At 42.6% G+C, this 72089-nt stretch overlaps 2 protein-coding genes and 1 long non-coding RNA gene across 20 annotated transcripts; 2 read left to right on the plus strand and 1 right to left on the minus strand.

Annotated features, from left to right (window-relative positions):
• Nucleotides 1–3422: 3422 nt before the first annotated feature.
• On the minus strand, nucleotides 3423–15012 carry LOC133493635 (gastrula zinc finger protein XlCGF8.2DB-like). Of its 7 annotated transcripts, XR_009793069.1 has the most exons (5): nucleotides 14765–15012; nucleotides 10860–11016; nucleotides 4544–5680; nucleotides 4368–4462; nucleotides 3423–3964 (listed from the first exon to the last, which is right to left on the minus strand). XR_009793069.1 is itself a non-coding variant. In XM_061807245.1 (4 exons), exons 1-3 carry the CDS (start codon nucleotides 14834–14836, stop codon nucleotides 4551–4553), a joined length of 1359 nt encoding a protein of 452 aa, XP_061663229.1. In that variant the 5' UTR covers nucleotides 14837–15012; the 3' UTR covers nucleotides 3423–4462; nucleotides 4544–4550. The 7 variants fall into 7 exon arrangements, 5 of the variants coding, with proteins under 5 accessions (XP_061663229.1, XP_061663232.1, XP_061663228.1 ...); XR_009793068.1 differs by having other exon boundaries at nucleotides 4368–5680; nucleotides 14765–15009; XM_061807245.1 differs by having other exon boundaries at nucleotides 3423–4462.
• A 572-nt stretch (nucleotides 15013–15584) lies between these two features.
• Nucleotides 15585–43645, plus strand: LOC133493639 (gastrula zinc finger protein XlCGF52.1-like). 12 transcript variants are annotated; one of them, XM_061807269.1, is made up of 5 exons: nucleotides 15887–16494; nucleotides 16883–16991; nucleotides 31763–31919; nucleotides 37961–38257; nucleotides 43190–43645. In XM_061807269.1, the coding sequence occupies exons 3-5, from the start codon at nucleotides 31793–31795 to the stop codon at nucleotides 43255–43257; spliced, it is 492 nt and encodes a 163-aa protein (XP_061663253.1). In that variant the 5' UTR covers nucleotides 15887–16494; nucleotides 16883–16991; nucleotides 31763–31792; the 3' UTR covers nucleotides 43258–43645. The 12 variants fall into 12 exon arrangements, 9 of the variants coding, with proteins under 9 accessions (XP_061663247.1, XP_061663252.1, XP_061663246.1 ...); XM_061807263.1 differs by lacking the exons at nucleotides 15887–16494; nucleotides 43190–43645 and adding an exon at nucleotides 15585–15850 and having other exon boundaries at nucleotides 37961–39213; XM_061807268.1 differs by lacking the exons at nucleotides 15887–16494; nucleotides 43190–43645 and adding an exon at nucleotides 15665–15850 and having other exon boundaries at nucleotides 16883–17032; nucleotides 37961–39213.
• Nucleotides 43646–64573: 20928 nt separating this feature from the next.
• On the plus strand, nucleotides 64574–69088 carry LOC133493653 (uncharacterized). The gene is made up of 4 exons (XR_009793083.1): nucleotides 64574–64632; nucleotides 67458–67538; nucleotides 68000–68120; nucleotides 68197–69088. It is a non-coding gene; the product is annotated as an uncharacterized LOC133493653 (long non-coding RNA).
• Nucleotides 69089–72089: the final 3001 nt, after the last annotated feature.

The raw sequence follows: 72089 nt of genomic DNA on the forward strand, positions 1-72089 counted from the left end.
ATCCTTGGTTGTTTCCCAATGGAAGAGTGTGTAGAAGAGTTTCGAAATGACTTAGAGTATAAAAGTAAAAGTCACATAAAGGGGAAAAAATTGATTAAGTGCAGCACATTCGAAAGGACATCAACCATTTGGAAAAAATCTTCCAGGTCTGACCAAGGATGTTCAAGGGTTGGTTGGCCTTTCTGGCTAACGAACTCCTTGCTGGTGGGACTCAGTTGGACGTCTTTAGGCCGGGGCTGCACATCTGTTTGCAATGACTGCGCGACAGTTGTTGCAGTACAGGATAAAAATATTTCTGCGTATTGTTAACTTGCACAACGTACAATAATTATCAGTATTTTATCACATAAACCCCTCCTTGAACCCTCACCTATTCGTGGCGGAGGGGTTTGTGTTTCCTGGTGATCTGAGGAGCTAAGTTGTCTGGGGCTTCATGCTCCTGGTAGGGTCACCCATGGCAAAAATGTCCTAGATGAGGGACTAAAGCACCCCTCCAAACCCTCTATGACGAATACAAAAATTGGATCTTGCTTTCCCTTGCCCGGACGCGGGTCCCCGGAGCCCCCATCTGGAGCCAGGCCTGGAGATTGGGATCGAAGGCGAGTACCTGGTGGCCGGGCCTGCACCCATGGGGCTCAGCCGAAATGAGTTTCCTCCGCAGGGTGTCCAGGCTCTCCCTTAGTGATAGCATGAGAAGCTTGGTCATCTGGGAGGGGCTCAGTGTCGAGCTGCCGCTCCTCCGCATTTAGAGGAGCCAGATGAGGTGGCTGGGGCATCTGATCCAGATGCCTCCCAGACGCCTCCCCGGTGAGGTGCTGTGGGCATGTCCCACTGGAAAGAGACTCCAGGGACGACTCAGGACACGAGAATATGCCTCTCAGCTGGCCTGGGAACGCCTCGGGATCCCTCCAGAAGAGCTGGAAGAGGCAGGGGAAAAGGAAGTCTGGGTATCCCTGCTGAAGCTACTTCCTCCACGACCTGACCTGGAGAACCGGTAGAGAATGGATGGATGGATGGTCACATAAAAAATATTTCAGTGATGTGTCACACTTTTCATCACCAGAATGTAAGTAAACAAATGGTTGAAATCGTAAACAATATAAAATGTTGATCATTATTCAAGCCAATGACGGTAAAAGTGTTGAGATAATTCTTTGTTAGCCCGTCATCTTCAAGGATTTCAAGGACTTTATTATGCTCAGGAAATCTCTCAATTGTTCTTACATGTAAATGTTTCCCAACACTGACAACATTTTTATCACTTGTTGTCCGTAAGACATGTCATATCACGTTCATCCAACAGCGTGAGGAGAGTGAGACGTCATGTCGTTACCACCCAAGTGGATCTACGAGATCGTCTGGTTGTGATCTTCCACAGTTCCTTAAGTTGGGAGTTTTTTTTCACTTGGCCATTTGTGCTTGGGGCATTTTTTCCTGAAAAAGTGCAGGCACTTTGTTTTTGGAGGATTTCCAATGGATTTAAGACATTTGAAATCTTTTTCATGAGAAAAATTGAAATGTAATCAAATGGAGTCAGCCTCACTGTTTCAAGTGTTTTTTATTTAGGATGACATGGTCTTTGTCACCAAAAGTCAAAGTTTCTTTCCAGTCTATTTCAACAAATGATTCACTTATTTGATATTGACATCACGCACCCCCCAACCCCACTCTGTCTGGTGGCCTTCTAGGCCGCTAAAAGCGAGGCATCTGGCCGAGCAGGTCAGGAGGTCGACCTGGACGCCAAGCACCAGGATCCCCACGGGGCGACTCGAGTGGACGTCCTCGAGGAGCAGGTGACGGCTCTGGATGAAGACCTCCCAGGCCATTATCGGGAGCCAGTGGCTGCCGCGGGTCGGTCGACACTGAGACGTGTACGTGAGGCGGCTGTGGATAGGTGCTGCTGCGGCATGATTGTCCGGCGACTGAGGCGTGGTCGTGAAAGCGTCCATGGTTTGGTTGCCGCTGAAACAGGAGCGGAAGGCGTCCGAGTATTGTTTGCCAGCGAGACGTGGCCCTCTGACGGCCGAGGCTTGGTTATCGGGCGGCCAGGACGGGTGGCCATGGACATGTCTTTGGATTGGTCGTCGGAGAGGCGTGGTTATCGGGGGCAGAGGTTTGGTCGCCGTCAAGGCGTGGGCGTGATCATCGGGTGGCCGACAATCGGTTGCCGCTGAAGTGTGGTCGTCAGGTGGCTGAGGATCGGTCGCCGACGAGGCGTGAACGTGGTCATCGAGCAGCCGAGGGTCGGCCACCCGCCAAAGATGCGTGGACATCAGGCAGCCGAGAATGTACATTGGCTGTGGCTTGGCCAGAGAGCAGTGGGAGGTACAAGGGGGCACCCTACTTGGGTGTCCCATCTGGCCGCCACGCGGAGGACCTGGCTAGATGGCCAAACAGGTTCCCCAGAAAGGATTGGAGGAAGAGGACTTGGACGCACAGGACAAAGGCACTCGGGGGCTGGAAGCATGGGGCAGCAAAACAAATTGACTGGGACTGATCATCGGGAGAGAAAAATCAAAGTCATTGTCTGGCTCAAAATCAGGCAGCCGGTTGTATAAATTCAGGTCTTCCTTGTAATCTGAAAAATCAGAGTCCAGGGGCACACGGGTGGTATGGTAAGCGAGGACAACGAGACTGAACCCACCCGGATAGGAGAGGCGTTCTCCTCAGGGCTGGGAGCGCTCAGAGGCAGGCAATCAACGCCACATCTTCCTTGCTGGGTCTTGTTCTGGCCAGTTCGTTCTGTCAAGAACCAGCGGCACGGGGGCGGACCCAAATGCAGGACTTCCAGGCAAAGGCATAATGTTCAGAGAGGTTTTATTCCAAAAACAGGTCAATACCAAAAGGCAGTCCAAAACAAGTCAGAGGCACCAAAACACTAGGCTAGGCAAGATCCAAAAAAAACGTGAAACAAAGTCAGATGACTATGAGGCAAAAAAGAAGCATAACAAGACGTGATCAAACTAATATGGCACAGACTCGCTGTGACAAAGGTTTGCTCAACACAAACTTAAGCACAGTAGCGGAGTATCCCAGACTGGCAACTACAACGAACTGGCAAATGCCCATGACACATTTACCACTTAAGTACTTAGTTCATTAGTGTCCCAAATGTGACACAGCTGTGACAGCTATCCGAGGTGGCAACAGTCAGAGCATTGGCCTGGCCACGCCCTTCACAGGAAGCGCCACCCACGGAAGTGGCCATACCATGCCCATGACAATAGGTATGTGAGTTTATGCAAGTTCTTCTATTCTTTTCATCTGTTGTGATGTAGAGTGAAGAAAATAAGTATTTCAACACCCTGCTGTATTGCAAGTACTCCCACTTAGAAATCATGGAGGGGCCTGAAATTGTCATCGTAGGCGCATGTCCACTGTGAGAGAGATAATCTAAAAAGAAAAATGCAGAAATCCCAATGTAGGATTTTTTAACTATTTATTTGTGTGATACAGCTGCAAATAAGTATTTGAACACCTGAGAAAATCAATGTTAATATTTGGTACAGTTGTCTTTGTTTGCAATGACAGAGGTCAAACGTTTCCTGTAGTTGTTCACCAGGTTTGCACACACCACCGGAGGGATTTTGGCCCACTCCTCCACACAGATCTTTAGATCAGACAGGTTTCTGGGCTGTTGCTGAGAAGCACGGAGTTTCAGCTTCCTCCAAAGATTTTCTATTGGGTTTAGGTCTGGAGACTGGCTAGCTTATGCCAGAACCTTGATATGCTTGGTTTTCCTGGCTGTGTGCTTCAGGTTATTGTCAGGTTGAAAGACCCAGCCACGACCCATCTTCAGTGGTCTGATTGAGGGTGGCTAGGACATCTGATTCGGATGCCTCCCGGACGCTTCCCTGGTGAGGTGTTCTGGGCATGTCCCACCGGAAAGAGACCCAGAGGACGACCCAGGACACGCTAGAGAGAATATGTCTCTCGGTTGGCTTTGGAACACCGCGGGATCCCTCTAGAAGAGCAGGGGAAAGAGAAGTCAATCTCTGCTGAAACTACTTCCCCCGCGACCCGACCCGGAAAAGCGGTAGATAATGGATGGATGGAGATTATCTCTTTAACAGTGGACAGGAATTCTCAGTGGGAAACTCGCAATATAGCAGGTGTTGAAATAGTTATTTTCTTCCCTGTAAATCACATTGTTTTTGTGATATATCTTCTTGTGTACATGTTTGTGTGTACATGTTGTGAGAGTAATTGTGAAGAGCAATTTTTTTAACATGTCCCCTTTATAATACAGAGGACTAAACCAAGTTGAGAGCAGCCTAAGTGTCTGTCTTCTCATTCATCCATCATCCAAAAAAATACACAACAAAGAGTTAAACGCACTACACTTACGTGGGTTTCGTCGTACATACCAAAAATATGCATTGATTTCTGACTGCAAATTCCCCTAAGGTGTGATTGTGAGCATGACTCAAATCAGATCAGCCGCCGTTTGGCAGCAAGAGACCTTTGTGATGGATCCAAGAAAGATACAATAAAAGGTGGTACACAGAATACAAGAACGTTCTCAGTCAATAATAGTACTTACTTTCATTTTACACATTTACGTTAAAAGCTTCTTGATCATGGCTTTTCCTATCGGCACACTTGTGTTTCTGAGCCTGGTACTTAGAAGAGAATCTTTGACAACAAACTGAGCAGGAAAAAGGTTTCTCACCAGTGTGCGTTCTTGTGTGTGTTTTTAAGTTTCCCTTTTGAGTAAATCTTTGACCACAAACTGCGCAGGAAAAAGGCTTCTCACCAGTGTGTGTTCTTGTGTGTGTTTTCAAGTTTCTCTCGTCAGAGAATCTTTGACCACAAACTTCGCAGGAAAAAGGCTTCTCCCCAGTGTGGGTTCTTGTGTGCATTTTTAAGTGTCCCTTCCGTGAAAAACGTTGACCACAAACTGCGCAGGAAAGAGGTTTCTCACCAGTGTGGGTTCTTGTGTGACTTTTTAAATCTCCCTTCCAAGTGAATCTTTGACCGCAAACTAAGCAGGAAAAAGGTTTCTCACCAGTGTGTGTTTTTGTATGCATTTTTAACTTCCCCTTCTCAGCGAATCTTTGACCACAAACTGTGCAGGCAAAAGGCTTCTCTCCAGTGTGTGCTACTGTGTGTCTTTTTAATTTTCCCTTCTCAGTGAATCTTTTATCACAAACTGGACAGGAAAAGGGTTTCTCACCAGTGTGTGTTCTTGTGTGTATTTTTAAGTGTCCCTTCTGAGTGTATCTTTTCCCACAAATTGAGCATGTAAAAGGCATTTCTCCTGTGTGTCTTTTCATGTGTTGTTTGAAATTCCTCATAGAAGCAAAAGCTTTCCTACACTGAGAACATTTCCAGCATTTGTTGGCAGTGTGACATGTCATATCGCCTTCCAAATGTTCATCATCATTATCATCATCATCATGACCATCTGTTTGTGATCTTTCACAAAGGTCTCCATCAGTTGAGCTGTTCCTGCTTGGAGGCTCAGCCCCTCGTCTCTCCTCACTTTGACCTTCATCTTCACTCTTCAAATGGACACCAATGGATGGAACCTGGATGATTTCGTCCTGCTCTTCCTCTTTGATGTGAAGGAACTCTAGCTCCTCCTCTTTGATGCGTTGAAGCTCTTCACACTCCTCTTCCTCTTTGATGCAACGGGACACTGACTGCTGCCACTCTGGATGAAGATTTTCACTGATTTCTGCATGACCAATGACAAACACAAAGCCCTCAAATGTAATTTGTTTGCAACATTTAACTTAATTTGTAACTGCATACTGTAGTCGAAGAAATGGGCAGTTATTATTAATAAGTAACTCGCAACTGTGGCAGATAGCCACTGATAAAATGACTTATGTGGTGAGGGAGGACAAATGAGGTTGGTTTTCATCACCAGTAAAAAACAAAATCCAGAACTGAAATGGGGAAGGAATTTACAATGGTCTGTAATTCGTCTACAAATTTTTGTTTTTCACTCAAGACAATGAAATTGAATGAAATTTTAAGGAGAAAGAAAAATTCTTGCTTGCTTTTCATTGCTTTGTTCAAATTGGTATGATTGATAATTGACATTGCTATCATATACCGTTGCACACTCAACATTACCACAGACGTATCCCAAAATTATGATCAATTTAATATGCTGAAAAATCTAAAATTTAGTCGGGTGTTCTCGCAGCTTGGTTGAAATTAAGGTGGAGAATAATGATGGTCAAATGGCCTTGAATATGTGTCATTTCTATGATCACTGTGAGAGCTTCTCTCCCTTCTTAACAAACACTTTAATCATCATCATCTTGAACAATTTTCTCTGTGTATGTCTTCACGCCTTCACCATTACCGAAGAAAACAACTTCCTGTTCTGTCATGGGAATAAAAACACATCCGGGCATACGAACTTCAAAATCAAAGTGCTCAAAACATAAAAGAAAATCACAACAAATAACTTCGTTCCCACCACTCCCACCAAAAAAAATTTTGTTCTTTTGTCCACAATTTGAATCAGAATCATGTTTAGAACGCCCAGAATACACAAGGAATTTGTCTCTGCTAGTTGGAGCCACTCAAATGCAACAACAGTGAATTGACAAGAGTACTTTTGAGAAAATTAGCGAAAAAAAAGAAAAAAATAGCCACTGACCAATAAAAGTTTGCCATTAATGTGGTTATGCCGCATATTTTTTTTTTGACAATTGTACAAAAAGATAGAATCCTCTAGCGATGACAGAAGTTTGAAATGACTTCAGAGAAAAATTGTCCGTTGCAATGAGCATTGTACAAAGAGTGCTGAGACATTAAGAAATGGATGCAAGTGACAAATAGTGCAATCATTTGGCACATTCGGCCCAATGGATGACCCTTCCCAGCCCCAGTAAAGCCGAATATAAATTAGAAAATACATTGAAAAAAAACATGTATGCCGTGCATGCCTTGCTAGCGGTAAATTCTTCCTCATCGTCTTTGCCTTTCTGCTTTTTCAAAGTTGGGAAAATATGCCATGCCTTTTCCATTAATGAACATCACGCTGATATTAAGTCTACATTGATTTTGATCCTCAATCCATAACGTAAGTAATCTTTCCACCTGTGCAACGATCGAACAATGTTGCATTTTTTTTTTCACGAAAAAAGTTGCTTCGAGATCATGGTATCAATCTAAGGAGCGAAACCCTTCACATGAGGTAAAATATGGGCTTTGTCCTGAATAATGATCGCCACAGCCATCCAAGTCTTAACTGATGTTTGTCGGTGTTACTCCTTTCTCGGATCTTTTTAGGATATTAAGCTTGGTTTTTGCATTTGCTTTTGTTTCGGCTAGACCAGCATTGTTAAAAAAAAAAAAAAAAAAAAAAAAACACTTTTCTTCTTTTGGGTCATAATGCGTAAAAAGATGTGAAGAGTTTGTTTTCAAAACGCGACATAGGCATTTTTTTCAGATTTACGAAACTCGCGCCAAAATTATCCAGCTCCGAATGGTAGTTATTGGGATACTCTGATTTTTGTTGAAAGTGCGACATATCGTTCTATATCAGCCAAGGAAGATCGCGTTTTATTTCAAAATGCGACATATCGAGATCTTATTTAGAGCAAAATGCGACATAATTTCGTTCAATCAGCGTGTGCTGCTGAAGCGAGCAGCATCCAATCAGAATTCGTCTAGAGGGAAGTTCCGGTATCTTCCACATCATCATCCAAAATGGCTGCGCCCACGTTTGAGAGAGACGCTAATGCCGAGTTTGATTTTATGTACGAGACACCGGTGAGAATGAAGCTGGGAAGGAAAAGAAACCCAGCGGAAACTGGGTCAGAAAAGAAGCGCTTGCTATGATAGTAGACCCTATTTTTTCTCTTTGTGAAGTTGACCTATTGTTTCCTTTTTTATCACATTTGGATTTTCTTTTACATTAATTCTATTTTTAATAGAATCTACTGATGTGCGAATCAGTAATGTTTCTTTTCTACTTATGAATTGAAAGAAAATAAAGACTTTTGATCTTTGTAGATTGTTTTTGTTTACACTGAAAAATATCCAGTACAGTCAGTAGCAAACCTTTTCATTGTTTTGCCATGTGATACATTTTACCATGTTTTTTTATTTGGATCCTTGGCATGCATTTTTGTCGATTTTATCTTTACAGTGTTTCTTGCTTTCAAGCTGAACTAAGTCTTGTATTTTGTTTATCAATGTTTAATAATATCGAATAAATGAATCAGTGATTGTGCTGGTTTACTTGCAGGCTGTCCCATTGTGAGGGTGCTTTTCCCATTTAATTTTAATTCTTTATGAAATTATTGCAATTTAATAATTCAGTTCTCATCCAAGTACCATTGTATCTGAATGTAATAAACATACTGTTTTGTCTATGATTGTGTAATGCTTGAATAGTAATTTTGTTGTTCAAAATATTTCACCAACGATCATTAATGAATGAATACATTTTTATAATTCTATGCAATCTTTTTTTGCCATTTTTTATAAGGAAAGTTATCAGCTATGACTTAAGAAAAGTTGACATTAAAAGGAAATCAACACCCTTGGAGTAGACTCAATTTCTGTCTATGAGCATAATGAATACTGTTATTATTACTACAGACTTATATCCTATTCTGCAGTGTTCTTTCCCCCGACAGCGACAGCTATAAATAAGATCAAAAGAAAGCAGACTCAATGAGTCAGATTTCAAACAGTGAATTTGTGAGTTTGAAACTGATTTCATTTTGGAGATGTGTGTATGAGATCGACTACCTATTTTTTTTCTGCTGGTATCCCTCGCAACCCATATTAACCTTGGTAGACTGGTTTGAAGCAGTTTACTTTCTTAATGATCTCACATCAACTTATAAACAAAATTAATCAACTGAGTGACACAATGCTTGCAGATGTCGGATTGCAGAATCGCATACAGATACACAAAATTACAATGATGTAATCTCAGCCTTTCCAAGACCTCATACTGAACAAACAAACAGTTTCTAAATAACTGAAAAACACCTTTTTACAAGAAATTCCCATTTTTTCATCTCCTTTTTCAACATCTGACATTAGTGAGCTAATTGTGAAAATTGTGACTCGGGACTGACCCATATTTCTGATACCTAACTCTCTAAATGTGGTGGTCATGGTCTTAAATATTATTTTAAAATGGTTGAAATGTTGAAAGGCAAATAGTTTTCATGATTGCCTATCAAAAGCAACTGATTTTTTTTTAAAAAATACAGCTGCTCCAGAAGGTTTAAGTCGAAATTTGGATATGTCTCACTTTGCCAAGAATAGAATGTTTGGATATGTCTCATTTTGGAGAAAAAATGAAATTTGTCATCAAAAAAACTTGGTGAATATTAAAGCCAATATTTTTTTGTAGTATGGTGTTTAGTTACTTTTTAGCATCTCTTTCCATCCCCCAATAGTTAGAAACATAAATTGAGTTTGTTTTCACTTCAATACCAAGCCCTTTTCTCAAAATGAAAAAAACGGATGTCTCATTTTGAAAACAAACTCTTCATGTGTGAAATGCAAAAATACTCCCGGCGCACAAACACAGATCGGCAATATGCATAAGCAAACCATAATCACATTGGTGACAAGGACAAAATGGCAGACGAGACACAGGCATCGTAAAGTCGAAATGTTGTAGGTCAAGGACACTGTAACCTGATGACTCTCTATATGTTTTTTCATTTATTATTATTTTTTTCCATCTGTAGGAAACGCTGTTTTATTTACAGTGTTTTTTTTCATTTCTTTTATGTTGTAAGGCTGTTAGACCGCTAAACAGAGACTATAAACAGGCATTAACATTTTGTCACATTTCTCGTTTAAAAAGATAATACACTCCTGTATTGTAGAATAAAATCAAAGATCAAAACCTGTTTGAGGCCAAAATATTTGAGAGAAATAAATATATAAACATACCTCCATCCATTTTGTTCCGCTTTATTCATAACCGGGTATAAGTGTTTTCCTCTAAACCGAAAAATATTGTAGTTTTTAGAAATTATACATTTTATTTTAGAGACGGTGGCACTGAAGAAACAACAGGAAGCAGAACTGGAGGTAGCAGAAATGAAGATGTTGAGGTTCTCGCTCGGCGTAAGCAGGTTGGATAGGATTAGAAATGAGCTCATTAGAGACAGTCAAAGGTGGATGTTTTGGAGATAAGATTTGATAGAGAAGACTGGTTTGGACATGTTCAGAGGCAAGAGAGTGAGTATATTGGTGGAAGGGTGCTGAGGATGGAGCTGCCAGGCAAAAGAGCAAGAGGAAGACCAAAGAGAAGGTTTATGGATGTGGTGAGGGAAGACATGAGGGCAGTTGGGGTTAGAGAGGAAGATGCAGAAGATAGGCTAAGATGGAAAAACATGACACGCTGTGGAAACCCTAACGGGACATGCTGAAAGGAAAAGAAGAACAAGAACGTGAGTGTGTGCAACATCGTCAGTGTGTGGGGCAATTGAAGTTTCTTCTGCTTCCAGATGACAAATGTTCCTTGTTGCCTCATGATCAACATCATATGGTATCTTATTTGGAAGAGAATTTTGACCTGTAAGATTGTGAAACTATGGTATAATTAAATTTAAAAATGAAAAAACTTGGGAGATCAAAATCAGCAAATATGTGAGCCCGCGAACGGTGAACCGTAAGTGGGCAAAACAATACACACTGTGTATATCCATTTTCCAAGCCACTTATCCTCACAAGGCTCACAGGAGTGCCGCAGCCTATTGCAGCTGACTTTGGGCGAACAGCGAACTCCACCTTGAACTGGTCGTCAGTCAGTCGCAGGGCAGGATGTGGATAATGTTACGTTAAATGAATCATCAAATGGGGCCCACAAGTAAGAAAATCATTCAAATGAGAATGCATGCAACAAGTCAACCAACCTGCTCTGCATAACACAATGCGAGGCTGCAGATTGAAGAGAGCGTCCAGTAGTTGACATTCTGGCTCCTCCTCCTTTTTTACCCCATGAACTTCTTCCTTGTACTCTCCAGTTGTTCTTGCACACATTTTCACACGACGATCATAACACTTTCCATGCTACATAACAGGGATAAGAAACCAAGTGAAACTTGGACATCTAAATTATATCAAGATTCAGATTTGGACATTGTGTGTTAAACAGTAAATTAGGCCCACAAAACATTGTTGTGGTTCTGATTTCCTCCATTTTACAACTATGGTCAATGGGCTTTTTTTTTAACAAATTATCTTTACTTCATCTCCAACAGATGGTCCTGCCATTTTCTTGTCAGTTCTCCTTACTTCACGCTTTCTCATGGATAACGAGATAAAAACTCATGATCGCGTCTTGCATTGTGAAACACCAGAATATCAGCAAAGATGGTAAATAAACTTGATTTTGTCACGAATGAGGCGGAGGGTCGAATCCATATCCAGAAAGCTGAGATGTAAGCATGGATTTTAGGAAGGCTTATTCCAAATATGTGGTTGTGCAGGGAAAATCAGTCTAACGGCACAAAAAGCACAAGGAAAAAAGGCTTGGTCCAAAAAACAATGTCAAAAATCTGAAAGGACAAAACAGTAAAATGTAACTTGACTTGATATGGCTCAGTAACGCTATGACATGGGATGAGCCAGTTACGCTCAGTGACGCTCATGAATACACATGGATATACAGGGAATCCTCGGGTTAAAACGGTCTAAACCTACAAAATTTAGCTTTTACGACGCCAGTGTCTCGTCCGCCATTTTGTCCCCAGAACCATAGCGTTTCTGCTTAGATCATGCATATTGCATAAAGCTAGGTTTTGTAGCAATGCTGGTCCAGCCGAAAGAAAAGCAACTACTATGGAAACGAAGCTGAACATCAGGGAAAAAAAATAATAAATCAGAGAAAGGACTAACACCGACGAACATCGGTTAAGACTCGTATTCATTCGGTCGATCATGGCAATCATTAGTAAAGACATAGCCCATATTTTAGCGCACGTGAAGGGTTTGGCCCCTATGAAGGATACAGTGACCATAAAGTAACTTTTTCGTGAAGCAAAAAAAAGAAGCGACATTCTTTGAGCGTTGCAGAAATTGAAAGATTACTTACATTATGGATCGAGGATAAAAATCAACATAGGCTTAATATCAGCCTAATGTTCATTAAGGGAAAAGACAGTGCATTTCCCAACTTTAAAAGAGCAGAAAGGCAAGGACGCTAAGGAGGAATTGACTGCGAGCAAAGGACTACCTGCACATGCTTCCTTAGCGCGAGCTAAGCACACTTACGGAAGTAGATTAGTGCCACCAGGATTTGAATTTGGAATGTAAAGTGAAACAGGATTTGAATTTGAAATGTAAAGTGATCACATTTTTAATAGTTTCTACAATTTGCTGTCTGAAATTCAAATGGCTACCAACACCACCACCAGGCAGAACACCCAGCCAATCGCAGTTATGCTTTCTTAGTGAAGTGACGTCACATACTAAGAAAGTGTAACTGGATTGGCTGGGTGTTTGGCTCTGACCTGAAGTAACCCTGCCTGGTGGCACAGACGGTGAATTTTAGACAGCAAATCGCAGCCAGTTGAATTGTTAACATTGAAAAGTTACACTGAAATACAACTATTGAAAATGTGATCACTTTACATTTCAAATTCAAATCCTGTTTTCTGTGGCATTTCAAATAAAAATCTCATTTGACTTTACATTTCAAATTCAAATCCTGGTAGTACTAAACCTACTTCGATACACAGCCCTCCCCTCATTCTTCGTCATCCACCTCTCGCATGCGTGCATCGCCGTAAATAGTAACCGGGAAGTGTTACACGTGTATATACAGGTATCCATCCATCCATTTTCTTGGCCGCACGACAGTCGCAGGAATGCTGGAACCTATCCCAGCTGTCAACGGACAGGAGGCAAGTTTACACACACGCAGACACGGGGAGAACATGCAAACTCCACACACGGAAGTCCGGGATTGAACAACTGCGACTCATAACGTATGTTGTTGCTTTACCGTACCAGCACGACAGGCTATTAATCAGTTATGACTAAATGCGTGCAAATTTCCCCGCTGATTGAGTGAGCCTCAACTGTGAGAGCCACAGCTTTATCCTGTCAGGTTGACCCCACAGGAGGTTAAAGAAGGACTAATGTGGGTGCGTTTTCTCAGTTTTGGTGCAGAACAAGTCGGCATCTTGGCTTAGCTGGAACGAATGGTCTATAATGCTAAGCACCGGCGACGTCAGGGGCGGAGTCAAGGATGTTTCTTCCTGAAAAGCTGGCACATATCCAAATTTTGCTTGGATTTCAAATGTTTTTATTTTCAATGTCCAAAATATATGTAATAATGTAACTTCACATTGGAGTGTTTATTGTACATATGAATTTTGGGTAGAGTCTTCCTTTAAAGACAACGTAATCAGGATGCAATGGGGTGCAGCAGGACGCACAAACAAGTGGCACAGCCACGCTGCCGCCCACTTTGGCTGCTGTCAAACACCCAACTGAACCCTGCGTTTCCGTGGCAGTTTGCATGCGTGGCCATGGAGAACAATCGGAAAAGATAGAGATAAGGACAACAACTCTTTTTCTTTTACTCAAAGAGAGACAGTTTGTGATAAATTGATAAGATAAATGGATTGCCTAAATAGATGAACAAAGATGCATTATTTATTGTAAATATATATTGCAAGCAATTACATTCACGTGTATGTAGTAAATGAACATACATTTATATATAGTCATTGCTATATCTTGTGATTGCATCGTTTTTTTCTTTTGTTTTTGTTTTTTTTTTTTAACTCGCTGATCGCCACCAGAACTTCTGCTCGTGTTAAATCTAGTTTTTAGGAGGAAACCCAAACCGGGCAAGAGGAGAACATGTAAACTCTACACTGGCGAGGCGGGGATTTGAACCCCAGCCCTCACAACGGTGTACTAACCAGTCGTCCACCGCACCGCCGGATTCAGAACTTAGGTTAGGATAATAATGACTCAGAAAATGGATAGTATTGTTAACTACAGGACAAAGCCGACAGAATTGAGTGGGTGTGTTTTTCAACCAAAGTTAAGTGTCAGTTTTGTCATTCCTTATTAGTTGGCGGTGGAAAGAAGAAGACTTTATTTCAGGCTTGATTTCTGTTGAGGGAAGGGCAAGTGGTGATCACAAACGCGTCTCGTTGTTAGCATGCTAAAATCATGGGCTATGCCGAGAAACTTCGACGTGTACGAAACTACTCCAACCGGACACGAAATTGCACGAATGATGTTTTAGGCTACTAAAATAGTGATCAAAGACGTTGCGCGTCGAGGATTCACAATATTCAGTCCCAGATTTACTCAAGCCGATCGAATGTCTTACCGCAGGACGACAAGACAAAGAAGAAGCAAAAAAAAAAAAAAAAAGAGATATCACCCAGGCTCCCCTGCGTAAGTATATTTAAAGTGACAAACCACCCACTCCACCCGACTGAAGTCAAGACAGCTACTACTTTACAAAATAAAATCCAATCTTCGGCGTCACAACGAATAAAGCATCAATTGGCGTGGCTTTCTCTGAATCGAACGAAATACTTTCACAATTTGTAGGAACCCTGCGATTTTTGAGACCGACTAATAGATGTTTTTTCTTTCCTTTTCCCTTAATGTAACCCATCTAAAAACCAACGTGTTGCCCCTTTTTCGACACAAATGCTAATCTGGAAGTGGGACACAAGCGTTTAATCTGACCAGGTGGCTGGCTGTGAAAATGACCGAATCCATTTCTAAATAACACAATCATGTCACACAAAACCATCCATCCATTTTCTGAATTACTGATCCTCACAAGGGTTGTGGGAGTGTTGGAGCCAATCCCAGATGTCAACGAGCAGGAGGCACACAGGCACAGGGATAACATGCAAACTCCACACAGGTGGGCCCGGATTGAACCCTGGACTGAGGCCAACGCTTAACAGCTGCACCACCATGTCACCCCGTCACAAAAATAATATAGAAAAATGTTATACATGTAGATCTACGTATGTCTGGCATTAAAAGGAGAGACAAGTGTTCATCATATTGGAGAATGAATGTTATTGTTACCAAAGTAAGATAAAACAATCGATTCTTATACGTCACTTCCACACGTACCGGTCAGGGCAAAACATTGCTTTGGGTACTATTTCACGTGAAAGTTGACGTCCTTTGACAGATTTACAATTGTACATTGTAAAACGTAATAATATCAAATTTAATTGGAATAGGTTATGTTTAGCTTTTTTGGTGCCAATTTTGTTGTCAAAACTATAGAGGTGGTCGCAAAGATATAACTTTTCATCCAACAGGGCAAAACATTGCTTTGGGTACTATTTCACGTGAAAGTTGACGTCCTTTGACAGATTTACAATTGTACATTGTAAAACGTAATAATATCAAATTTAATTGGAATAGGTTATGTTTAGCTTTTTTGGTGCCAATTTTGTTGTCAAAACTATAGAGGTGGTCGCAAAGATATAACTTTTCATCCAAACCTTTCACAATTAAGTATTATATAATGATCGCGTCGTTTTCCATAACAATGTATGTTTACAATGCTTTTTTTTGCCCTGACCGGAAGTCAGAGCCTGTTTAATGATGGAACAGATGATGAATGTAGAGTGTGCAGTCCAGGTTTTATTTTCTACGTCATTATATAATAACACACCACTTTATCCCTGCCGTGACCCAGACTTGAACGAGGGTTTCTGCGGAAACAACGCAGGTTACAAACCAGGATGCGATCACATCTTGGTCGAAACTGCCACGAAAGTTGACTGTCTCAAGCTTGTACGCTGCAGCACGAACGGATGCTGAGCCACACCCGACCCGTTTAAGGATAGTCAGGATTAGTCCCTGGTGGTCTATTGCAGTGATTCCCAAACAGCGTGCCGGGGTACATTGGTGTGCCGTGAGCGCTCTTTGGTGTGCCGTGGGAAGTTATCCAATTTTATGTAATTGCTAAAAAAAAACATATCCTCTTTGATTAGATGGCAGGAAGTACATACAGTAATTAATCTATCCATTTTTGGTGACTTTTACTTTTGTTGGTGTGCTGTGGGATTTTTCAATTGTAAAATATGTGCCTTGGCTCTATAAAGGTTGGAAATCACTGGTCTATTGGTTAGGGTTCCTATCCCGGTCAGGCTGCGTAAAAGCTTGAGCCTGTTTCGTCAAGTGTTGTTCAACTTTGACAATGCTGTGAGTTAACACAGCTTTGTTCTTCTCTTAATGGAGCTTGTCCCTTTAAATAGTTTTGCCGTAAAGCATCATGGGTAATCTTTCACTTCTCTCTTTGCGGGAGGTGAGACGATCATCCTTCAGCAAATCTTCCTGAATTTGTACCAAATGTAAATCATCGTCATCGGACACCCCTTTAAGTGCTTTAGTGGACTAAAACCTCATTCGTGCTGTCTTCGTGTCCGGTTGGAGTCCTCTCGTCCACATCTTAGTGGTCTGGCTTATTGTAGTTTATCTTATATTGCGAAGAAAGAGAGACGTTTGTGATCAACACTTCGCTAAGCAGTGCTCAATATTTAGGTAAAGTCTTCTTATCGCCACCAAAATCGAATAAAATACTGAAATGTATTTTGGGGAGGACAAAACACCAACTGCTCCATTCTATCAGCGTAGTTTGTCTGATTTTTTTGAAGTACAAGAACAATTGTTTTCTGAATTGTTATGTATGTAAGTGCGAATGCTTCTTGATTTTGTATGTGCACTGCGATTGTCTGGTAAATAGTTCGGGTTCTGCTCCTTGTGTGGATACGTGGCTCATAATGGTCTTCAATTTAATCAAGATTCCGAGTCCTTTTTTTCGAAGTTTGTGTCTCACGTTTCGGTCTTCATCTTTAATTGTTTCACATGTTGGGTTTGCATTTGCTTTTCTCTTCCCCCCAAAGTGAACGTCATGTGAAAATGTGTGCAGGAAGAGTACGAGAAGGAGTTTAGGGGCCAAGAAGAAGAGAAGAAGCCACAACGTCAACTCTTGGACGTTGAGTTCAATCTGCAGCCTCGAATTGTGCTACGAAGAGCAAGTTGGTTCACTTCTTTTTCACTTCTTGCATGCATTATAAATGTAAGGACATTGCTTTTTTTATTAATTTTAATCAATAATTCAATTTAAGGTTATTTGATGATACATTTAGAGATTATAAATTATAAAATGATACATATAGGATTACACTCATTTCCTCACCCAGTGATGTTTTATTGTACCTCAGTTTCTTTGAACCCCATTAATAAAATGGGGAATTGTGGGAAATAGGTTTTTTATCCACCCATCCATTTTCTGACCCGCTTATCCTCACAAGGGTCACGGGAGTGCTGGAGCCCGAGCCCATCGCAGCTATCTTTGGGTGAGAGGCGGATTACACCCTGAAATGGTTGCCATCACAGGTCTAAAATAAAAAAACCAATCAACCTTTGTGTTTTTGGGATGTGGGAGGAAACCTGAGTGCCTGTAAAAACCCACCAAAGAACAAAGAGAACATGCAAACTCCACATCGGATGTGCTAAGCAGTCGTCCACCATGCTGCCCACTGCGGATCTACTCCATTCCAAATTGGGAAGGCTGCATTAAAGGCTCTGCAATTCATCACTACCATACCAAAACATCATTCATCAAACTTTATTAGTCACACACAAATGAGACATTTGGTAGCTGGATTATTCATACCTGTCAACTTTTCAGAGCACCAACCTGTATAAACTACCAAAAAAATCCTTATTGAGAGCAAAACATCTTTATAACATAACAAAGCAAATTATATGTCAAAATAACGGAGGGAAAAACAAGTTTTTCAATGATTTTTATTGTAGATCTCCAGAATGATAATATCTGAAGTTATTGTCTAATTCTACTAAGTAGAATAATCAAAAAGATGGCTATTCATCACAGAGGCTACAATACCTCCAGATATTTGTAAGAGTGATTCACCAGAATCAGTGATGGGAAAAGAAAAAATTTTGAAAGATTACATATCCACTGAATGCCGATGATCAATTCCTTATTTTTAGTGAATAAGGAATGAGCTGATCTGTATGATAAGGCTAACAATAAGCTATAGATGAAGTCACTGACATTAGCTATTGTTCCTATGAAGCCATTCTCAATCTTAGTAAATGGCACGTCTATCTTGACATACACATGACACCCTTGTGGTGAAAACACAGCATTCAATTATATTATTCTCAACTGTTATAAAAACAGGACCATGAGCTAGAATGCGAGCAAGAGAGCTTCAATGTAAACTACAATAATCCCATGTATTTGTAATGAGGCCCAGGCGGCTAACTAGCAAGCATGCACGCTACATTAGCTAAGAGCTAAGTCAAATTAATTTGAGCCACAAATGATCAAAGTCAAGATAAAAAATGACACTCACTTTTTGTTTCAGTTCAGTAATATCCCCGTAGAGCTCCTATCTCAATAGGTCAGCGTCACCAATACCGTATCGGATTTACTGGAAAGTTGCTGGAAATGAAAGTATTTTACTCATCTAAATCAACATTTGCTGCTGCGCTAAACATCATGCCTGCTGCGACAAAAATCTTTGATGAAGGCTACGTTTGGTATTGCCCAGATTTGTTTTTTTCCCCACAATAGAGTAAACTAGCACCATTCTGGCCAAAAGTAAATGGAAATTTTCAGAATCCGCATGATTTGTGATATATGGCCGTATACGTAAGATTCTCCACAAAATCCGTATGAACTATGGCTTAACCGTACGAGTTGACCAGTATGATTATTGCTTCCAATAGCACATACAAAATGGCAGTGTAACGTATATTTTAGAACTGTTAGTACCCATTCTTATTGGTTACCCGCATGACAAATGATGAAGTGAGAGAAACTTTTCATTGTATTCAGATGTGATTTTTCCGTTTATAGACAGAATTCCATCGTTTTAAATTGCATGGATACAAAAAATGTTTTATATTTTTCGACAATATTACGACCGTAACCCGAGCCAGAATACACACTCGTTCATTTTCCAATCCGACTATTGCAAGCAAGGCAGAAAATCTGATACGCGTCTGTTGATTGGTCAGATGTGGAAGGTGTGGAACAAATGTGCTCCACATTCGACCAATGGAAACACTTGTTGTATACGAGGCAGTTTATGGGGCCATTTGCAGTCACTGTGATTTGACAGGCGTGCCATCGCAGTCGCAAATATGCACAGACGAACACGAAAAATCACACTGGTAAAATTTGTTACGAGTAGAAATACATAGATATTGTTGGATCTCAGCGCGGGTTTTGATATGGTAGATCACAATATACTGCAAAACAGATTGGAAACGGGGGTAGGACTAAATGGAATGGTCCTTAAATGGTTTAGGTCCTACCTGGAGGAAAGGAGCTACTTGTGACCATTGTTGGTGCTCGGTCTCAGCGAATGGCAATGACCTATGGGGTCCCTCAAGGGTCAGTACTTGGACCTCTCATGTTCAGCCTGTATATGTTACCCTTGGATCAAATTCTTCAAAACTTTAATTTTGACTACCTTAACTATGCAGATGACACAGTTTTATTTACAAGTTTCTCCAGATGATTACACTTCAATTGAGGTATTGTGCCACTATCTAAATCAGATAAAAAACTGGTAACAATTGTTTTTGACAATAAAGAAAAGAGAATTGCTGTTAGTAAACACCTGGACTCTCTATCTTTAGAAACCAAAGACCAAGTCCGTAACCTTGGTGTTCTGATTGATTCCGACTTGACTTTCAACAATCATATCAAATCAATCACAAAAACTGCCTTCTACCATCTGAAGAACATATCTAGAGTGAAATCTTATGTGTCAAGCAGACAAGGAAAAGCTTATCTATGCTTTTATCTCAAGTAGACTTGACTACTGTAATGGTCTTCTGACTGGACTCCCAAGAAAAGAATATTAAACAGCTGCAGCTCATTCAAAATGCTGCAGCTCCCGTTCTGACCAAAACAAAGTGGTCAGAGGATATAACTCCAATCCTAAAGTCCTTGCACTGGCTTCTAGTCAGCTTTAGAATAGATTTTAAAGTTCTGCTACTGGTCTATAAATCACTAAATGATTTAAGTCCTGATTACATGAAAGAAGTACTTACGGAATACAAACCCAGTAGAGCTCTGAGATCGACTGACTCGTGTCAAATAGTTGAGCGCAGAGTCCAGAACAAACATGGTGAAGCAGCATTTAGCTATTATGCTCCACACAAATGGAATAAGTTGCCAATAGAAGTGAGGTCAGCCCCAAGTGTGAATGTTTTTAAATCTTTCTTTTTTTTCCCTCTTGCTTTTTAGAATATGTCCACTTTTTGATCATATTACTTGCACTGTATGCGGTTTTAATGAGGACAGTGGATGTTGGAGAGGAGGATGCACGAGATGGTCTTAGATGGAAAAAGATGACACTCTGTGGCAACCCCTAACGGGACAAGCCGAAAGAAACAGAAGTATGCGGCTTTTAATGATGTAAAGCACGTTGAGTTACCTTGTGTTTGAAATGCGCGATACAAATACATTTGGTTTGCTTTTTGCTTTAGACATTGAAAGACGTCGCTTATTTTGTGTAGTCTTGAGCAATGCAACTGCGTACTTGTCACACATTCTCAGCGCAAATGAAAACCGATCCATGCAGTGAACCACAGCCTGACGTCTTTTTTTTTTTTTTTTTTTTAAACACTGAAGCACAAGGTCTGCTGCTCAGTCTACTTCTACTTCCTTTACCTGACTCCCCCATCCCCCCCGCCACTTAAAAGTGTACATTCATAATTACAAACACCGTCCACCTCCAGTGCTTGAGTTAGCAACACAGTCTGGGCAATGTAGAGTAAAGATGAGCTAGGCATGCTGCTTATTTTTAGTCTCGATAATAATGGTAAAAGTAAAAATAAGAAATGTTGTTGCTTTAAGATGCCATTAGTGTCAAAGTATGTGAATAATTAAAAAAAAGTGGTGAAACTGGATGAGATTTTCTTTTTTTTTTTTAGTTAAAAATGTCTGGTCTGAAGCCAAAGTAGAAAGTACAGGATGAGATGGTGTACAATGTTAAAATTCCACCTTGGCACAGCCTGATTGAGGATGAAAGCACAGACAATACAGTGCACAAAAAGCTCATGCTGAATTTTAAATATAGGAGGCAACATAACATTAACCTTAAAACTGTTTGGGAGCATCATTCAGCTTTCAACATGCATTGCCAAAGATATTCTGCAAGCAATAATTCAGTTTTACATCAAGAAAAACAAACCGATATCATTGTGGGTTGGAAAAAAAAATTAAACAAAGTTTGAAGCGACCTTTCAAATTTATGGTTCAGAGTTGGCTTGGTTGTGTTAGCAATGTATTTTTTTGTTGTTGACATTTTCATCATTTCGATCATTTCATACGTTTGCAAAAACACAAAATTGTTCTTAAAAGTATTCTGAGTCGAATCTAAATGCTGTCATCTGAATCTTTGAATGAGCCATTTAGCTTCAAATGGATGACACTGATCTGACCACAGTGCATACGTCTGATGTTGCTCACAGTGGTCAAAGTGAGTGGTCACGGCCTTAGTGTGTTTGCTCAGACACGATGTGAGAGTTCAGAAGCAATTGCTTGAAAAATGTCTATTATTTACTCATAACGAAACATGATGTTAATAATCGTTGTCAAATTCACAAGTTTCAATCATTTACAATAACAAGAAATTAAAACGTTTTTGAATGGATACGATATAAACGTTATGAAAGCACATTTGCATGCCATGACGCAAATCTGAACTCAATTTAGTTTCAGTTTAGTTAGTTGAATTTGTTTTTGGGGTAAAGGTATGCACCTAAATAATGATGATAATATTGTGTACATTTTGAAAACAAAATAGCATTTATTTATACATGTACTAGATATATTTCTTTCATAATAAAATTTATAAGACTTGCACATTAAAATTGGTGCTCATCCTTTGATCATGCTTGCACCCCCCAGACCCCAGGCTATTTTTCAGTCTTTTTTCATTCAGTCAAATCACATGCCTGTTGTATAGAGATCGTGCGCCTACGTTATAAAATTGAGGCTGCTTTACTGCCAGTCAAACAAAGCATTGTTGAAATTTAATTCCATTGAGACGAAACAAAAATGTCTGATAGCACAACACCCAGAGTTTTGTTCTATACCGTGAAACATTTAGAAGGTGATATTCAGCGAAGGTACGTGGAAAAGAGACACTCAGCATAGAGGACCCATATTTAATGCCACAGTCAATGTTGTCACGGATAAGAAATTTGACTGTTAATTCGCTTCCCTGTCTTGGACAACTGGATCTACACGTGTATCTGGTGAGTAAGTCGTCGAGATTTTACACAGAAGAGTTTGAAAGCTTATTAAACGCTGGACGCATACAAATACTTCGTTGCTGGATCTGTTCTCAATCACGAATAAATCCCACTTAGTGATGGACCCACTCAGAGTTTTTCCATACAAATACCAATATTTAAATAAATGTTGCTGGATGGGTTAAAGATGACATGTCCTGTAGAATTGAATGAAATAAGTCTCATTTTGTGATGGCAAAGTTACAGTAACTTGCAACTTGCAATACAAGATCATGTAATCCATAACTTGCATGAAATCTAGCAATGATTTTGGACTAAGTTATTGCCGACATCGAAGGACTCGCAATTTTTTAAAACTGACAACAACAAATCTAACTGGAGTTTTTGAAGCTCAGACTTTATTACGTCTGTAACAATCCAAAAAGTAGTCATACATTGACGTTGCCGTTTTTGAAATATAATAATCCATAGCCCATTTGTGGGGGAAAAAATGTAGGACAGGAAGTCATCTCCTCCGTAAATATCTCTGTGACAGTTTATTTAAAAAAAAAAAATACGCATTGTTCTCAAATGAGTCAATTTGGCATTATAAATACTTATTGATAATTTGAGATTGAGAAGAATAATTCCTACCTGAAATGAAGTGACTGCTACACAGGCGTGTGTATGTCGTTGGGCACCATCCATCCTGTTTAATTTCCGAAATCCTTCAATCTTTTCAGATGGTATTTGTCAGAGATGTTCCTAGAAAAACAGCGAAGACAAGCCTGAAGACTGTAGAGAGTGAACTCAAACCAACCAAGCTACCTCAGACTGCCAAAGTGGTAGTCCCTGTCTGCTCTTTTTTATTGCATTCTCAGGTCAAAGGTTTACATGGTGACACAGTGAAAATGCTGACACAGATGGCTACACCAAGAGCACACAAACACTAAGGTACATGTTTCTTCAAGGCTGCAAGAGTGTCTTGATAAACCCACAAGAGAAAAAGCAGGGCATTGTTTAAAGACATGTTTATGCCATTTGGTATCCTCTTGCGGTAGAAAGGTGTTATCTCCTCCCAGTGTTGAGGAGTATCTGCTTAAGGTCAGAAGGGAAACATGCTGAGGTCAGGATGGAGACATCGCTTCCCAGTGTTCAGGGGCATCAGCTTGAGGTCGGTAGGGGGGCATCGCTTCCCAGGTGTCACTGGGTCACACTTCAAGACGCGCACGCAGCTCACAAAGAGAACAATTCAGACTAAGACTAACAGAGACAAACGCATGATAAAAAACAATCCTAACAGCAACTATAGTAGTAATGATATACTTTTATCATGATAACTAACATAGTAATAACTTATTTATCAGTATTCTATAGAATATCTTGGAAGAACTGTTTCATCGATTGTGACAACCAACAGCACAGCGGTTCTAGGGCATTGTGAAAAATCTGCTGCGGTTCAGCGACTCCTGCACTGCCAAGCAGCTTTGTTTGACAGATGTGACCGTCTGAGCGCTTCACGTGCGGAAAAATCACCTTGAGATGAATGCGCTTGCACATAAAATTTTGTGATTTTTCAACTTCTGCGCCAGTCTGAAACATCCCCATCCATGCTTCTTCTTGTCGCCGAGTGTTCATGTTCGCGATGGATGTCTCAGAAAGACGAACACAGGGAAGGACAGAATTCAGAAACAAATGTGAGCGTATTGTTTGTGATTTATCAACTGGAAAGCATGTTCCAGCATTGAAGAAGAATCAACAGAGGACTGTTTGGGCTCAGGATAGTGAGTAAGTGTCATTTAATTTTAATGCACTGAGATTGGGAGGGGTTAGCGTTTTAATGAATTATATGAATTACAAAAAAAATAATTTACATGCATCATTTTATGAGATGCTGATATATCATACATTGTCATATGAATATGCTTTAAATGAAAATATAGATCATCACCTGATATTAGCAACATGCAGCGCTAAATTGAATTACAATATCAGTATTCAAACAAAACGCAACCATGATTTTGTAAACTGATATATTTTTTCTACCTTTCCCATTTGTTTTTATTTCTACGTTATGCAGTAAAATATCAGTTGATTATATATTCTATACATCATGAACCAAGATTTTTCTAAATACAGACAAAAAAATGTATATGCAGCAAGGTCTCATGGTGCTCAGTGAATTGAATAATAATAAACCTTTTTCTGAAAAAAAAAAATGCTGAATTTATTATATTTTGAATGTTTATTTTGTTTTTTGTATATAATACTATCTTGCTACTCAATAAAAATGTAATGCATATTTCATTCTGCTATATTAGATCCACTTTTTTGTATAATAGTAAAATCTAGTCAATATCTTGTAATTGTTATGTTTTTTTTTGTACATTTCAATCAAGCTAAGTATTACATGAATAACTTGTATTCAGTGCTATTTTAATATCTGCATAATATTAAATATCAGTTGATTGTTTATCTTTTGACTGTTGTTTGTGCTTTTGCACCAAACAGCAGTGCCGAGTACCCACCCTTTTTGGAGTCCTTTGAGGGAGTGCTGGAGAGCGCTCATCCTGCTGGGGGACTTCAATGCCCACGTGGGCAATGACAGTTAGACCTGGAAGGGCGTGATTGGGAAGAACTGCTCCCGCGATCAGAACTCGAGTGGTTTTCTATTACTGGACTTCTATGCTCGTCACGAATTGTCCTTAACAAACACAATGTTCAGGCATAAGGGTGTTCACATGTCCACCTGGCACCAGGACACCCTAGGTCGCCGTTCCATGATCGACTCTGTGGTTGTGTCATCGGACTTGCGACCGCATATCTTGGACACTCGGGTGAAGAGAGGGGTGGAGCTGTCAATTGATCACCACCTGGTCGTGAGTTGGCTCCGATGGTGGGGGAAGATGCCAGTCCGACGTGGCAGGCCCAAACGTAATGTGAGGGTCTACTGGGAACGGCTGGCAGATTCCCCTGTCAGAAGGAATTTCAACTTCCACCTCCGAAAGAACTTTGCTCACGTCCCAGAGGAGGCTGGGGACATTGAGTCAGAGTGGACAATGCTCCGCACCTCCATTGCTGAGGCGGCCGACCGGAGCTTGACCGTAAGGTGATCGGTGCCTGTTGTGGTGGCAACCCATGAGCACGTTGGACACCAACAGTGAGGGATGCTGTCAAGCTGAAGAAGGAGTCCTATCCGGCATTTCTGGCCTGTGGGACTCCCGAGGCAGCTGATAGGTACCGGCTGGCCAAGTGGAATGCAGCTTCGGTGGTTGCTGAGGCAAAAACCCGTGCGTGGGAGGAGTTCACCGTCAACACTGTGTATGGTGGGGACGGGGCACTGCTGACCTCAACTTGGTATGTTGTGAGTTGCTGGGGACAATACTTCGAAGACCTCCTCAATTTCACCAACATACCTTCCCACGAGGAAGCTGAGTCTGGGTGCTCTGACACGGGCTCTTCTATCTCTAGGGTTGAGGTCACCGAGGTGGTTAAAAAGGTCCTTGGTGGCAGGGCCCCGGGAGTGGATGAGATTCGCCCGGAGTTCCTAAAGGCTCTGGATGTTGTGGGGCTGTCCTGGTTGACACGCCTCTGCAAAATTGCGTGGACATCGGGGACAGTGCCTTTGGATTGGCAGACTGGGGTGGTGGTCCCCATTTTCAAAAAGGGTGACCGGAGGGTGTGTTCCAACTATCGGGAGATCACACTCCCCAGCTTCCCTGGTAAGTTCTGTTCACGGGTACTGGAGAGATGGGTAAGTCGGGAAGTTGAATCTCAGATTCAGGAGGAGCAATGTGGATTTTGTCCTTCAGTGGAACAATGGACCAGCTCTACACCCTCGCCAGGATCCTCGACGGTGCATGGGAGTTTGCCCAACCAGTGTTCATGTGTTTTGTGAACTTAAAGATGGTGTTCGCCCGTGTCCCTCGGGAAGTCCTGTGGGCGGTTCTTCGGGAGTATAGAGTACCGAACCCCCTGATATGAGTCAAGGCATAGTGTGTCCGGTTTGGTGGCCTCAGCATCGCATCTCTGCTCATTGCAGATGATATGGTTCTCTTGGCTTCATCAAGCCATGATCTCCAGCTCTCACTGGAGAGATTCGCAGCCGAGTGTGAAGCGGCTGGGACTCGTGTGTTCATACTAGTTTTACCTGCTGGAAGGTAGCGCTTTGTTCTTTCGTGTTAGCCAAAATGCCAGCTCGTTGTATTGCTGGGTATTGCTCAAACACTCAGGAGGATGGATTTATTCTTCATACGTTTCCAAAAGACCTGGTTCATCTAGAAAAATTGATTGCACTGGTGCAAAGGACGAGAGCTTCGTAGGTTCCAAATGACAGGTAGGTGTGTATAAAGCTACTATAAAAAATAATAGTTGGGGGGACACATAATCCTCTCAGAACGTAACAAAAGATCCAGGTAAATAAGTCAGGGGTGCTCAATGTGTTGATATACCCGTCGGCGCTGCGTCCGGTGAGCATGACTTCGGTGGCCCCTCGTCCACCGCGGACAGCTTCGGCAGCACTACCTCTGCCAAGCATGGCTTCAGCGGCGCCTCGTCCACCGCTGACAGCTTTAGCGGCACCGCCTCCGTCATGGATGGCTTCGGCGGCGACATGCCGTCTGTCTGCGGCTGGGGTGGCTCATCACAGCACCTCCAGGGTGGCTCATACATATTGTCGGGGAGTTCGTTGTTAGTTAGAAGTGATCCGCATATCATCTAAATATGACTCAAAACAATAGGGTAATATTGCCCCGGTCACTTCTCTTCTTCGAAAAGAGCTTCCATGTCCCATAGCAGGTGCCACTACATGTTTTCAATGGCGAATGTCCCGGTGTAACATCTGGTGATGACGTTGCAGGCAATATGGCTACCACTTGGATGTCAAATGAGATTTCCGCAACTTTGCGCATGGATGACATGCTTTCCGCTCATATTTATTTCTTTGATATAGGATTCATGTCAATGTCCAGGTATTTTTCGTTACAATATCTATTTTACAATGTGTATAGGGATGTCAGTGGGGCTTTAAAAATCAATATTATAGAACAAAAATCTTAAACATTGTTTTTGTCTTATAATAAGAGCAGGAAGCCTTTTTCCAATAGTTAGCCTTGCCATGCTTTGCAGGGAATGTGGGGGGTTTTAGGAGTCCCCTTGTGCTATTCTTTTAAAAACAATGCCAGTGATCTTCCATGGACTAAAACATCATCCTTGCAATCTTCGTGTCCAGTTGGAGTTGTTTCGTTCATGTTGAAGCTTTTCAACTTAGTTTAGGGTTGGTTGAGCGCTAGCTAGAGAGATGTGGTTTTGACCTACGCTTTGCTAAGCAGAGATCAAGTCTGAGGTAAAGTCTTCTTTACGCTACCGTCTGGTAAGATTTGTCAAGTGAAATTTATGTGCAGTTTAAAAACCACACTGACAACTAAATTTTGAGATTAAAACTACATTTTCCAAGTCATTTTCTGTTAATATTCTCATGATCTGGATTCTGATTCCAGCAACACAGTAGACGACCCACCACAGTTCTGAGTACCGGGGCTCAAATCCGGCCCGGCCAGTGTAGAGTTTGCATGTTCTCCCCGTAGCTGTGTGGGTTGTCTGCGGGCACTCCGGTTTCCTCTTAAAAAGTTTTCGGGCCGATCACCAAGTAAAAAAAAAAAGAAATGATCCAATGACAAGATGAAACAATGAGTTACTGCTATTTTAATTACTTATTTATTTTCTCCATATACCCTGTGTACTTAATTGCTCAATCTTTGTTGATCTATTTATGCCTGTGAGGCAAAGTGGCAGACGGAACAAATGAATGGTCTTCTATTTGAGGACAATAAGTAAGTACATACAGCAATTAATTTAGATATGTTTTTTTGACATTCGTGTTTGTTGGTGTGTCATAAGATTTTTCAAAAGTAAAGTACTGTATTTAACTTGGCTCCAAAAAGTTTTGAATTTACTGCTCTGTATTCTTCAGGTCAAATCGGCATTACAAGACAGAAATAATGGTTGCTAATTTACTATAATTAAATTACTTTATCATAATTAAATCACTTCCCCACACTGAAACTTGAGAGCATGACTCAACAGAATGGCAGCATGTTTACGTACCGCTAGCAAGAGCGCTAGCAGTACTTAAATGGAATAGTTAAGGTTTAAAGCCATATTATATTAAAGTACGTGAACATACTTCAAGCAAGCCTTATACCTACTACACATTTCCCCCATTTTGTTCATTTAATCCATTTAGCACGGTCTATACATGTTGTCATCCCCAGATCATCCCCGGGACCTTAGAACTGTGAGGCCAACGCTTTCCAGCTGATCCACCGTGCCACCCCGGTTTCCCCCCACATCCCAAAAACATACAACATTAATTGGACACTCTAAATTGCCCCTAGGTGTGATTGTGAGTCCGGCTGTTTGTCTCGATGTGCACTCCAATTGGCCGGCATCCAGTTTAGGGTGTACCCCGCCTCCTGCCCGTGCACAGCTGGAAAAGGCTCCAGCACACCCACAACGCTCGTGAGGATAAGCAGCTGAGAAAATGGATGGATGGATAGTAGTAGTTATCGTTTTTTTCCTGTCTTTTCTGACACAGTACTTTAAATATCTGACGAGCACTGAAGTTGGCACAATGGGACCGACGAGACGACTAAGCCAGCACCCACTGCTTTGATCAGAATACAAGAGAAATTTGCTCTTTCACGATTGCACTATCTGAGACTACTGCAATTAAATGTTGTATTCCGATACACCACATCCTTTTTTTTTAATCCATCAGTAGGGTTTTATCTGGTCAACTCAAATGTGACTTTATACACGTATTTTCGTGGCAACAAAAACAAGTGTGGATCGCACCAACTGTATTATCAGAAGAAAATGTGGGTGGGTAGGCGGCCAGGGGGGTCACTCATTCTCAGGACAGAAAAGGACTTCTTGTAAGGGTTGCTTGAGGTATATTCATTTACTCTGAATCCAATACACCTCACAAGCCAACAAGACATTACGTAGCCTAGCAAGTTAATGCTAGCACTCGTGGTTGTTCGTAAACATACTACCGTTCTGTTGAACACATGAACAGACCAGAGCAGCGAATTCCAACCGTTTTGGAGCCAAGGCACATGCTTTACACTATAAATTTCTCAACGCAAACGGACAAACAAAATGTTACAAAAAGTGGATACATTAATTGGTGTATGGACTGACTGCCATCAAATAGAAGACATTGTTCTGTCTGTCATTATTCCTTGCTGGCATAAAGGAGTGAACATAGATACATTATTATAAATATATATTTTTTTGAATAATTAAGGCTACAAGAATATATAGAACTTGTGCACCTACGTCATGAAATCACGTGACTTTTGTTTACGTCGCCATATTGCTGATCTAACAAAGCATTGCTCAATGCTCAGTTGGTTGGAGACGACACGACAATACTGTATGTCTTATGGCAGGACGCCCAGAGTCTTGTCTGATATCGTGAGACATTTACAAGGTGAAAATAAGTGAACGTACATGGATAAATTAGATAAACTTGCCATAGAGAACCTGTATTTAATGCCGAAGTTGATGTTTTTGCCAATAAGAGATTTGACTGTTAAGTCGCTTCCGTTCGTCTTGGAGAACTGGATATACACATAACTGGTGAGTAAGTTGTCGAGATTTACACGGAAAATTTTGAAAGGGTATAAAAGTCTGGACGCATAGAAATACTTCATTGCTGGATTTGCCTTTGCCGGAATCCATCGATCTTTTCAGCTAGTATTCAATACAAGTACCAATGTGGAAATAAATGACCCCTGGTTTTACACAAACTCTCATTCATTAACTATGATTGAGAAAAAAAAAAAAAAAGAGGACGGAGTCATCTCTGCGGTACATACACGGAAGCGATTGTGGCCACAGTTAACCTCTGTAAACATCTGCGACAGTTTTTTTTTTACATGCATTGTTCTCAAATGACCCAAATTGGCATTATGAATACTGGTAATATGAGATTGGAAAGAACAATTTCTACCGAAAATGAAGTGATCGCTACACTGGCGTGTATATTTGGGTTGGGCAACATCCATCATGTTTAATTGCTGAAATCTATCAATATTTTCTGTTCTTTTCAGCTGGTTTTCCATAGAATGATCACTTTGAATATCTGTCCTGTCTGTTGTGACAACCAACAGCACAACAAGTCTCAGGCAATTTGAAAAATCTGCTCTGGTTCAGCTGCTCCTGCAGTGCAGAGCAGCTAGGTTGGACCGGCAATATGGCACTGTGCAAATTGTGATGTCACATGTATGAGCTCGATACTGAATGAACAGGTCATTTAAAGAGACCCATTGTGATCGGATTTTTTTTAAACTCAGAGATCAACTCATGTCGGTGCAGTTGGGGTAAAGTCTACTCAAAACATGCATGATAGGTTAATTGAAGACCCTATATTGCCCATAATAGGCTGACAGATGAGGTTAGACTGGAATCCCCTTGGACTATGATGTTCGCAGATGATATTGTGATATGCAGTGAAAGGAGGGAGAATGCAGAGGAACAATTAGAAAGATGGAGACATGCACTGGAAAGGAGATGAATGAAGATTAGCCGAAGTAAAACAGAATGTGTGTGAATGAGAAAGGTGGAGAGGGAAGAGTGAGCCTACAGGGAGAAGAGATAGCAAGGGTGGAGGACTTCAAATATTTAGGGTCAACAATCCAGAGCAATGGTGAGTGTGGTAAGGAAGTGAAGAAATGGGTCCAAGCAGGTTGGAACAGGTGGCGGAAGGTGTCTGGTGTGTTATGTGACAGAAGAGTCTCTGCTAGGATTAAGGGTCAAGTTTACAAAACAGTGGTGAGGCCATGATGTACTGATTAGAGACGGTGGCACTGAAGAAACAACAGCAAGCAGAACTGTAGGTAGCAGAAATGAAGATGTTGAGGTTCTCGCTCGGAGTGAACAGGTTGGATAGGATTAGAAATGAGCTCATTAGAGGGACAGCCAAAGTTGGATGTTTTGGAGATAAGATTCGAGAGAGCAGACTTCGATGGTTTGGACATGTTCAGAGGTGAGAGAATGAGTATATTGGTAGAAGGATGCTGAGGATGGAGCTGCCAGGCAAAAGAGCAAGAGGAAGACCAAAGAGAAGGTTTATGGATGTGGTGAGGGAAGACATGAGGGCAGTTGGGTTTAGAGAGGAAGATGCAGGAGATAGGCTAAGATGGAAAAAGATGACACGCTATGGCGACCCCTAATGGGACAAGCTGAAAGGAAAAGAAGAAGAAGAAGCTATTGCCCACAAGTGTGAATGTGAGTGCAAATGGTTGTTTGTATGTTCCCTGCGATTGGCAGGTAAACAGTTCAGGGTGTACTTTGCCCAATGACAGCTAAGGATAGGTTCCAGCACTCCCATGACCCTTGTGAGCATAAGCAAGTCAGAAAATTGATGGATGTACAGTTTCAATCATATAAATCTGAATCTTGATATTATTAAGATGTCCAATTTTCACTTGGTTTTCTCATCCGTTTTATGTAGCGCAGAAAGTGTTGTGATCGTCGTGTGAAAATGTGTGCAAGAACGACAGGAAAGTACAAGGAAGAAGTTCGTGGACCAAAAGAGGAGGAGGAGCCACAACGTCAGCCACTGGATGCTGTGTTCAATCTGCATCCTCAACTTGTCCAATGCACAGCAGGTGGGTTCATTTGTTGCAAGCATTCTAATTTGAATGATATTCTTATTTACGGGCCCCATTTGATTATGCATTTTATGTAACGTTATTAACATCCCGTCCTGCGACGGAATGGCGACCAGTTAAGGGTTTGGTTCGCCATTCGTCCGAACTCAGCCGGGATCGGCTTGGGACTCCCGCGACCCTTGTGAGGAAAAGCAGCTTGGTCCCCCTGCAGCAAACAAATACTTGGGCCGGTTCACAATGGTCAACAGTCTCCTAGCCAATCCGGATGTACTACGCGATGTGCGGCTTTCCTTAGCGAATTAGAATACAGAATGCAGTAAAAAAAAAAAAATAAGCCTGCTTCACTGTGAAAAATTACACACACACACACACACACGTATAAAAAATAATAATTCTAATAGCAAGGCTACATAGAGTGAACCGGGTTGTAGCGAGGGAACACTGTAAAGATATAGAGAAATGTGAAAAAATGTTAATACCTTGGTCAGAAAAGTTTATATTGTGTGGTTTGGGGTTTAACAGCCATAAAACATATAAAAGAAAGAACTAAATTAAAAAAACATCCTACAAATGAAAAAAATATATAATAAACAACAAAACATACAATCTTCAGGTTACGTCCTCGACCGACAATATTTTGACCTTAGTACGCCTGTGTCTCATCCGCCATTTTGTCCCCAGCACCATAGTAAACGTTTCTCCTTTGCTTATGCATATTGCCTATCTGTGTTTGTGCGCCAGGAATATCTTTGCCTTTCACTCAGACCTTTTTACACTTTTTGGCCCAAAACAAGAAAGCTGGGGTTTTTTTTTTGTTTTTTTAGCAATGTTGGTCCAGCTGAAGCAAAAGCAATTACCATGGAAATGAAGAGACTGGACAAAGGAGTAACACCGACGAACATCAGTAAAGACTTGGGCTTCAGTTGGTCGACTATGGCAATCATTTAGGACAAAGCCCATTTTTAATGAACATGAAGGGTTTCACCCCTTTTAGGGATGCAGTGATTACAAAGCAACCAATAAGGGCTACCTGCACATTCCTCCTGAACAATAACTAAGCATAGCCTTCCCTCAATCTTTGGCACCCACCTTTCACAGTAATGGTAAGTACAGCTTCCCATTTGTTATTTTAAATCCGCCCATCCATCCATCCGTATTCTTAGCTGCTTTTCCTCTCGAGGGCCACAGGAGTTCTGGAGCCTCTCCCAGCTGTCAACTGGTAGGAGGCGGGGTACACCCTTAACTGGTTGCCAGCCAATAGCAGGGCACATCGAGACAAACAGCCGCACTCGCAATCACACCTAGGGGCAATTAAGAGTGTCCAGTTAAAGGGCAACTGTCATGAAATGGATGATTTTTAGTATGTTATTAATGAAAAAAACGTCAGCCAATATGGGCCCATGCGTTTTTTCACCATAAAACATGATTTTGACGTATATAGCTCTTTGTAACTCCCGCCAAGAAAATCCTCTCGAGGGATTTGTTTTCAAGAAGAAGCAGGAAGTGACGTAAAGGACAGCGGCTCCCCCAAGTGGACTTGTTTCTTTCCATTGGTTTTCCCTCCGGGAAGGTAGCTCGTTGTTCCTTCGTGTTAGCCAAAATGCCGGCTCATTGCATTGCTGGACATTGCTTGAACACTCTGGAGAATGGATTTATCCTTCATAAGTTTGCAAGAGAGCCGGTTTGTTGTGAAAAATGGATTGCACGGGTGTAGAGGACGAGGGCTTTGTGGGTTCCAAATAACAGGTAGGTGTGTATATAGCTACTAAAAAAAATAATAGTTTGGGGCGGATCACGTATTCAGTCTCTCATAACGGAAAAGATCTGTGTACGAAATATGTAGATGTGCGCGTCGGACGGCGTCGGGCTGCTGCGCGGACGGCAGCGAATCTGAAGAACCCAGCCAAGAATGCCTCACTCAGCCGCGTGTGCTCAATAAAGTGCCCCGGCTCGACTGTGTTGTTCAACGCGTACTGCGGCGTCCATTAACAAACCGCTAAAGCAGCACCGCTCGGCTCAGTCATAAGCCACACCGGTTGGCTGTGATGAGCCGCGATGGCTCATCTCCGCCGCGGAAGTGGATCGGACGGGGATGCAGTTTGGCTGTGATCGCATATCATCTGAATATGGCTCGAAACAATAGTGTAATATTACCCCAAGTGTTCAAAATAATAGTGTAATATTGCCCCAGTAACTTCACTCGGTTGTGTGGTGTTCTCCTTTTTGAAAAGAGCTCCGTGTCAGAAGGGGCGCGTTTGTCTCCCATAGTTAGGATGTATCACGTGTTTTCATTGGCGAATGTCCGGGTGACGTCACGGACGGAGGATGCAGCCAATATGGCGACCACTTAGATATTGTAGAATGACACTTCTGCAACTTTACGCATGGATGATGCGCTCTCCGAGAACATGCAAACCCGACACAGGGAGAGTCGGGATTGAACCCGGGTCCTCAAAACTGTGAGGCCAACGCTTTACCAGCTGAGCCACCATGTTGCCTTCATTTTTAATGTATTTTTCTTTTTTTATATTAAGTATTTTGATGTAAAATTTTATTTTAAATGGTAAAATCAGTCTTAAGCCGAAATTCGGGTTATGTTATCAGTGTATCAATGAATCTCATTTGTAGATCGAGAAGTCTCTATATGAAAGATGAACCAAAGATTTTTCTATGACATGGATTTTACTTTACCCAGGTATGTTTTGCAACGCAACCCCCACATTAAATGAGGGAAGACTGTAGTGCGCACAATGGCAATTTAGGGTAGATGTTTTTTGTGGAGCCAATGAATGACGTCATTGATCGGATCGCTGAGTTATGACAAAGTTGATCAATATTTCAGCATAAAATGATCATGATTGTCCATTAATGATATTACTGATCAAATTGACGTGAAGTCAATTTTAAATTGATCCAAGGAGGACTAGACTTTCTGAGGGTCCTTTCTAATAAGATAACTACAGTTCAATTGAGGTACTGTGCCACTTTCAACAATCATATCAAATCAATCACAAAAAGTGCCTTCTACCATCTGAAGAACATATCTAGAGTGAACTCTGATGTGTCAAGGAGATCAGGAAAAGCTCATCCATGCTTTTATCTCAAGTAGACTTAACTACTGTAATGATCTTCTGACTGGACTCCCCAAAAACAGTATTAAACAGCTGCAGCTCATTCAGAATGCTGCAGCTCATGTTCTGACCAAAATAAAGCAGTCAGAGCATATAACTCCAATCTTACAGTCCTTGCGCTGGCTTCCAGTCAGCTTTAGAATAGATTTTAAATCGTAAATGATTTTCTGCTACTGGTCTAGAAATCACTAAATGATTTAGGTCCCGAATACCTGAAAGAAATGCTTACAGAATACAAACCCAGTATAGCTCCAAGATCGACTGACTCAGGTTAAATAGTGGTGCGCAGAGTCCAAAGCAAACATGGTGAAGCAGCATTTAGTTATGCTGCACACAAATGAAATAAGTTGCCAACAGAGGTAAGGTCAGTTCCAAGTGTGAATGTTTTAAATCCAGGTTGAACACTTCTTTTTTCTCATGCTTTTTAGAATATATTCACTTTTTGATCATATTACTTGGACTGTATGCGGTTTCAATGCTTCTTTTTTAATATTTTGTCATTTTTGTTTTTATCCTCTTTTGAATGTTTTCTCTTTATTTTCAAATACCTTTAATCATGCAAAACACATTGAATTACCTCGTGTATGAAATGCGCTATACAAATAAATTTGCTTTGCTTTGTTTTAATGTGTAGGAAATTGTCCACTTTCAGGGAAGAGGAAAAATCCAGCAGTGAGACTGTACTCACTCACCATGTTCTGTCTCCTTTGCTCTGATAAAATTAACTATTGTAGTTAAAACAACAACAAGATGGGAAGAGAAATGTAGGAGGGATTATTTTAAAGGAAGAGCTGGGTAAGAATGTCTTGGAGGTGAAAAGAGTATCAGATCGAGTAAGTCTGGAACTTGAAATTGAGGGTGTTATGTATAATATGATTAGCAGCTATGCTCCACAGGTAGGATGGGACCTAGATTTGAAAGAGAAATTCTGGAAGGAACAAGATGAAGTAGTTCTGAGCTTCCCGGACACAGAGAGAGTTGTGATTGGTGGAGATTGTCCTGGACATGTTGCTGAAAGAAACGGGCAATGAAGAAGTGATGGGTAAGTACGCTATTCAGGAAAGGAAGTTTGAGGGACAGATGGTGGTGCACTTTGCAAAATGGATGAAAATTGCACTAGTTCACGATTTTTTCCAGAAGAGACAGGAACAGAGTGACCTACAATAGTGGGGTTGAAGCACAGGTGGATTATATTTTGTGCAGATGATGCATTTAAAGTAGGTTACTGACTGTAAAGTAGCTCGACAGCATAGGATGGTGGTTGGGTAGGATGACTCTGGTGGTGGGTAGGAAGATTAAGAAGATAAAGGTAGAGCAGAGAACCATGTGGTGGAAGCTGAGAAAGGAATAATGTTGTACAGCCTTTCGGGAAGAGGTGAGACAGACTCTCGATGGACAAGAGGAGCTCCCGGAAGACTGGACAACTGGAGCCAGGGTAAACAGAGAGTACGTCAGGAAAGAGAGTACTCAGTGTATCTTTTGGTAGGAAATGAGGAGACTTGGGGGTGGAACTCCAAAATACATGAAGTCAAACAAGGTTAGAGATTAGTGAAGAAGTGGAACACTGAGGAAAGGCGAAAGGAATATATTGAGATACGACGTAGGACAAAGGTAGCGGTGGCAAAGGCAAAACAAGGGGCATTTGACAACAATGTACACTAGGTTGGACGTGAAAGAAGGAGAAAAGGATCAACAGGTTTGCCAGACAGAGGGAAAGAGATAGAAAGGATGTGCTGGTTGTGTAAGGGTGATTAAGGATTGAGATGGAAATGTGTTGACTGGTGCTAATAGTCTTCTAAATAGATGGAAAGAATGAATGAAGAAAATGAGAGAGAAGGAAGAGGAGTAGTGTGAAGAACCAGGAAGTGGCAATGATCAGTCAGGAGGAAGTTCAAAAGGCACTACAAATGATGAGAACTGGAAAGACAGTTGGTCCTGATGACTTATCTGTGGAGGTATGGAAGCAATTCGGAGAGCTGGCTGTTGAGTTTTTGACCAACTTTTTCAGTAGAATACTGGCGGGCGAGAAAATACCTGAAGAATGGAGGAAAAGTGTACTGGTTCGCATTTTTAAGAACAAATGTGATGTGCAGAACTGTCGAAACTACAGAGGAATAAAGACGATGACCCACACAATGAAGTTATGGGAAAGAGTAGTGGAGGCTAGACTCAGGACAGAAGTAAGTATCTGCAAGCAACAGTATGTTTTCATGCCTAGAAAGAGCACTACAGATGCATGACTGCCCTTGAGGATGCTCGTGGAAAAGTACAGAGACGGTCAAAAGGAACTACATTGTTTGTGGATCTAGAGAAATCCTATGAAAGAGTACCAAGAGAAGAACTGTGGTACTGCAAGCGCAAGTCCGGTGTGGCGGAGAAATATGTTAGAAGAGTCCTGTACTGTATGAGGGCAGCTGAACGGCCGTGAGATGTGCCGTAGGTGTGTCAGAAGAATTTCAGGTGGAGGTGGGACTGGATCAAGGATCCGTTTTGAGCCCCTTCCTATTTCCGGTAGTAATGGATAGGCTGACAGATGAGGTTAGATTGGAATCCCCTTGGACCATGATGTTTGCAGATGATATTGTGATCTGCAGTGAAACCAGGGAGGAGGTGGATGAACAATTAGAAAGATGGAGGCACGCACTGGAAAGGAGAGGAATGAAGATTAGCCAAAGTAAAACAGAGTATATGTGCATGAATGAGGGGCAGTGGGGGAAGAGTGAAGCTCCAGAAAGAAGAGATAGCAAGGGTTTGTCCAGCCAAAGTTGGATTTTTTGGAGACAAGGTTCGAGAAAGCAAACTTCGATGGTTAGGACATGTCCAGAGGTGAGAGAGTGAAAAAAACAATGTGCAGTTAAATAATGGAAATGACATCTGACCCTTTTATGTTTGTCATTTGTCTTGCAGATGTCAGTGAAAATCTTCGACCCCGGCAGCAGTCAGTGTCCCGTCACATCAAAGAGGAAGATGAGAGTGAAGAGCTTCAACGCATCAAAGAGGAGGAGGAAGAGTTCCTTCACATCAAAGAGGAAGACCAGGAGGAAATCATCCAGGTTCCATCCACTGGTGTCCATTTGAAGAGTGAAGCTGAAGATCAAAGTGAGGAGAGACAAGCGGCGGAGCCTCCAAGCAGGAACAGCTCAAGTGTTGGAGACCACTGTAGAGGACCACAAACAGACGATGATGATGATGAACAATCAGAAGGTGATATGACATGTCACACTTCCAACAAATGCTGTAAATGTTCTCAGTGTGGGAAAAGTTTTGTTTCTAAGAGCAATTTAAAACAACACATGAAAATACACACAGGAGAGAAGCCTTTTTCCTGCGCAGTTTGTGGTCAAAGATTCACTCAGAAGGGCAACTTAAAAATACACACAAGCAGACACACTGGTGAGAAACCTTTTTCCTGTTCAGTTTGTGGTCAAAGATTCACAAAGAAGGGTTACATAAAGTTACATACAAGAATACACACTGGTGAGAAACCTTTTTCCTGTTCAGTTTGTGGTCAAAGATTCTCTCTAAAGGGACACTTAAAGTTACACACAAGAACACACACTGGCGAGAAACCTTTTTCCTGCTCAGTTTGTGGCCAAAAATTCTCTGTAAAGGAAAGCTTAAAAAGACATAGAAGGACCCACACTGGAGAGAAACCTTTTTCCTGTTTAGTTTGTGGACAAAGATTCTCTCGGAAAGGACATTTAAAATGTCACACAAGAACACACACTTTTGAGAAACCTTATTCCTGTTCAGTTTGTGGCCAAAGATTCTCTCAGAAGGGAACCTTACAAAAACACAAAAGAACTCACAGTGATGAGAAACCTTTTTGGTGCTCAGTTTGTGGTCAAAGATTCTCTCAGGAGGGAAACTTAAAAATACACACAAGAACACACACTGGTGAGAAACCTTATTCCTGTTCATTTTGTGGTCAAAGATTCTCTCGGAAAGGACACTTAAAAGTACATACACGAACGCACAGTGGTGAGAAACCTTTTTCCTGTTCCATTTGTTGTCAAAGATTCTCTTATAAATATCAAGCTCAGACACACAAGTGTGCTGGTGAGGATAGCAGTGACCAATAAGGTTCTAATGCATGTGTGAAGATTTAAAAATGTAGTTGCTATGTTACTGACTTAGGAAAATAAACATTCCTGTACGAGCTTGCTTTGTATCTTGTTTTTTTTTATTTTAATTTCCTGAAAAGTTTTAATATTGAAGGTGAGGGGATTACACTACATAGTTCAGGCAGCAGACACGAGCTGTGGCCACAAGGGGGTTGGTGCCTGTCGTGGTGGCAACCCCTGAACACGTTAGTGGACACCAACAGTGAGGGACGCTATCAAGCTGAAGAAGGATGCCTATCGGGCATTTTTTGCCTGTGGGTCTCCCAAGGCAGCTGATAGGTACCGGCTAGCCAAGCAGAATGCATCTTCCATTTTCACAGAGGCAAAAACCCAAGGCAGAGAGGAGTTCGGTGAGGGCATGGAGAAGGACTTAAACACGGCTTCGAGGAAATTCTGGTCTACCATCCAACGTCTCAGGAGAGGGAAGCAGTGCACCGTCAACACTTTGTATAGTGGGGATGGGGCACTGCTGACCTCAACTCGGGATGTTTTGAGACAGTGGGGAAAATATCTCGATCCCACCAACACGCCTTCCCATGAGGAAGCTGAGTCTGGATTCTCTGAGCGGGCTCTTCTATCTCTGGGGTTGAAGTCACCGATGTGGTTAAAAATCACCTAGGTGGCAGGGCCCCGGGGGTGGATGATATTCGCTCTGAGTTCCTAAAGGCTCTAGATGTTGCGGGGCTCTCCTGGTTGACACACCTCTGCAACATTGCATGGACATCAGGGACAGTGCTTCTGGATTGGCAGACTGGGGTGGTGGTCCCCCTTTTTAAGAAGGGGGGGCCCGGAGTGTGTGTTCCAACTATAGGGGGATCACAGTCAAACCTCCCTAGTAAGATCTAGTCAGGGGTGCTGGAGAGGAGGGACCGTCGGGAAGTCGAATCTCAGATCAAGGAGGAGCAATGTGGTTTTCGTCCTGGCTGTGGAACAGTGGACCAGCTCTACACCCCCAGGAGGATCCTCGAGGGTGCATGGGAGTTTGCCCAACCAGTCTTCATCTGTTTTCTGGACTTGGAGAAGGTGTCGACTGTGTCCTTTGAGGAGTCTTGTGGGGAATTTTTCAGGAGTATGATGTACATACTTAAATTTCCATTTTCATCTATCGTTGTCATTCTTATAATGAGTTGTCTCATCTTTTACCATTCTACTTCGCTAAAGATCGATCGTCAACGACATTAATAACATCTGGTCATAAATTCAATTTTAAAAAGTAACTCATTGATAAACTCCTGCTTCATATAAAAACAAATCAGTACAACCCTAACAAGGATTGTTAAATTTACGAGGTCAATGATGTGTGCAATCAATTCATAAGAGATGAAGCTGCTGTAAAAGCTGAGCGATCACTTTGTCACCTTTTTACTCTGTAAGGTTACTCGATAAGGTTTGATAAGTGAGGGCAGACTGGATTGGCTCTGTAAAACTAAAGGCAGTTAGTTCTCCGAGGAGAATTCATCTCAACACCAACTTCAGAAGCTCCCGTCCACCTGCACGTATGGTGTAAAGAGTTGGCTGGGGTGAAGAGGTAGCTTAACCCTTTAAATGGAGAGTCGGCCAGGACATTTCTCACGGTTAGTCTTGCGGATAAGCGGAATCTGACAATATATATATGAATAAAATGAATATGAACAGATCCTCATCATGGCAAATGCAAGAAGAAGTGCATATGATGCAACTTTCAAGTTAAAAGCAATCGATAAATAAAAAAGGAAAAAGCCGCTGCACATAAACTTGGCATAAATGAATCGATGCCGAGATGCTGGAAACGGCACGGGGAAGAACTGGAGCAATGTAAAATGATGAAAAAATCTTTCAAACAGAATAAAAGCAGGTAGGGTGAGAAGCTTGGTCATCCAGGAGGGGCTCAGTGTCGAGCTGCTGCTCCTCCGCATTGTGAGGAGCCAGATGAGGTGGGGGTGTCATAATCAGTGTCAGGGCCCACTTTGTAGTTATGGTTTCCCTCAGAGAGCCGTTATGAAACTGTACAAATCTTAATTGCCTCATCACATTTACAAATAAAATTTATGAACTCGTTTTGGAATTAGAAATCAAGGCTCATGGGTTTTTCAACTATTACTGATGTTTGCGAGCACAAAAATGCTAGCATTTATGATTTGAAATCTTGTTACAGATTTTAACAAGAATCATAGAATTTCAAAACTCTGTGCTGATGACTTTGAACCGGCTTGTTTTGCAAAATCTTTGGATACACAAGTGTAGTTAAGTGTAGTTCTCTGATTTATCCTCATCTGATGAAGAAATAGCAGTATCGGTTGATCGGGAAGACGGAGGAATACTTCCATACAAAGCGACGGAGCCATGAGGTCGCTCCGCTCCACCCCACAGCGGAACGATCTCATCAAACTCCGCGTCATTCTGCTCGAGGAACCATCCGAATATTCAACATTATTTACAGCTGAGTGGGGGAGTGAACTCATGGCTCCTGTTGTGGCGGCAACCTCCAAACACGTTTGTGGACACCAACAGTGAGGGATGGTGTTAAGCTGAAGAAGGAGTCCTAGCGGGCATTTTTGGCCTGTGGGACTCCCGAGGCAGCTGATAGGTACCGGCTGGCTAAGCGGAATGCAGCTTCTGTGGTCACTGAGGAAAAAAACCTGGTTGTGGGAGGAGTTCTGTGAGGCCATGGAGAAGGACATTACGATGGCTTCGATGAAATTCTGGTCCACCATCCGGTGTCTCAGGAGGGGGTGCACCATTAAGACTGTATAGTGGGGATGGGGGACTTCTGTCCTCAACTCGGGTTATTGTGAGTTGGTGGGGAGAATTCGAAGACCTGGGTGGATGAGATTCTCCCGGATTTCCTAAAGGCTCTGGATGTTGTGGGGCTGTCCTGGTTGACACGCCTCTGCAACATCGCGTGGACAGTGCCTCTGGATTGGGAGACTGGGGTGGTGGTCCCCCTTTTCAACAAGGGTGACCGGAGCGTGTGTTCCAACTATCGGGAGATTACACTCCTCAGCCTCCCTGATAAGGTCTATTCAGGGGTACTGGAGAGGAGTGTCCATCGGGAAGTCGAATCTCAGATTCAGGAGGTGGAATGTGGACTGAGAGAAGGCGTTCGACCGTGGCCCCGGGAAGTCCTGTGGGGGTTCTTCGGGAGTATGGAGTACTGAACCCCCAAATATGAGCCGAGCCATAGAGTGTGTCCGGTTTGGTGGCCTTAGCACCGCATCTCTGCTCTTTGCAGACGATGTGGTTCTGTTGGCTTAAAATGGATATTTTGCCACTCAACAGAGGGTACCGTTTGAGAGTAAAATAAAAGCAAATAAATATCCAGCAACGTCAACAATGTGGCGAAATAATTCCTGACATTCGATGGAAATTAGGGAAAATAAAAATATATAACCGGCTAAAATCAAATGCAGCGATCATGGGCAATATAAGTAACAAACTCCTTGAACAAAAATATAGGAATGAATGTGGTGAGTTTTTAAAATTCTTAAGATGATAAATTTTTAATGTTTATATTTGTATTTATTTCTGCGCACACACACACACACACACACACTTCAGAGTTTTCCTGTGAAAATAATTACCTAGCTCTGCGGTAACTCTATGATTCAAATTTTGTTGTTTCTGGAATTGGTATCTATTATTGTCTAAATAAAAGTGCAAGGAACATTGTTACAATGTGGGAAACACCTGAACTGAGCTGAAGGTCTATTTTAATGAGACATCAAATTCCTCAATTAAGGTTTGAGTCTCAACTAGGCACAAGATAATACGTGCAAATCAACTTTCAAACCAATCTTACACAGCTAGAACCAGGGATAAAATTGACTGCATTCATTTAGCCTAATCAATTGTATTTGCAATATTTTTCATTTGGTGTTGTACATAATCCTTTAAACTTGAGTTGTTAAATTAAAAAAAATCTTCTCAGTATTCATCACAAATTTTACTGACCGCCTGAACCTGACTGATTTATTTCCACCACCATCTTTCTTTGCGTCCCCACCCAAATGTCACCCTGTGTTGTCCTCCACAGCACTTCTCGTCCAAAATGTGGAGAACCGTCTCCCATTCGGCACTGGTGCTATGTGTCCAAATGGCTGACAATCGGAACAAGTGCGAGGTCTTCTCGGAAAAAATCATACTGTTGCGTCCCTTGAGACAGAAATGGGACCAGCAAACCTCAGACAGCTTGCTGACAAGAAAGAGACACAAATGATGTGTAACGTTTCCACTTGGTTTCAAACTGAGGACCTTTTGTGTGCGAGGCAAACGTGATCACCACTACACAATGGAAACTGCCATCAAATCTCCAACCAAAGGTGCAATGCGAGTCAGCAAGAGCTTTCACATGCAATTAAAAAAAATGCATTTCATTGTTTCTGATCATTAGTTACAAATTGTGTCCTGGTCTACTCTACTGTGGTTGGTGCGTGTAGCATGGGTTCAATTTCTCCTCCATGAAGCATAAAAATAAATGAGGTGCATCAAGATCAGAGTTCACCATCGTTCCATATCGGTTAATAAGCAACAGATGTGATCCTCCGATAAAATCTAATAAAGTTTATTTTAAGTGTCAGATCTGCATTTTGACTATACAGCATTCTGAGCAAAAATGTTTGTTTTGCATTTCAGCATTTCTCTTTTGATGCCTCATTCATGGGTCAGAAATTCTGTTTTGCTTACACTTTACTTTGTGTCCTGACATTGGACCTGAGCCAGAATGTGCAAGGATTGTCAATTTTTTTCATTGGAGCACAGCTACAGGTGGGTACAGTGGGAAAATTGCAAAATACTGGACTGACCAAACCGTGTATTTGTTCTCCAAATACAGTAGTTTGCAATACAATATTGTGAAATACTTCAGTCCCTATCTATTGAAAGCATCCTTGACGCTTTTTCTCTGTGTGCCCTGACTCTGTTATTTAGACCTAACACATCATTTGAAATATTAACAAATGAGCAGGATTACTTTGATAAAAGAAAGCATAAACCCCTGAAGTGGACATGTTTGTGTATTAAGAATATACTCTCTTGCGATGATTATTGTTATTAGCAGCAGCAGAAGGCATTGAGGTCACTTGGGGAGGGGTTATTGAGGGCCTGGGTGATCCCATGGTGGTAGTGAAGAGGTCGGGCTGGTCAAGAATATTATGTGGGATAGATATTTCAGTCTTTTATGAAATGGGATGAAATAATTCTGCATTATGTTAATTTCAATAATATAATCGTTACTCTATTCTGTCTAATTGTTAATCAATTATGGCTTCAATATTTGTTTTACAAGGTAAAAATATACAATCCAGTGGGTAGAGTGACAGATTTGAGCATAAAGGCAGTTGAAATGGTAATATGTATTAAACACGGATTCATGTTCTTAGCAATATGGTAAAATGTTGAAATGATTGACTTGATCAACACTTTAATGCCTATCAAGGCTTTGTTTCACTGGTGCTGGCTCAACTGGCTTCAACCATGTTGCCAAGTTTACATCCCAGGCCCACTGTGATCAAAGCGTGGTTAATTCTCTGTGTTGTGGCCGCAGCAACCCCAGTTCAAATCTGAGTCACAGTAGGAACGAATCCCTAAAGCAGGTTTTTTTTTAGTGCTGCTGTTTATAATTTTCATGGGACTGTAAAAATCCTCAAAATGGGGTTGAGTAGGGCTTGAAGTCATTTTGAGGAGAATGGATCAGAGAATTCTCAGTTTGACTCCAAGCTATCTGATTTACAGTTTTGCATTTGTTCATACCACGTGATTTCAGACTATAATCTGAAAATTTCATCCCAATGGGGGAAAGTAACCAAGTACAGTCAACTACATCATGGATCATTTATCGCGGTCCCGCTGTACTGGAGACTTTTTTTGTAAGCATAATTGCAGTTGATGTTCTTATGTTCTGTTTGTATAATTCATGTATTCATTGATCTTCCGCTCTGCTTAACCTCACTTGGGTTGCGGGAGGGCTGGCAGGAGGTGGGGTGCACACTGAACTGTTGGCAAGCAAATACTTTTTACATGACTTCAGGAGTCACATGACTTTTGTTTACAACGCCCACTGGACGGCAAAACTACAATACAACTTGTGTTTTTTAGTGATCTTTTTGTGAATATTGGCTAGGTTATAAGCATGCTATGGCCTTTTCATCATGGTATTTCATTGTGTGGCTTATGAATGTAAGAACAGACAGAAAGAGGGGTCTGACACTTCAGGCATTGTTTACCTTTTGCTGAGCATTCAGCTAATTTATGGTGGTATCCTCCACACTTGTTACATATCTTTATGAAGAGCTTTGGGCTGTCAATATGCCTACTAACACCTGCAGTGAAACTTTGCTTTCCAGGTTTGCGGTGGATAACGTGAACCGTGAATCACTAGCCAAAGCCTTTAGCTGCACTTTTGCTAACTCGTGGGAGCTGGCTATGCCGATCGCTTTTTTCAAGTGTGCGCTCCGGCCCCTGGCTGAGTAACTTTTCGCGCAGACTCTGTGTGTTGGTAGCTAAAACTATGCAGTCTCTGACCATCAGATCGCTGTTGGTGTATTTACAGTCTTTAACCAATAGCTTGCGTTATGTCACAAAGTGCTCAAATGACTCACAGTTATCTTGGGCCTTCTCATAAAACTTATATCTAGCAAATACATGTATAGGGTTTGCTTTTGGAGTGAGGTAATCACAGAATTTTTCATAATAGGTTTTTAAGCAACTTATCTTCATTTCTGGTCAGTGTCTATGTATTCCCGACATCCCGTCCGTCCTTTATCTCCCATCCACAGCAGGAGGAAACTCCATTTTTCCACTTCAGCTCTGTTTTTAAGCGGTCCTGTGAACATGAGTTTGGCGTTTTGCTTGACTCTCCACCACACATCTGGTAAATTGGACGAGTCCCAGTTCTTCCTCTGGCTTGAAACACCAAACGTACGCCTCCATCGTTGTCAATGGACCTTGATTCCAGGAAGTTAGGTGACAAACCTAACAAAATTAAACTCAGAGAAGATACTTGTCCCTCACTTACTTTTGAACATACAGCCTTGTTTGTTGATATTGTCCACATTTAGTTGTACGTGCGGTCTTCTGCAAGCCTTAATCCATCGTAGACACTTCATCAACTGTGTTTTAGGCTTTGGAAAATGAATTAACTGGGCCCCTTGTAATATAGCAGGATATCTTTCATCAGAATTGCACATTCCCCAAGTGCATCTGAGGACCATTTTCTTCATAACTAACTTTTCCAAGCGCACGCTATTGACAACCAGTATTGCTTGTGAGACAATATGGCGAGAGGGGTGTGTCAAGACAGGGATTAAGACAAGGCGTCGATCTGATTGGCTATTATTGTACGAGTGATTGAGAGGTCGGAAAGCTCCATTCGTCCTCATCCCGCGCCCCCCGTAAATCTGTAGTTATACTACAGTCACTCTGACACCATGTTATGAGGTTCCTATAACGTTATTGAATAAAGTAGACGTGAGTCCAACTGTACTTTTTAATGTGGGTGATATTTTAGTTTTTTCCCCCGCCAACCTCTCTAGCTCGCTTCCTTATCGTCCTGTCTCGTCGCGCCTCACTAACGTTGACACAATCCTCTTGAGTTTCACGTGGCTTCTTCTTTCTTTCTTTATCCTTCACACCAGCACAAGTGCCTCAATCACTTCTGGTTACTGTGTTCGTTTGTCAAAGGACTTTCAAGATAAAAGATCAAACGATAAGCGTAGCCAAACATTACAGTATGGACTTATCACTTCCTAGCCATGGTATGTAGACACGATCTTGCCATCCAAAACAAACACATGGTCAGCGTGACGTCAATGAAAAGTATCTATTCCAGGGCAAAGAAACAATCACTCTGGCTCACATCCACACCTATAAGCAATTGAAAGTCTTCAATTAACCAACCATCCCTGTTTTGGGATGTGGGAGGACACTGGAGCACTCAAAGAAATCCCACAGATGTATGGGGAAGACATGCAAACGCCACACGGGAGGGCTGGAATTTGAACCCCAGACCTCAGACCTGTGGGGCAGATGATGCAAACATTCACCCTCCATGCTGGAGGATCCATCCCTCCATTATATGAGATCGTTATCCTCACAAAGAGCACATGAGTGCTGGAGCCTCTCTCAACTATCAGACAGGAGGCAGGGTACACGCTGAAATGTTTGCCAGCCAATGGCACCTTGTAGGACCATCTATTGTTCAAGTGTTGGCACATAATACACAGCGGTGTGTATTTCAGGCATTAATTACACCACTGGTCATGTCCTACGGTGTTTCGGTTTCGTCTCTTTAAATGAATTGCAACCAGTCAAAAGTAAAAACTCAAGATCTGCGGGTTATGGCATATCATGCACTATGATAGAACGGTTTTAGCAAATGGGCTTTTGTTATTATTTTATCTCTGGTCATGTCCAGTGAATTTTGGATTTTTTATACATTTTTAACCCTTTGAATGAGTTGAAACCAGGCAATGGTCCCTACGACACAAAGCTGAAATAACTCAGTTGGGAGAGCGTTAGATTGATGATTTAAAGGTCCTCTGTTCAATTCCTGGTTTCAGTGTGGCTTTTTACGTCAGTTAAAATAGTTGCAACCAGATTATGTTTTCACAGGAACCAAGCTGACTCACTTGGGAGAGCATTAGACTGAAGATTAAAAGGTCCCTGGTTTCGGAATTTACTACACAGCTAGACGGTTTTCAGGCACTCATTACACCACTGGTCGTGTCCTACGGTGTTTCTCTCTGGAGGTTTTGTAGCTACGTCACAAAACCACATGACTTTTTGTTTACGATGCCATTTTGGTTAGCAAGCTTTGGAAAACAGATGTTTGTTGTCTTAACAGAGTGAAGAAGTTTTGAAAATGATCCATTTTCTCCGTGTAATATAATAATGGTTACTACTTGCATGGACATGATAAAACAAAAGTATTTATCCATTTCCTGCGGGGAAAAAAAAAAAATGGATTGCCACCATAAGACGAGAGGGTTGGCTTCCAGTACCAGTTTTCAGTGATCCCTTTATAGAAAGTAAGTACAACTGGGCTAGAGCTAGTAGAGTTTGTTGACATTTTATGTAATCCTAGGGGAAAGATAAGACAGCGAAAATAAATATATTGGGAAAAAAAAAAAATCTACAACCTGCCCACTGTGGAGCGGCAAGGTTTTTCTCTCCTTTTCAGTTTGTGGAGGAGGAAAAGGTTTTCTTCATGAGGTTTGTTTTCGTTGACTTTATCTTCTTATGTTTTCTGGTAAAATCAATTGCTCCAAGTTTTTCTTACTGGATAATTGCTCAGGTTGATGCTGGATCTGGCCATGAGCAACTAACTTGTTCGTGTACATGTGGTACTATTTTTGATTTTGCCACAAGCTTCAATGGCCAACAAAACTCCTGTGACATAAGAACAAACTTCACTGAGGCCTGTGTCTTAGAAGTACAGTGTGATGACAAAATAATACAATCCGGTTTTGCTATTGTCCAAACTTTCAGAGGCACCTCATTCATTGGTTGAGAATGACCTACCTGAAAATCAAGCAAAAAATATTTTTCTGATTTTATTAGTTTTTCAAAATTACACCTTGATGCCTAATAAATATTTGTAGATTTATCATACAAATCTATATTTAATTAATGTAGTCATTATTATAGTTAGTGTTTGCGGCTTTTGAAAATAAATTGTAACTATGACAAGTGGATCTATCTTCAATTTGGAATCAAGACAGTGAATACATACTGTAAGTGTGTAAAAATACAGTGGCAGTGAGAACAAAGTATCCAAATTAAATTCTCATTCTAAGATTACTTTTTCTAATACAATTGATCTCCCAAATAATTAAAAATCACAAAAGAATCAACTGAATTGACTTATCATGACAGTAAGACAATGTTCAGTTTGGGGTGATAACTATATTTTAATTATTATTATTATTTTTTATGATTACAATGCAGGCATGATTGGCTGTCAGTTTTCCAGCCGGGGTCATTGGAATGTCTGAGCGAGACAAGAATTTCGATAAGTTTCCAATTTAGAGATGTTTCTAGGTGAAATCTGTGGATAATTTTGGCATTAAAAAACTCTGAAGCGTCGTCCACTAACTTTCAATGGATTAGATTAGGATAAGCGACAGTGATATGTTTATAATACATTTTAACCGATGTGAACTCTTTGATAATGATCTAGTGATCACTGAGCCACGCAAGCCCCCACTCCATGACAAGGTGGAGTATGTGTGGAGGAAAAATTGTTGTTTTATGTATTTTTGTGTTTCTTTTACATTTTGGGGGAGTATTCAGGGTGAGTGCATTTTTAGTCCAATTAGTAGTTGTATTCATCAGCGTTTGAATTATTTTCATCAAAATTAGAATTTTCAAATCAGTTTTGCCTTGCCTTTTTCCTTAAGTTTTTTGCCTAGGGTCGACAAACCAGGAACTAAACGAGAAGTGTGGGGGGAAAAAAAAATGACAACAAATGTGGTATATAAACAATGATGTTTTAATCATGATGTGAGGAACAAAAAAGAAAGTCTGTCAAAAATCTACTAAGTGTGGCAAATTAACAGTATGTGACATCATAAAGATTCCAAGAGGAAGTGTTTACCGAGATGATTAGACACCAAATTATGTCATTTAACAGAAAATGATCCTCAACCCGAGTGAGTTAAACAATCCAGGAAGTGAAGAGGGAGTGAGGCAAACTTAACATCATTGTGCCAGATCTCAAGGGTTTACTCATCTTGGCTGGCAGGTGGATGTGTACACTTACAACTGTGTCTTGTTCAGTCAGCAACCACCCTCTGGTCATCAAAGATCTGGAAAAGCGGACACACATTTCCATAGGTTAGGCATTGTTGCGCTCACTTCAAGTAAAGTCATAACCACTGACAATTGAATGATGATCAAACATGAGCCCACGTTTGTCAAAAACAACCGGACTAACAGGAAACATTGCTCCAGTGTTAGGTAGCTTAGTCCTATCCCACCCACCAAATAATGTTCTGGTTCAAATAAAGGTCCTTCAGAGTGTGTTTCTGCAGAAGAGGAGGTGCGCGTTTCTCTTCTTCGCGCCAATGGACACGGCAACGTTTATAGACATACTTTTTCAGACTTCACACGAATGGAACTCAGACAGCACGGATTGTGCATTGCAAATCCCAACGATACTGATTTGGTCAGGTGGAGTCACCTCCGGCGAGGGTTATAGGCATATCACTTCCAGTCGGACTGGTGAGCCTTGAATTCAGATAAAGGCACCAGACTCAACCGAGGTGAGGTGAGAGGCACTGGACTCACCTGAGGTGAAGTGACAGGTGCTGGACTGGACACAGATGAGCTGACAGTCACCGGACTTGAGCGAGTCGAGGTGAGACTCTGTGGACTTGAGGAGAGACTCGACCAGCCCGAGCGAGTGGCGGAGAGACTCATCATTCTCGAGCAAGGTAAGGTGTTATCCACTGGACACGATGGAGATGAGGAGACCTCCATCAGACTCGAGTGAGGTAAGTTGGGATCCTTTAAACTCGACGGAAATGAATAGATATCTACCGGGGACGACGAAGTTGAGGAGAGAGTCACCAGACTCAACAGAGGTACCGTGACATCCACTGGCTTCAATGGCGGCAAGTGAAGATCCACCGGACTCGGCGGATGTGAGGTGACAGCCATCACGCCTCTAGGTGAACGCTCCTGTGGAGTCAAGAACAAAGAGGGGACCGAGCTGAGAACCCCCGCAAACTCAGTCTGGTGGCCATCCAGGCCACCAAACGCGAGACGCCCGCGTGGACAGGTCAGGAGGACGACCCGGAAGCCATGCACCAGGATCCCCATGGGGTGATTCAGGTGGACGACCGCGGTGAGGAACTAAACAAAGCAGGAAACAGACCAAGGCAGGCAACGAGGACCACCCACGCAGTGGTTGCGAGACAACCAGGGATTGGTCGCAGTCGAGGCTTTGTCAGGAGGCAGCTGTGGATTGGTCACCAACGAGGCCAGGTCATGAAGCGGCTGGGATCCATCAGGAGCGAAGAGGATGATGGAGAGAAGGACCAAAGCTGTGACCGCCACCATTTCAGCCATCCCGAAGTCTCTCCAGCTGCGGTCTGGCTCATCAGAATTCCCCAGCTCCTGTCGCCGTCGAAACAGGGACGTGGGACGACCGCGGACCGGTCGCCGCTGGTACTCCTAGATGGGAACGTGAGGCGGCTGGGGAACCGTCGCCACCTCCTGGACAGCGACGTGAGCAGGCGGCGTCCGGGGAACCGTCGCCACCTCCTGGACAGCGACGTGAGCAGGCGGCGTCCTCGCCACCTCCTCCTGGACAGCGACGTGAGCAGGCGGCGTCCTCGCCACCTCCTCCTGGACAGCGACGTGAGCAGGCGGCGTCCTCGCCACCTCCTCCTGGACAGCGACGTGAGCAGGGCGTCCTCGCCACCTCCTCCTGGACAGCGACGTGAGCAGGCGGCGTCCTCGCCACCTCCTCCTGGACAGCGACGTGAGCAGGCGGCGTCCTCGCCACCTCCTCCTGGACAGCGACGTGAGCAGGCGGCGTCCTCGCCACCTCCTCCTGGACAGCGACGTGAGCAGGCGGCGTCCTCGCCACCTCCTCCTGGACAGCGACGTGAGCAGGCGGCGTCCTCGCCACCTCCTCCTGGACAGCGACGTGAGCAGGCGGCAGCAACGGCATCACCACCTCCTCCTGGACAGCGACGTGAGCAGGCGGCGTCCTCGCCACCTCCTCCTGGACAGCGACGTGAGCAGGCGCGTCCTCGCCACCTCCTCCTGGACAGCGACGTGAGCAGGCGGCGTCCTCGCCACCTCCTCCTGGACAGCGACGTGAGCAGGCGGCGTCCTCGCCACCTCCTCCTGGACAGCGACGTGAGCAGGCGGCGTCCTCGCCACCTCCTCCTCCTGGACAGCGACGTGAGCAGGCGGCGTCCTCGCCACCTCCTCCTGACAGCGACGTGAGCAGGCGGCGTCCTCGCCACCTCCTCCTGGACAGCGACGTGAGAAGGCGGCAGCAACGGCATCACCACCTCCTCCTGGACAGCGACGTGAGAAGGCGGCGCCAGCGCAACCATCGCCACCTCCTCCTGGACAGCAACATGAGAAGGTAGCGGCACCATCGCCAGCCACCTCCTGGATGGGAACATATGGGCGTGCCGGTTGCTGTCGGAGCAGGAACGGGGGGCGACCCCAGACCGGTCGCCGATGAAGCAGGAGCGTGGAGCAGCCGCGGACCAGTTGCCACCGGTACTCCTGGGCACAGACGAGAAGCGGCTGCGGAGACGTCGCCACCTCCTGGACAGCAACGTGAGGCGGCATCGGGTCAGTCTCCACTGCCATGTGAGGTTGCAGTGCTTTCGTTGATACAGCAACGTGGGCGTGGCGCGGTGGCGGATCAGTTTCCACGGTGACGTGAGCATGAGTCAGAAATGAGTCCGTTGAAAAGAGTCAGTCGAAAGTGACACGTGGGCGTGTCTCGGGAGCGGGTCAGTTCCAACTGCCGCATGAGCAAGAAACGAGTCCGTTGAAACTGCAACGTGGGCGTGTCAAGGTGGCAGATCAGTTCCCACTGCAACATGCGCTTGGCTTGGTAGTGGATCAGTTGCCACTGCGGCGTCAGCAAAAGTCAATAACGAGTCCGTCGAAACTGCAACGTGTGTGTGTCGAGGTGGCGGACCCGTTCCCACTGCAACGTGCGCTTGGCGAGGTGGCGGATCCATTCCCACTGCAGCGTGAATCTGCGTCAGCAGCGAGTCAGTAGTAGTTGCGACGTCACCGTAGCTTGGCTGGTTCTTTAATCCTTGCTGAACCTGAGCCGTGAGTGCTCTGCCGCTCTATCTTCACCCGCATTTCGCGGCAGAATACCTCGTGATTTTGCAGCTCCTCCTCCCTCTGGGCTGGAAGCTTCGCCACCAGCTGCGGGTCTGCCGGTTTCAACGTTGCCGGCGAGGAGTGGGAGGACGGTGTCTTAGTTGCCGCGCAGCAGGAGGCACAAGGGAGCGCCCGGCCAGGGCATTTCCTTTGGCCGCCACGCGGAGGTCCCGGGTAGATGGCCAAGTGGGTTCCCACAAACGGGTTGGTGTACTCGGACCTACCGGGCGAAGACGCTCAGGTGCTGGAAACGCGGGGAGGTGAAGCGAACTGACTGGGTTAAAAGATCGGGCGAAGAGATTCATAATCGAAATAATCAGAGTCGTACTCAGGCAGCCGGTCATACAAATCAAGGTTCTCCTCATAGTCCGAAAAGTCAGAGTCCAGAAGAATATGCAGTGCCGGATGCGTCGTGGTTGGGACGTATTCATAGCTCGCCGGCGGAGCGTATGACACGGAAGCGGAGGACGTCGTGGAGCCTACCCGGATTGGACAGGCTTGGTCCTCCGGCAGTCGGTCTACCTTGTGTCGGTCCCGGCGACGCCGGGTCTTTCCTGCTGGGTCCTGTTTTGGCCAGATCGTTCTGTCATGGCCCATCGGAACAGAGGTAGGACCCAAATGCAGGAGAACACGGAAGATGCAAGGTAGTTCGGGGAAAAAAGTTCATTATTAGAAGGTCGGGGATCAGGCAGGCAGTCAGGTGCAGCAGCGGTAGTTGGGACATCGGGCGAAGAGAGCAGGTGAGCGGGCAGGCAGGAGTTGGTCCACGGGAGATCGATCAAGGCAGGCAGAAGTGTCAAAAGGAGTCAGTCGGAGAACAGGCGAAGGTCGGTACACACGGGTTGACGATCAGGGATACGAGAATGCTGGAACGGGACATGAACCTCAACGATCTGGCGAAGCACTAATAGTCATCGGGGTCCTTTATATACACACACACGGGATAATCAGCCCGCATGAGGCGCAGGTGTGTGCCTCCTAATTAGCGCACGGGCATCCGCACAGCCCTGGCTGGAACGGCAGGATCATGACAGCGTCAAGGACAAAGGCACCACATTTGTCACCCGAGGTGCGCTGACATTCACCTTGTCTTCGGGCGGAGCGATCAGCCGAATTTTGGAGCGAGACAGAGGTGAGTAACTACCCTCCGCCCCTGTATGTGGAGGCAAGGTAACAGGCTCATGAGAGGTGCCACCCTCTGCGCCTATCTGTGTATGGTTCTGTGGAGTAAATGACAAAGACATTTGAGACATTCACCCAGCGTGCCTCAAGGCCAGGGGTCAGGAACCTTTTCGACAGAGAGCTATAAACGCCAAATATTTTAACCCTAGAGCAAATTGGAGAGGCGCCACCCTGCACTTCTCAAGGTGGACTCTTCCATGGAGTCTCTGGGGAAGTCGTTGCAATCAGCAACTGTCAAATTCTGCAGTGGAGGCAGAAATAACTGCATGCCACTTCAATCTGTCTAAGATTCCTGACAGATGGCCAAGAGTACACAGGATTTAAATGGTTAAGTAGCTGCTGTAATTTTCACTCAGAAAAATATTTCCCTGCTTGCATGTGCCCGAGAGCCATATACCCCCCCATGATTGGTTGGCTTTGCACACAACACTGTAAAAGTTGCATTTATGCAAAACTCGAAGGCCGCACAAACAATCTTTCATATTAAGGTTGAGGCCACAAAATATGATCTCGTGGGCCTCAAATGACCCACCAGTTTCAGACCACTGGTCTATATCCTGATATTTGTTGTTTTGTCTTTGTGTAATGTTGTACGTTTGTGTATGGAGTAAAGCTACACCACAGACCTAAAATTATTGCATTTTTATTGAACTGCATGCTTACATTGTGCCATTAATGTTTCTTTCATAACATTTGTACTGAATGCTTATTTGGTCTTTCAATATGAGCATCTTGAGGCCAACTGAGGTTGAAATAGATGTAGTATTCTCTCTGCTGTCGGAAAGATGTGTGTTCCTTTCTCATGAACAAGCACTTCATCAGTCTGACAACTTTTGGAATGTACCAAAGATCCAGATTCAGCATCTGCTGGTTCGATGTCAACCTCTTGTACAGAAGATGCTTCCTGCAACATCCATCCATCGTCTACTGTTTTTCCTGGTCGGATCGTTGGGGGGGGGGGGGGGGGGGGGGGGAGTCAGCTGGGATCCCCAGACGTCGCTTTCCCCAGCCACTTATTCTAGCTCTTCCAGAGGGATCCCGAGGCATTCTTAAGTCAGCAGAGAGACATACAGTGAAGAAAATTTGTATTTGAACACCCTGCTATTTTGCAAGTTCTCCCACTTAGAAATCATGGAGGGATCTGAAATTTTCATCGTAGGTGCATGTCCACTGTGAGAGAGATAATCTAAAAAGAAAAATCCAGAAGCCACATTGTATGATTTTTTTAATGATTTGTATGATACAGCTGCAAATAAGTATTTGAACACTTGAGAAAACCAATGTTAATATTTGGTACAGTAGCCTTTGTTTGCAATTACAAAGGTTTCCTGTAGTTGTACACTAGGTTTGCACACACTGCAGGATGGATTTTGCCCCACTCTTCCACACCGATCTCTAGCTCAGAGAGGTTTCTCGACTGTTGCTGAGAAACACAGTTTCAGCTCCCTCCAAAGACCTTCTATTGGGTTTAGGTCTGGAGACTGGCTAGGTCACACCAGAACCTTTATATAAGTCTTACGGAGCCACTCCTTGGTTTTGCTGGCTGTGTGCTTTGGGTCATTGTCATGTTGAAAGACCCAGCCACAACCCATCTTCAATGCTCTGACTGAGGGAAAGAGGTTGTTCCCCAAAATCTCACAATACATGGCCACAGTCATCCTGTCCTTAATACAGTGCAGTCGTTCTGTCCCATGTGCAGAAAAACACCACCCAAACATGATGCTACCACCCCCATGCTTCAAAGTAGGGATGGAACTCATCATTTTCCTCCAAACACAGTTAGTGGAATTATGACGAAAAAGTTCCATTTTGGATGTTATTACCAACAGTCACCTTAGAAATGGTGGTCCCAGCTCTTTTCAGGTCATTGACCAAGTCCTGCTGTGTAGTCCTGGACTGATTCCTCACCTTTCTAAAAGGATCATTGAGACCCCACGAGGTGATGTCTTGCATTGGGCTCCACTCTGATTGAGATTGAAAGTCTTGTTTAGCTTCTTCCATTTTCTAATGATTGCTCCAACAGTGGGCCTTTTTTCACCAAGCTGCTTGGCAATTTCTCCGTAGCCCTTTCCACCCGTGTGGAGTTGTACAATTTTGTCTCTGGTGTCTTTGGTCTTGGCCATGTTACAAGTTTGAGACTTACTGATTGTATGGGGTGGACAGGTGTCTTTATGCAGCTAACGACCTGACACTGGTGCATCTGATTCAGGATAATATATGGAGTGGAGGTGGACTTTTAAAGGCGGACTAACAGGTCTTTGAGGGTCAGAATTCTATCTGATAGACAGGTGTTCAAATACTTATCTGCAGCTGTATCACACAAATTGTTGAAAAATAACTATACATTGTGATTACTGGATTGTCTTTTTAGATTATCTCTCTCACAACGCACACGCACCTATGATGAAAATTTCAGACCCCTCCATGATTTCTCAGTGGGAGAACTTGCAGTATAGCAGGGTGTTCAAATACTTACTTTCTTCACTGTAGTCTCTCCAATGTGTCCTGGGTTGCCCCCTGGATCTCTGTCCAGTGGGACATGCCCGGAACACCTCACCAGGAAAGCGTCCAGTTGGCATGCAAATCAGATGTTCTAGACACCCCCTTCGGCTTCTCTCAATGCGGAGGATCAGCGGCTCGACACTGAGCCCCTACCGGATGACCAAACTTCTCACCCTATCTCTAAGGGACGCCCTGAGCGCTCCCGGTGCTGAAAAATCTCTTTGTGAGTGATGCGCATGAGTGTATATTTTGCAAACGTCCGGCCATTCCGAAACATCCCCATCCATGCTTCACCAATTTGTCACCGAGTGTTCATGTTCGCTATGGACATCTGAGAAAGTACATATATGTGCACATCTTTTTTTATCCACTTTTGTTTTAAGGTTTGGTTAGGTTACGTTATAAAGTATGTTAGCTACTTCTCTGTAGAAGAAGGGGAACTATGAGACCGTGAGATTTCCCTGTAAGCCTCTGCTACGTACCCGGAGTTCCCCTGTTGGTAACATGCGTATTAATAAGGAGACTTTTCAGCACGCGGGAGTGCTCAAACAGTCACACCGGACACCATGCGGAGGACATTCATTTCGCCTGCTGGTTTCTGGGATCTTGCTCTTTCTGTCAGGACCCACAGCAAGATGAGGGTAGGAATGTAGATCGACTAGTAAATTGAGAGCTTTGCCTTTCAACTTCACCACAATGATACAAAGTCCGCATCACTGCACCGATCCGTCTGTCCATCTCCATTCTTCCCTCACTCGTGAGCAAGACCCCAAGATACTTGAACTCCTCACCAGAAATGAGTCCGACTTATTGCCGGCAATGGGGACCAAACTCTGACTCTGACAACGGTCGTACAGAGACCGAACCACTTGTATCAGGGGGTTTGGCACCCATAACCCCCCCCCCCGGGACTCCTCGAAGCGCATGGACGAACACCTTCCAAGTCCACAAAGCATGTAGACTGGTTGGGCAAACTCCCATGCACCCTCAAGGATCATGATTTTCAATGGCCCGTCAAATCACACTGACTGGAAATGGCCCCATAAACTGCCTCATATACAACAAGCGTTTTTATTCAATCAACAGACGCGTATCAGGTTTTCCGCCTCACTTGCAAATGTCGGATCAGAAAATGAACGAGTGTGGATTCTGTCACGGCTTATGGTCGGAATATTGTAGAAAAAAAAAAAAAATCCATGCAATTTACAAAGACTATTACACCTATTAATGTAAAAAATCATGTCTGATGTTGTCCCTTCCCAAACATAACTCAAATTTTTTTCAACTTTGACAGCATTTTTTTTCTTATACTTACCCTAGTAACCTAACCTGACAATGTTGTACTCAAAATATAAAAATGGTTGTTGAGTGAAATCAAGAATGTAAACCCAAATCAATTAGAAGTACAAATTTCCATTCTAAGATGAAACGTTTTGATGAATCAAGCAAATAAAACCTATGTACTTACCTCTGAAGTCTTTCAGGTTGTGTAACACTACACCAGGTTAAGAGCAGCTCAGGCAAAGTTGTCTGTGTGAAATATAAAAGGCAAATTGAGCATCAATAATGTGTTTTACACACACACAGACACACACATATACATATATATATATTCCAGGTAAAAGGACACCAAAAAAAAAAAAAAAAATCCCAATATCTTTTCCTTTTGGCTTGTCCCATTAGGGGTCACCACAGCATGTCATCATTCTCCATCTTAGCCCATCTCCTGCATCTTCCCCTCTAACACCAATTGCCCTCATATCTTCCCTCACAACATCCATAAACCTTCTCTTTCGTCTTCCTCTCGCTCTTTTGCCTGCCGGCTCCATCCTCAGCACCCTTCTCCCAATATACTCACTCTCTCGGATCTGGACATTTCCAAACCCCCATGTCTACTCTCTCGAACCTTGTCTTCAAAACATCCAACTTTGGCTGTCCCTTTCATGACCTCATTTCTAATCTTTTCCAACCTGTTCACACCAAGCGAGAACCTGAGCATCTTTATTTCTGCTACCTGCTAAGTTCGAGTTCCACCGATCTGTCTCATTCCTGGGTATTATCCTGGCCGAGGGACAGATTTGAATGGATCCCAGTAAGATCGACGCAGTTCTCCAATGGCACACTCCCACCAATCGTAGGGAGGTACACAGGTTCATCGTATTCGCCAAATTTTACCGCAAGTTCATCCGGAACTTCAGCTCCATTGCTGCCCCCTGCACATCCTCACTTCAACCCGCAACTTATTAGAGTGGGATGGGACCTGTCAGGAGGCCTTCGATAGACTCAAGTCAAGTTTTACCAGAGCTCCAATACTCATAATGCCAGATCCAGAGAGGCAGTTTGTGGTAGAAGTGGATGCATCAGACTCAGGAATGGGAGTAGTACTCTCCCAGAGGTGCGCTAAAGATGGAAGAATTCACCCATGCACCTTTTTGTCTAAGAGACTGACTCCGGCCGAGCAAAATTACGATGTGGGCAATCACGAACTACTGGCTGTCCAGACAGTGCTGGAGGAATGGAGACACTGGCTGGAGGGATCACAAGTGCTGTTTCTGTTTCTTACAGACCACAAGAACCTGAAGTATTTGAGGACCACCAAGAGACTGAATGCTCACCAAGCCAGGTGGGCACTATTTTTCACTCAATTTGGGTTCACTCTGTCCAGGTTCAAAGAATGGCAAGCCAGATGCACCATTTCGAATCCATGAAGGGAAGCGAATGGAGCCCATGAGTGTCCCGATTCTTCCGGAGGCCTGCTTCGTGTCCTGATTCACCTGGGAGATCGAGACACGAGTAAATGAGGCCTTGAGGGACTCTCCGGGTGCAGACGAATGCCCTCTCGGTCGCCTGTTCATTGTTCCTTCACTATGAGGGGACGTCATTGATTGGGCTCATACTAACAAGACTGTCTGCCACCTGGGGATGGTGAAGACCCGCTCAGTTGTGGAACAACGGTTTTGGTGGCCAAACTTGGGGAAGGACGTAAGAGAGTAAGGGAGTCCAACGCCCAGACAGAGAGAATAAACCAGGACCTGGAGACCGGTCTACGCTGTCTGGCATCACACGATCACAGCACGTGGAGCCAGCACCTCGGATGGGTTGAATATGACCACAACTCCCTGCCTTCCACCTCCACAGGTATGGCTCCATTCCAGATAGTTCACGGATACCTTCCCTCTCTGTTTCCATCTGTGCCCACCGACTCCGCGGTACCATCCGCATTGGCAGTAGTGAGATGCTGCAATTGGACCTGGGAAATAGCTCGTAAGACACTAGTGCGCATGGGCAGCTTCTACAAATCCGCGGTGGATCTCAAGAGAAGAAGGGAACCGGCGTTCAAGGTGGGACAACGCGTGGGGTTGTCCACGAAGGATCTTCCACTGGGGACGGAGTCACGCAAGCTAGTTCCCAGGTTCGTAGGTCCATTTCCTATCAATAAAATCATTCACCACGTGGGGTGGATGCTTCATTCCCGCATTCCTAACGCTGAACTCCTGTTTACCGACCTCAGCCTGTTTCCTGACCAACCCCGTAAGCCTGCCGCTTCTGATTCTACTGCTCGCTCTGACTGACTCCCCGGCTTACGACGTCGGAATGAGTAAAGACTCTTTCAACTGCTTTCCTGTCAGAGTCATGCATTTGGGTCCGCCCTAGTGTTCTGGTTATGACAATGACGAGGAGTCTTCTACAATTGCCCCCAAAACACCAAATAACACACATTTGAACATCCAATAAGTGTGCTTTTACAAGCTTTTTGGCTCATAAAGCCTTCTTAGGACATGCACAAGCAGAATCAACGCTATTATGAAGCTTTAAAAAAAAAATAATAATAAAAAAATAAACACCTCACTGGCCGCAAAGGACAGATAATACATAAGTTTGCCGTGACAATAATTATTGCCGAATAAATACCCCAACTGTGTGTTAATCTGCCAAAAAAAAAAAAGACACAGGTTAGCCAAATTGGCTCACGAGCTAACGAATACACTACAAAATCACAAGACTAGTTGTTACTAAGTCTGTCCCGACAGCGGTTACGGTTTCATTGTTCAGGGTGGCACGATTAAATAATGAAACTAGGGTTGCTTACCTGCAGCAATGCTGAGAAGTACAAGTAGTTTTGCACATGTATTGTATTGGTGTTGTCCCAAAACAGACTAGTGACTGTTGTGCGCTCCTGTATTTTTCCACGTTGCCACACATGAGGTTATTTATTTAAAAAAAATCAATTCTGCTGAATTGAGTGGTGACAAAATTCTAATTCAAAATGAACCAATCCAACGCTTCTATTCTGCCATTTTAGTGAAAGGATCTACTCAGCCATTTTAGATTGTCATGACACATACACTGGGATTTATCTGAACACACTAATCCTAAAGAGTTAATCACATTTATGATTTATCCTTAGTTATATAGTGTTACTGAAATTATGTAACATGAACAGGTTAGACAATCATATTTAAAGAGGTTTTAATATACTATTCATCACTAGGTGTAATTTATACAGTTATTGAATTTAGTAATCAAATGTCACACACTTTTCAGTTTATATTATTGAAAGTATTTAAAAAGAGATCATATAAAAGGGGATAAAAATTTTTGACAAAAAACAATGAACAGCAAAAAGGGCATAGTGTAAAAAAAAAAAAAAAAATGTGATTACACACTGGAAATATGACAAATACTCCTCTACATTTTCTAACTAATACTTGATATGTGAAAACTATTGAAGAAAAACATACCTAAACACTTATTTTTTGGGGTGTTAGGTTAGGGTTCATTTTTTTGATCAGTGATTTGTTTTCACTTTCAAGAAAGGCAGTACATTTGTCACCTGAAGCGAGCTGACATTTACCTCGTCTTCTGTCGGACCGCTCTGCAGAGTCTTAGAGCGAGCGGGAGGTGAGTCGGGACCCTCCGCACCTCCAGGTGGATGGTATGGTGGAGTCTGAGGACCTCACTTTGATGGGAAACCAGTTGGGGGAATACAATGTCGCTACGATTGGAGAAAGAAAATAAAGACCGTCAAATTCCAGAGTGTAAGTCTGTACGTTTGTATTCATGAGGAAAAGGTTAGGCAAGGAGGGTTCAACCCTTCCTCTCACATGGTAAAAGGCATTTAGCGCACCACCGGCACGAAAGGGAGGTGCATAGACCTTGCAACCATAGGGACCTTCCTCCACCGTAATTCCAGCTTGATTTTGAATTTAATTTTGTCGTATTTGTTTATTGATTGGGGCAGCTGTAAAGAGTTGGCCTCATAGTTCTGAGGAGCCGGGTTCGATCCCTACCCCGCCTGTGTGGCTTTTTCCATGTTTTCCTCATGCCTGTTTGCCTGGGGTTTCTCCGAGCACTCCAGTTTCCTCCCACATCTCAAGAACCTGCAACTTAAATTGGACACTCTAAATTGCCCCTAGGTGTGTTTGTGAGTGCGGCCGTTTCTCAATGTGCCCTGTGATGGACCTTTTCGACCTGTCAATCACTCGTATAATAATAGCCAATCAGATTGTCGCATTGTCTTAACCCCTGGCTTGACACGCCCCTCTTGTCATATTGTCCTACAAGCAAGACTGCTTGTCAGTAGCGTGCGCTAGGAAAAGTTAATGTTACGAAGAAATTGGTCCTCAGATGCACTTGGGGAACATGCAATTCTGATGAAAGGTATCCGGCTAGGTTACAAGGGGCCTGGTTGAATCATTTTCCAAACCCTAAAACACAGTTGAAGTGTCGACAATGGATTAAGGCTCACGGAAGACTGCCCGTACAACTAAATGTGGATAATAGCAACAAACAAGGCTGTATGTTCGAAGGTAAGTGAGGGAGAAGTAACTTCTCCGATTTTGATTACCAGTGGTTTATAAATTGCAGAAGACCAACAACTTTCACTTTATTAGTGTACTGATCTGTTGAATGAAGTATGCAATGTTTTACACCGAAAAGTGAGGTTAGTGATACGTAAATGCGCAATGATTTGCCCATTTGTATCACAGACTTTTCCAAGTAAAAAGTACTTACCCTGCTTTACATGTGCAGTACGCTTCCACTAGTTCATCCCGTTGGATTTCAATATGAAGTTTGTGAGGCCATTTTTGTATAACTCTAACGTTGTGTCCTGCTCCGTCCAAAATCTCAATTCCGTGTACTTATCCTTGCATGAAATAGTTGAGACCTCTTTGTAGAATTCTTGGACAAGTCTGACGCATATGGAAAGGAAGGGGGGGGGGGGGGGGTAGCGCAATATTATCTGGAATACGTGTTCGAGGATCGACTTCAAACCTGTTGTTCTGTTGCCATTTTGGAAGCTTGTGGGACATGGCAAATGTAAGTAAGGGAGGCAGAGTTTAAGATCGCCAGTCAGAAAGGACCAGTGGCTGGCAACCCGTTCAGGGTCTACCCCGCCTCCTGACAGCTGGGTTAGGCTCCAGCACTCCCACGACCCTTGGGAGGATAAGCAGCAAAGAAAATGGATAGATATTTAGTAATTGTGCTCTCACAACATTTAGGGCCTAATATGTCCTTCTCAGAACGTGCTCAAGCTTTTTTTTTTTTTTAAAAACCTACTGGCCAATGACAAGGTGTCTTCCACGATTGACCCTTCTGATTGGTAATCTTCAGCTCCGCCCACCTTAGCAACAGTTGCCATGCCCCACAATCTTCCAAAATGGTGACTGAATAGAACAGGTTTGAAGTGGATTCTCTATTGCGCTATGTTTTTTGGAAAGTGCGCCAGACTTGTCCAAGAGGGTTCTACAGAGAGGTCCCAACTATTTCACTCAAGGATATGTTAATGGCATTAAGATTTTGGACGGAGCAGGACACAATGTGATAGTTGCAGCGAAATGTTGGCGCCACACAAACTTCGTTGAAATCCAAAAGGATAAAATAGTGGACTCGTACTACACATGTAAAGCAGGGCGAGTACTTTTTACTTGGAAAGATCATGAGTAATATCATTGTAGTCTTTATAAGTTAGTGTATTCATTTGACTTGGCTCGTAATCGAACCCAGTGCCCAGTCTTAAGTCCAATGCGAAACAAACGGGCATTTCTCTTGCATGATATCGCGCATTTACGCATCACTAACCAGACTCTTTGACACACACACTTGTTCTCCTGCAATGTATAAAGTACTGATAATAATGAAATCAAATTCAGAGAAGCTGCTTCTCCCTCACTTACCTTCGAACATGGAGCCTTGTGTTTGTTGTACACGCACACGACTATTGTGCTAGGCTGCTAAGATGGGCTCTGCTAATATGAGACAGCCACAGTTGTAGCCGTTTGGTTGATAACTGCTCAGTTTTCTCGCACTGGTTCCTGATCACTGCTGGCAGTCGAAAAAGACTTTTAGCAAATGCCCACTTTCGTTTGAGCAACCAGTACACCTCCAATCACACGCCTTTCTGAAATGATTCCTGCTTAATTTGTTTACGCGAATTGACCAAACCAAAATGGCGACCATGTTCTCAACCTGAAGGTCTGTGACGTCAGTTGAAAACAGTCAATGAATAGGCTTACAATTATGCCATCTTGTGCGTCAACACCACCCTTAGACCAATTGGATGAATTAACGATAGAAATAAACTTCACTGCTGTTCTTTGACCTCTATAACACACAAGATGGCGTAATTGGTAACCTATCCATTGGGATGTGGTTCACTAGTTACAGGCTCAATTTCGCTTTTTAAATACCACGTGAAATGATATTTTCTAAGGCCAGGGTGGTTGTACCAAAAACTGTGGAGAAACTTAAGAATCCATAAATTTCCCTGTTCTGTACATTATTGTCCATGTTACACCAGCATGCATCTTCCAAGTTCCACAACTAGAGTAAATATAGGAAGTGACATTAACTTGTGGGAGGGGTTACACAAGATTTGAGGAACAAATTCAAGACCTTCAGCTTGGGAGACAGCCACTATATGAACTGGTGAAATATATTCAAAACTCTCCTTGCAATATTTACTTGGAATGTGCATATGTGGGGGGTGTAAACTTTAACAGTGTACTGGAGTCTTATTTTAAAATCATTTTTAAAAAATGTATAGTTTATTACACTTTGTATTAAATACTTTGTTTGGCAGATGTCATAATTCAATGCATCACACATGAAGGTCATTATACACATGGCCAGCAGATGATGACATGTCCACATGAAGAATCAAGAAATGGAAACATTTCCTGAACAAAATGCTGAAGTAATTCAAAGCCTGAAGGAGGAGTCACCATCAGCATCACTAGTTTTTCTTTTTTTGTAAAGGAAGAGCTATTAACTAGCATAAAAACTTGAAATGCGCCAACCTGTTGATATTTGCTGCTCTGGACTTCTTGCAGCTTGAACCTGAACCCATACTTGTGCTTTCCATTGATGTGCCGGACACCGAACCTCGCAGCCGCCGTCACATTTTCCTTGTCACAGGTGACTGCCAGCCAATTTGGCGCCGTAAGTAGACCAGGAAGCACTGTGGCAGACCACAGCAGAACTGCAACTCGATTAGTCATCATGTTGAGAATGAGGAACTGGAAATACCACACGTCACATGAAACCCATATGGAATTTAACCAGACTGAGGAGCTCTGAGGACCAATGACAGTGGAGGACAAATGCCCAACAGCTGGTTCCTAATTATTGGTGGCTGTCATTTCAATCAATCATGTTCATTCACTTCAGCTGAGGACTTTAGGACAGGAAATATTAACTGGAGTATCAGTTTTAAAAATACAGGGTGTCCCAAAAATACATATACACATTCTGAATAATCCATTCATTTTCTTCACCGCTTAGCCTCACAAGGGTCGTGGGGAGTGCTGGAGCCTATCCCAGCTGTCAACAGGCAGGAGGGGGGCTACACCCTGAACTGGATGCCAGCCAATTGCAGGGTACATAGAGACAAAAAGCCACACTCACAATCACACCAAGGGGCAATTTAGCATCCAATTATTGTTGCATGTTTTTGGGATGTGGGAGGAAACCGGAGTGCCCAGAAAAAAACTCACACAGACAAAGGGAGAAAATGCACAGGTCGGTCCAGGATTGAACCAGGGACCTCAGAACTGTGTAAACAACACTTTACAGCTATGGCACCGTGCCGCCATTTTTTAAGCAATATATGTGAATCACAACCAACCTTATCATTGAATCAAGGAAAGTTAACATTTTATCACATTTGGATCCATCCATTTTAAAAAAAAGTAGCATGAAGCTACTTTTAATGCCAAAATGCTGAGCTCCAGGATATACCCTTCAGAATAAGACACTAGAAGCTTTTTGAGGGAGCCGGGAACAAAATGGCATTTACAATCGACTGGCTTGGGAACGCCTCGGGATCCCTCCAGAAGAACTGGAAGAAGTGGCTGGGGAAAGGGAAGTCTGGGTTTGGGTATCCCTGCTGATGCTACTTCCCCCAAGACCCGGAAAAGTAGTAGATAATGGGTGGATGGATGGATGGATGGAAGGCAAGAAGATTTTCATTTTCTTTTGAGGTACAAGTGAGGCCGAGGAATAAATTACTCTTCACAGTAATCCATGAATAAGAAATGTTGAGTTGACCAAGTCTAGAATTAGAAAGCCAAGTTGAATAAACAGTAAACTGCCATCAGTCGTGTTCTTGCATCAAGTAGGAAAGAACCCTGAGTCACCACAGTCATCTGCCTCATCCAAGACGGTGCAGATGGAGTCTGTGTACCAACAGGAAGCGGAGCGGCTGAAGCTGAGCATGTCTTCCCAGTTCCAATCTATTTGGATTCTTTTCGGGGTCTGGGCTAAAGTTTGCATTGTTTAAATGGTGTCTAAATTATGGACTCTGATCCTACAGCATAGACTAAAATGAACATTAGACTTGGTTCTCTAACGGTGTCAATCTCAAACCTATGAACCAAAAGGGAGCGTGTGTGGGGAAAAAAAAAACTCATTACTGTTTCAACTAAGTTAAATAGCATTAAAATTAATGTCGACTGTTAAATCACTTTGACTTCCTGTTTTAAGCTTGTAGACTTGAAGGAGAATCCGCTTGTTCAGTGTGACGTAGTGAGTCTACTTCTGGACCCAAACACAAGCACGTGTATCTTAGCACTGAACAATATGGCAGAGTCGGTAACCTTTTTTACTGTTACTGTACTGTTCTCATGTGTTTTACTTCCAAAGTGCTAACATGAATAAACAGCCAGCCAAACTCCTTTTCAAGAGCCAGGAAGTGAGCATGCTTGCTCCTTTAATGACTTAACAGGTCAAGTCGGGTGACACAATGAAAATGGAGTGAAACTAGAAAAAGAAATACAAAACATACTAAACAGATTGCAATGTTGCACAATGTCAGATACACATACTGCTGCTAGCTATCTCATGAGAATGAACACAACATGTAAATTTACTAAATCAGTGCAGCTCACAAACATGCACGAAGATACTGTTAAAGTTACTAACAATACTTCTGAAACATGTAAAGAACATAAATTACTCACAGCCATTGCTTTCTGACGGATTCATGCACAGGAATAAGCTGATTTCAACGTGCTACATCTTTCAACCGTTAATATGCTTTTTTACGTTCTGCTCAGCGCTTCCTACTTCCTGTATTCTACAGTTTCAAAATAAAAGCTCAGCAATGCACTCTCAAAATTAACAACAAACAGATCTTTTCTAATAAAATCGATCTTCTTAACATATTAAACACTTGGGGCAGAACAGTTACAAATGTCTTTTCGAACATCCTGGAACGTGTCAGAAAGGCTTTAAACTCCTACAACTCTCACCAGGTGAATAGTGTGAAGATCCATGCTGAAATTATTCGTGGAAGTGTGCATGCTTTGATGAAAAACAACAACGACAAAGTCGAGGTATGTTCATGTGTTTACATCACTGATAGCATAGGACAATGCCATGGGGTCATCTTATCTGTGCTGTCATTGATTTTTTTCAACGATATTGATCCCATGTGTGAATTTGTGAATGCACAATTTATGAGCAAACCAATTTAAAGACGATACTCTGAATACAAGTAAATAATGTTGATGAAAAATAACCATACTTAAGAGAATCATATTCAATCCCTTATGGTGAGTATAATTATAAATTGTGATGTCTCATTTAGGAATAGTATAGAAACTGTGGTTGATTTGTATATAAGACTATTGACATAAATCATTCAGCAGAAAATATTTAAAATATATATGCCGGCACAATATGACTGTTGAATGTCAAACAATTTGTCATAAATCCAAGCTTAAATAATATATTTGCCCCATGTTTTCAGCCACAATAAACATTTGGGACTTGTATTATTTTTGTCTGCCTTCAGGAAGAATGTTATCACTTCTTGCAACTTTGGTCGAGCATTGGCTGCAGTTGGATGCAACTTTTACCCTCCCTCACTCTGTAAGACTTTGCGAGGACAATACAATGTTAACAATGGAATCAAGGTTAAAGACATTTTTATTTTCGCTAAACTCAATTACACGTATGAATGAATACAAACTGAGCATAACTTTTTTTCAGGCTGTAGACTAGGGGATCCTTCATGAACCTGTTGCTCTTGCAGAGTACACAAACATCATTGGCCAGCCTGAATCTCCAGCAGGACTTGGACTCTCTCCAAGTGGTGTTCTTGGAGCTTCACCGGATGGAATTGTTGAGGTCAAGTCCCCCTGGTCAGCCAGAAATGAAACACCCACCCCAGCAAGCGGCTCAGAATAAGGACTTTTATTTAACCATAGATGAGGTTACTGGCTCATTGAAGCTCAAAAGGGACCAAATACAGGCTCATCGGTACTTGGGGGGTTTACAAGTGTGACTTTGTGGTGGGGACCGTTCAGGGCGTAGAAATCATTTCTGTGACAGGGGATCCATCCTGGGTTTGCAACCTGAATGTACATACAGTAAAAGATTTTACAAAATTGTTTTCCTGCCAAATGTTTTAGAAGAATATTACAAATGTCAGTCTTGATAGGTTTTAAGATTCATATGCTGAATATATGTATGTACCAGTTCTTTGTTTTTTTTTTTTTTATTGTTCTTTATTTGTGCAATCACACCTGATACTATAAACCCAAAAAGTCAGTTGTACACTACATCTTTCACGATGGATGAATTTGTTGACATGATCTAAAAAGAAATCTTTGAATTCAGAAAATTAGCATTTTTTTTGTCCCCCATGAAATCAGCACTAATACAAGTATATGAAGTATTTCTGGGTTCACAGTAGATCGTCATCAACAAAAAATACACTCACCCTCGACATTAATCAACCCATCATTCCATGCGTGAATAAACCCAGGCACCAACATTAAATCCTCTCATATGTGCCAAGGATATCATAAATTTACTGTGTATAAGTTTGTGAACAATATTAGAACCATCTTACTAGCTACCAAAAACAAAAGGATCTTTGCGTCTGACAAGACATCTAATATTCTCTAACATACATTCATTCACACAACACACATTACAAATTGATATTAATTGATATGGTTGTAAATTAGAGAACCCGTCATTCATTTGTATTCAATTTAATACTGACACCATCTAGTGTTTACGACAGCCAACTTTCGAGACCAGGTGGAAACAGGCTTTGTTTTGTCGCTTGCTTGTCAGGGAGCTGTTGTATTTGATTTGGTGGTCACGTTGTAAATTTTGAATCGAGTGGAAGTCATCAGGCATCACGGTAAAGTGTTGGCCTCTCGGTTCCGAGGTCCAGGGTTCGATCCCGACCCAGCCTGTGTAGAGTTTGCATGTTCTCCCCGTGCCTGCGTTGGTTCACTACTTTCACTTCTGCTAATTTTTAATGCAAAGAAAATTATCGTCAATATCTGGCTTTCTTTCTTTCATGACAGTTCAATCACAGGATGAAAGTTTCCTTTAAACACTGTACACTATGAAAATGTCACATATGAAATTAAATATTTATCTTTTACTGAGAGAACAGTCAGTTTGATAGGTCAAAAAGGGTTGAAGCTGCATCGGCTCTCTTCTTCTATGTCACCCTCTGGTCTTTTTTTTTGTATCTTGCATAGTGCACAGTTTTTTTTTATACAGCAATACTGTAATTTAATGTGTTGCGTCTGACTAGATATAAAGTTGAAAGCAAACATGTTGGTTGTTACATTATCAGCTTTACAAATAAATTTGTTTTGAGGGGATCCCAAGAGCTTGTACCACGTTTCCCTCCAAAACACAAAACTCGTCGGAAACTTTTCAGTTCAACGAAACATGTTGGACACATACTCACAATTAAAGATTCCAAAAGTAATCACATTTATTACTAAAGGAGAAGTAGATATTAGGGTTTAAGAAGGAGTTTTTCATAGGAACCCAACCTGTTTCCCAAGTAAACCTGGAAGAGTTTGAAAATGACATATGTCTAAAAGTAAAAGTAACATCAGGCAGAAAAAAAATTATCTTAACCGCACCACAATCATCAGGAGTTCTTTTGTCTTTCAACCATTTGGAGAAATTCTTCCAGTTCAGGCCACGGTTGTCTGACGGTTGGTTGGCCTTTCTGGCTATCAACTTCTTTGCTGCTGGGACTCATTTGGGATTTTCGGTTTGAGTTCTCTGCCACGAAAGTCTTCAAGCCGAGGCTGCACATCTGTTTGCAAGGACTGCTGGACAGTTGTTGCAGTACAGGATAAAAATAATTCCGCATATTGTTAAATTTCACAGTGTAATTATTATTCTGTCAGTACTAATTTTATCACATAAAACCATATGACAGTGGAGTGACATGAGTGACCCTTTTCCATCACCAAAAGGTGTGCATACAAATGGTTCTAATGGTACATGATATTAAATGTTGATTATTGATCAATTCAATGACAATAAAAGACTCAACACTTTTCAAATTATTATTCAACATAATGAATAAATATTCGTTGTTGCCCAGTGACCCAGCTGAGCAGTTTTTCCACTTCGGCCTTGTCACTTGGGCCATTTATAGCTTTGTGCTGACAGCATTTTGGTTTGGAGGATTTGGAATTGATGAAAGGCATTTCAGTTCTTTTCAATGGGAAAAATTAATTTCATTTCCAACCAAATAGTCAATCTCACTGTTTGAAGTGTATTTTATTAATAATTACAGATACACTTTACCATCAAAAGTTAGTTTCTTTCCAGTGCTTCAATCAATTATTCACTGATTTGATTTTGACAAACAAGACATTGGACAAAATACATGCATGCTCAAGAAAATTAATACACTTTGGAGCAATTGGTAAATAACTAATTCCCTTTCGAACGCCCCTTCATCATCAACAAAATTGAAAAGCACTGCTAGAGGAGGTGTGGGAAAAGTAATGTAAGATACTGAAGTGCCAGTAATTAGTCATATTTTATCCATCATAGCTGTTAGATGGAATCCCCTCCCCTTCAAAATGACAACGTTTCAGGAAATTAAAATAAGAAAAAAATACAGCTTGCTTGAGGTTCCAAAATCGGCTTTGTTCAAGTTGTTTGTGTGTCGTTGCAACACATGAACAACAGCGAATGCCCCAAAATTATGTTCAATAACAACTTTACTGTGCACAAATGGGAAAATTTATGAATTGGGATGAAGATGGACGTCATCGTTATGCTAAGTTTGCACACACAGATGAGAATCCAAGGGGGGCAGTGTGAATGACGCGGATGATGCGGGCATTCCCAAATCCGCCTCCTTCGCTCGAACGCCCAAGGCTGGGACAGCTGAACTAGTTCGGGAAAGAATGTTGACGGGCCACAGAGAGGAAGCCCCACCCCTTGCAGAGTTTACAGCTCCGATGAATGTGTCCAAATGTGTCATGCAAGCAAACTCAAGCAATGGACAGGAGGTAAAGCGATCTTTTGCATACAGTGAGTACAGAGCATTAAAATTACACAAAAAATGGCAGGGAGGTAACACATCCTTACAAGCCTCATGCATGAATTCAAGAAACATAGCTTCATGTCCCATGCTTCATGTTTGCTGAGGAAGAAAACATCAAATGCTAGTACCTACACGATGTGCAAAACCTACGTATTCTATAGAACGAGGATCGTGAGTACTTGTAGGAAGTTGGGCAAGTGGAACCTTTAACTTAAACTTGCTTCTCGGCCCAGCCTACCTTAGCTTAGCTTGCTAACAACGAGACGCATTTGCGATCAAATCTTGGGTGGTGAAGAGACTACATAACTTGTACGACCTACACAACCTGTACAACGAGGACCGTGAGGACTTATAGGAAAGTGCACAAGTGGACTCAACCTTATACTACTGGAGTGGGAGCCATTGTGGTTTGAATCTCTTTCATCTCCATATCCTTTATGTCTCCATATCCCTTATATTTTCATACTCGAACCTTACTTACTTACATACATACCCTTTTAACTTTAACATAGCCTAGGTAGTATGTGAATTATGAACCTTAAGTGCTGACTTT

Source organism: Syngnathoides biaculeatus, chromosome 20 (assembly GCF_019802595.1).
Source record: "Syngnathoides biaculeatus isolate LvHL_M chromosome 20, ASM1980259v1, whole genome shotgun sequence".
Lineage (NCBI taxonomy): Eukaryota > Metazoa > Chordata > Actinopteri > Syngnathiformes > Syngnathidae > Syngnathoides > Syngnathoides biaculeatus.

What these genes read in the sequence shown, in the direction of transcription:
- LOC133493635 (XM_061807245.1), bottom strand. Translation starts at nt 14,836, where the DNA reads ATGTTATCCCTGTGCCTGTGTGCCTCCTGCTCGTTGACATCTGGGATT. An exon ending in CCAACACTCCCACAACCCTT is followed by an intron (nt 11,017 to 14,764) that starts GTGAGGATCAGT and finishes CCTGTTATGTAG; the next exon opens with CATGGAAAGTGTTATGATCG. An exon ending in CATTGTGTTATGCAGAGCAG is followed by an intron (nt 5,681 to 10,859) that starts GTTGGTTGACTT and finishes TTGGTCATGCAG; the next exon opens with AAATCAGTGAAAATCTTCAT.
- LOC133493639 (XM_061807263.1), top strand. Translation starts at nt 31,793, where the DNA reads ATGTGTGCAAGAACGACAGGAAAGTACAAGGAAGAAGTTCGTGGACCA. An exon ending in ACTTGTCCAATGCACAGCAG is followed by an intron (nt 31,920 to 37,960) that starts GTGGGTTCATTT and finishes TTTGTCTTGCAG; the next exon opens with ATGTCAGTGAAAATCTTCGA.